The sequence below is a fragment of the Gossypium hirsutum genome, chromosome A11, assembly GCF_007990345.1.
Source record: "Gossypium hirsutum isolate 1008001.06 chromosome A11, Gossypium_hirsutum_v2.1, whole genome shotgun sequence".
NCBI lineage: Eukaryota > Viridiplantae > Streptophyta > Magnoliopsida > Malvales > Malvaceae > Gossypium > Gossypium hirsutum.
The window spans coordinates 9,318,376-9,388,669 of record NC_053434.1 but is presented as its reverse complement, the minus strand read 5'-3'; the positions used below and the strand labels follow the sequence as shown (position 1 = coordinate 9,388,669).

Genomic DNA, 70,294 nt, shown 5'->3' with positions numbered 1-70,294 from the left:
CGACATGAGATTGGAAGGCAATTGCTTAAAAAAGAATGGTTCTATGTTTCTAATTAAATCCCAGAAAAAGAGTTGATGGCTAACAAGTGGTAAGGTTGCCAAGGCCAACCCTCGAACATGGGAGCCCTGACTTTAGCTTAAAACATATTTAATTCACACTTTTCCGGGGAAGTGTTGTGTGTCCGGACCCAGACAGAGTTACTATGTCTTAATAGTAATCATCAACTTCCCACGTACAAGCCCCAAAATCAATATCTAATTTTACAGAAATATTCTCTTCTGCTAATCTCATTTCATCGAAAAATATTGGCTCAGGGTTATCAGAGTTGAAGTAATCACATAAAGCCACCATAGTATCTGTTAATAAATACTCATCTGATAAGCTGGTTGGTTGTCCTGGGAGATCCTCCTCAAGTTTCCACCCGTGCTCGAAAGAGTCATCTTTGGATTGGATTTGAAGTTCAGCTTCTTCATTGGTCTGGAATCTGAGAACAAATGTAGGTGAACAGAGGGACTGAGATTCTTGACCACAATCATACCCCGAAATGATGTCCAGATCAATGTCGGGTCTCAGGGGAGGTTGTGCAAAGTTTGTGACAGCGTCGGGGCCTTTGATTTGAATCGCGGCTCGGTCGTACACCAAGGCAGCTTCTTCAGCAGTGTCATACGTGCCAAGCCAGACTCTGGTTCGACTTGTGGGGTCTCTGATCTCAGCCGCCCATCTCCCCCATGGCCTTTGTCGAACCCCAAGATACTTGACACCCACAGACAAACATTGCTGCTGTTGTTGCTTCTTTGATCTAATATCCACATGGTTACTTTTATTATTTATTTGGTGGTTCGTTGGTTTGGTGAAGTTAACAGTGGAACAATCTTGGATCCTGATTTCGTTTACATGCCTTTTCACTGTGTGATATGTCTCCCCTTCGCATTCGTCGCTTGAAGAATCGGTGGCATCCTCATCGGTGACACAAATCCTCACAATTTTAGGGGCTTTAGCTTTGGACTCCATGCAAAACCGCTCGCTCGATGGCTTCACTAGCTTCTTAGTAACAGTTCTTTGCTCTCTGTATTTGACTCTCAACGGACTCCCTGGATTCATCTCCAAAATTTTATCCTCAAAAAACATAAGGAGAAGAATCTGTAATCAAACGATATTTTCAAAGCAAATTAAAAGCTCGTTGGAGAATGAAGAGCCAAAGACCGGAGATAATCAAGAGCTTTTCAGAGTCAAAACGGCAAGAATCGTAATTTTATAGGGGTATGAGTCCTCCACAAAACTAGCACTTTATTGGAACAAGTTTATTATTCCTTATGTGTGTGTGTTTTAATTTTTTAAAAACGTAAAAATATTTAATTCTAATACAATTAATAATTAATAATATTTTTTAATTAATTCTATATAAAAATTATTTAATAACTCATTTCGAATTTAAATATTATTGGATTAAATATAAATTTAAAGCACTTAACTTAAATTAAAGTAGTACAAATTTAAACTATTACAATACAATCCAAATTAAAATCAACAAATTGAATTAAATAAACACAAAGTAATCCCACATGGTGGGACTTCAAGACCTACACATATAGGTCTCAAACATAAATACTCAAGACCCAAGGGACTCCGACTTTATCAATTGATTGAGCCAATAAATGAAGTAAATTAAAATATTATTGAAGTTGAATATAATTTTTTATGAAGTTACTTCAATTGTAATAAATAATAGAAATAATATAACGAACAGCATTTTAGACTCTTGACAATAAAAAAATAAATATTTAAAAAAAACACATGCTAATTTTTTGAGGCAGCTTGTGAAATAAAAAAAATACATTCTCAATTTAATATATAATTATCTTTTTTATTTTAAATTTACTTAATAAATATATGTCACTTTTTATTTATGAGATTTTGGAAGATAAACGTCAACCAACATTCACTTGAGAGTTTGAAATAAAATATAAATTAAAAAAGTAAGGAATAGAGAATATTGATTTGTGTTGAATTGAAAATAGTATAATCTAGAATCTCATGCGATGATCCGATAATTAAAAGTGTTCATTGTCTTATGGCCTGAACTCGAGTTGCGTTAATTATGTTGATTGTTCAAATTTTATCTTATTATTATAATTTAAAAAAGAAAAGAAAAAAAGAAAGTAGCATAATCTAAAATATGAGAAAAATAAAGTTTATTAAATAACTTATTTATTGTATAACCGGGGAGAAGCAATAAGTAATAAAAGTTAATCCGTTTACCTTTTTCAAGTCAATCCCCTGTTATAATTTGCTTGCCAATCAAGCATCCAAATTTCTCTTCAATATCGAAACGAAAACAGAAGACCAGTCACTGTCGAATAATATATTTATATTTGTTTAAAATATATTAATGTAAATTTTAAAAACATTATAATTTTATTATAATCAATCTAATAAAAAAGACAATACTATTTTATAAATAAATAAACTTAAATTATTAAGTTTCATCCAATATAAATTTACTCATGAGTTAAGTTATCGTCTCAATCTGAAAACTCATTTGAAATTTAAGGGGGTTTACACAAAAAAAATTAAACATATTTAAGAATAGGGTTTAGAGTTTAAAGAAAATATTAATATGACAATTAAATAGTTATAATTGTGGCAATTAAATTTTATTTAAAGGAAATATTAATAAAAAAAATTAATTAATTCAAATTAGTTTTCAAGATTAAAAATACATTAATTTTGACTAAATTATATACTTGCAAAATAATAAATTTGACTAAATTTATCACATTTATTTCATAATAAAAATAATTTTACTAAAACAATATTTCATTTTAGAAAATAATACAAAATATAGTTAATATTCATAAAAGAATAATTAAGTTTTAAATTGGACAATGTTGGATGAAATCATTTAAAATTAGAGTCTTTGGTTTTTATAATATTTACATTAGAAGTTATCATAATTAAATATATAAATTTTTTCTAAATGTATAATAATGCTAAATATAATTGATCACATTAAATATTATGTTTTATTAGAAACTTTAACTTTTATATATTTATATTAATTATAGTGTAATATAAGTTTTAAAATAATGAAATTAACGAAAATGTTCATTAAATTAATTGTTTTAATGTCGGATTAATTAAAAATGTCAAAATAAAATCTTGCATGCATATAAATAATTAAATATAATTATTTATGAAGTGTTTTGGATAAAAAAAATTTAAAAGGTAAGATATTATGTTGTAGGTATAAGAGCTTGGGTTTGATCCCAAACAACTCCATTCCTCTCCCTAATTATTAAAAAAACTATTATTAGAATATATTTATACACGATCAATAAATATCGGGAATAAATTATATTAGTATGATCCTAAAAAGTATAGATAATATCACATCATTAAATTTTAAATATAATAAACTATTATTATACACTCATCTATATTTAATATCTTCTCTAACTTAATTTAACTTTAATTAAATTACTTAAAATAATTAATTTTTTTAATTATAAACAAATATTTTTTCTTCTTTTACAAATTTTAATCTTTTTCTTTTTCTTTTTCATAAGTTAATATTTTTTTTATTTTTGTGCAACTAATATTTTTTTTAAAAATAGTAATTTTTGTTCAATTTTTTCTATGTCGTTGACACATAATTTTGGTAATTATTTTACTCTGAACCTCGAACAAAGAACCCAAAATCTTAAACTTGAACCTTGAACCATAAACATTGAACCCCGAGGTTTATAGTTTGGGCTTAGGATTTAAGATTTGAGATTCGAAATTACGAGTTATGAGTTTGGGATTCATGGTTTAAAGATTTGGGGTTACAAGTTTGAGATTTTATATTTAAGGTACAGGGTAAAAAAATATTATCAAAATTATATGTTAATAACATGGAAAAAAATTATTGAAATGTGATTAATTAATTGAAAAGAAACTATAAATAACGTGGTAAAAAGATCCATAAAATAATTTCGTATATTTTTAAATTTGATGACGTTATAAAATTTTATTAATGTCTAAAAATCTTAATTTTTAAAATCATCCATAAATATTAATCTCAAGATAAGATAAAAAAGGAAAAAAAATTGTCTCGAACCAAGCAAATTTGGTTGCACCTTTAAATCGAAGAATGTGAGAAATCATTCAAGAAAAAGAAAAAAAAAATTGTATTGTGCGATTTCTGCACTGGAAATTGGAAAATTCAAATCATGATATTTTGGTGACTCAATGTACTGCATTAACACATCGGTCCATCCTAACATTTAAAACATTTGAAACAAAAATTCCATTAGATGACAACATCTTAGTGTTAATACTAAATTAGAATCACCACCGTTAAAAGCACTGTATTGAAATCAACACCTTTAATTTACATAAAACATGTGAAACAAAAATGTAATTGAAATCATTTAAAACATTTGAAACAAAAAATGTTATTACAAACCACATTTTAATATTGTATTCAAATTATTCATTTAAAACATTTGAAACAAAAATTTCATTACATGTCAACATCCAATAATTTACTACTTGACAAATGTGTCGGATAATATTAAACCCACCTTTTTTTTTTTAATTTCTCTATTTCATATGTAATTTATATAAATGATTAAATTTATTTATAATATAAATGTGACCTACGAGACTACTTTCTAGTTAAATTTCTACTTTCTATTTTTCTAAATAAATAAAATGATTTTTTAAATTATATTCACTATATAAATACAACTAATTGATAATAATTTTTTTTTTGAAAAATCCAATGTAATAAATAATAATAACTATAAAAATGGAGAGATCCATTCGTCATTTTTATGTACTTTTGTGCCAAGGAATGGAAGGACGAGAGCAAAGCAGACTAATTGAGAATTATTAGAATGGTTTTCGACTCACTTTTCGTGTTGGATAATTATTTTTTGGATTAAATAGTTAAATTTTAAAGGTTATAATATGCCCTAAATTCCTTATTTTTTTTATATATTTGAAATTTTTTTATTTTATTTTTTGAATTTAAATCCAATTATTAACACTATTAAAATATTTCTATTAAAATTGTTGGTGTGACATTCTAAATTTTTTTAATTAAAATACTCGTTCGATAATCATGTTACAAAAAATAACATTATAATGGACTTAAATTTAATAAAAAATTTAACGATATTTACAATCCTTTAAATTTACGTTGGGAATTTAATTAGAATAAAATATTTAGATTAATTTATGACATTATAAATATCGAAGTACCAAATTATGTCAAAAAATAAAGTGTAAAGATCAAATCTCAAATTTAAAAATATATAATGATTGAAATTAAAATTTGACCATTTTACATAGTTAAAAGTAGAGGGACCAAAATTGAAATTTAACCATTATATATTTAATACTTGCACTTTCACTAAAATTTTAAGTTATGTTATATTGATCATAATTTGTTTTATAAATACAATGTTAATTAACGAATAATTATTTTGATTTACTGACAAAAGTATTTGAATTTAATCCCTAATAATTCTATTAAATTATTTATTTATTTTGTTTTGGACCTTGTGAATAACAAGGGAGAGTTTGGAGGACAATTATTTCTTTCAGCACTAATGTACTAGATGATGTTGTAATTCTTTTTTCCGCCCCTTTTTCTGTAGAATGTTGTAATTCTTAAACTAACTAATTTGTAGCAACAAGGATTCATTTCCTTTGGAATATGCATTTAACAAAATATTTTTCAACTCCAAAATTAAATTTTTAAACTTAGATTATTGAGATTTTTACAAGTCAATTTTGACTTTTTATAATTTTTTTAATAAATTCAAATAAATAATTTGATTTTTCAAGATTTATAACTCAAATAACTCGAATAATAAATTGATGTAAATACCCTGTTAATTTCGAAAATGAACAAGTTCAGCTCTCTAAAAATATTACAAAAATTAAAAAATGATCTTAAAAATTATTAATTAAAAATATTGTATATTTCTAAAAACATCTTAGAAAAATAAATTTTAATTTTTTTAAAATTTTCTAAATTAATAAATTCAAATCCTTAAACCAGTAATAATTAAGTTTGTCGTGATTATATATGATCTCAGTTAATAAAAGTATGAAACTGATTTAACTCACTAAAAATTTCAAGCCGAATGAAGTTATTAAAATAGGAGTTCGAGCAACTTAATTAACATTTATCTATTTTTACAAGTCCCTACTTATATTTAAATATTGGAATAAGCATAAGGTCAACAATTCATTTTAACCAATATATTTTTGTTTATTGCTCATAATTCCAAAATAAAAATAAAATAAAATAAAAACGTTAAAAATACTAAACTCGAAGGGTCTATTTTTTGGTACTTTTTTGTTACAACCGAATAAATTCTTACATGAAATTTATACTAAAAAATCATAAAATTCAAAGATCTTTTAGACAAATTCCGCATAAAATCAATCACTAACTCGTGTCACTTTATTGGACTTTGATGTCATTACATAGTGGGCTTTCTATTATTAGTCATATTACAAGGCTTTCATATCATTGTCTGTTACTAATTTCGGTCAGTCTACCGCACTTGATTTTATTCAACAACATTATCTAATGATCATACAACATCAGCCAGCTTTCCATCTATTCTTCACTTTGTCTATTTAGTATACTACAGGAGCAATCGCCACAAATGCACACTTGCTTTATACACAGTGAGTAATGAGGAAACAATATCCTGAACTTTTTCTTACCAATTTATTAGACTAGCCCATTGCATATTTCTGGGTCCAGCTCCTAGCAGTTGACTCATACTTAGCTCTGTCCGTCTTGTACATGTGAGCGATTTCCGGAACCAGAGGGTCATCTGGGTTTGGGTCCGTTAAGAGGGAGCAGATAGAAAGCAACACCTGAAATAGGAAACAAGAACCTTTCTAACCTCTTAAAAATACAGTAATGGTTAACCAACTGAATGGAATGCACCCACCAATAAATAAATAAAGCCCAGGAAATAAAAGAAAGAGGTTGCAAAATTGTAACGCTGATCAATATTCCTTTGTTAACTAAATCCCATAAGATGACCACAATTTGGGAAACAGAATGATACTCCAAATTAGTTTGGACCGTCTAATTTCAACCTGCTACATTGGAACAGGTGTTTGATGAAAAAGTCAAAGGAATCGCATGCAATTACGGTTCAACCGTGACATGTACAATTTGGGAACATCCCACACCTAACTTTGTACAACACATGCTGAAAACAGTGCCAGGGTTTGGCAAACAGATTCTCAGCCTACAAACAGTGCTTCATCAAGTAGAGGTCACTTTTATATTGGCTAAATATCATGGCTTCAAGTTTTGGAGGGGATGAATATCTCCAAAAGCCTACCTGATGTTTACTATCCTATCTAGAGACAGCAAAACGAACTCAAACTTGAAAACCCGCTCAAAAAGCACAAATTCAATTTGAAAAAAAAAAAAAAGGAAAAAACCTGAATCCAAAAGATTCGAGCCTAAAGAAAACGCCAACCATGACCTCGAAAAGCATGTTCAAGTAGTCGCGTCTTTCATAAAACCTCAAAAGAAAAAGACTAACCCAAACCCGAAAGGCTTGAATCCAAAATGATCCAAACAAGAAATGCCTAGAACTGCTCCTTTGCCACCTCTAACTCTTCTATCTACCATTCTTATTAACATACGTTTATCATCAAATTATTAGCCATTAGATTATGGAACATTGTTTAAGTTGAAAACCTTTGATATAGTCAGGGCTGGGCTCCACTGCTCCTTTAGTATGTCGAGGCATATGCTACCATTGCTGTTGATATTTGGGTGAAAGACCTTGGTTCTAAAAGCAACCTGCAAGAAACGAAGAAGAGAGCACACAATGAAATGAAAACAGATAGGTAGAGTTTGTTTCATTACCTAAGTAACTTTTGTTGTCTACGACTACAGCCAAAGCCATCCGCCCCAAAAAAGTAAATGAAAAGAGGGAAAAGGCTATTTGGTTGCATAAGCTGCTTTATTATTTACATTCAAAGATAAAAACCCACATATATGTATGGTTCCCATAATATCTTAAGCATGGTTCATGATAGTCTAGCGTGAAAGGTTGGGGTAACTGCAAAACCATAACAAAAAACATATAGACCTTACCTTAGGGGGTTTAAAAGGATAATCAGGAGGAAAATGAATCGTCGCTAGAAAGACACCTCCAGCATAAGGACTATCAGGGGGCCCCATTATTGTGGCTTGCCAATGGAACATGTCTTCAGCTACCGGACCTGACAGCATATGGATTACAATAATATATCATATGCTATAATTTCATACCAGACAGAACCTTTTGCTACTGCATCCAATAATCCCATCAAGACTAAGAACTCCAAAATTCAGATATCCTAAATTAGTACTGCACGCAAGGAACTTAAAACACAGAAAATAACAACTTGAACATCTTCCATCAGGCTGTCACAGCATCACCCTTCGCTAGCTGAAATGTGTCAACATACAAACCTCTTGTGACTATACTTTATTCCAATACTTGCAGACACCAAAAGCAATCTCGTGGAGGTTACTGTCTACAATATAGATAAATTTCATGGTCATTCAGACCTAAAAATACCATAAATTAAACCTTCAAAGTCGCTGACCATGACCATAATTATAAAAAGTATAAATACGGATTATGGAATCATAGCAACGAAATAAAGAATTTGTAAGTACTCAAAAGAAACTTGATACTCAAGAAACTATCACACAAAGATTGATCATGCTAAAACAAGAAAAGGTTATGACAGTCAATCATTTAATTTGATCAATTTTAGTTTCTGTACTTTTTGAATTTGTCAATTTTAGTCCCTGTAATTTTCAAATTCTGAAATTTTAAAACTGATCCAAATAGTAGCAATTAAATTCATTTGGTTGGATTCAATTATAGTCTTGTACTATGCATACAATTGTAGATTTAATCCATATTCTCCAACTGGATCATTCTAAGTCCCTATATTTTTCAAATTTTGAACTTTTAGTCTTGATGCAAATGATAGTCATTAATCTATTAACTGACTTTTAAGTGAATAATATGTGGAAATAACAAGTTGACATGGTATTATACATATGACAAAATGTTTGACAAATTAGATTTTGGAAATAGCAACGTTCAAGCCCACCACAATCTAGGCCCCAGCAAACATACTAAAACCCTAAACCATATTCCCCCCACATTACCCTGTAATCGTACCCCACCACATTGTACCCCCTGCGCTTCGAGCCCGAAGGGCTTGAAGGGCCCAAAGCAAAACCCTGAATCCTAATAAATGAAACCCTGAATCATGAAATCCCCCAGCTCTTATCATTTGATGAGAACTGAAATTTTAAAATTTGAAAAGTACAAGATTAAAAATGACCAAATTAAATTATAGGGACTAAATCCATAATTTTTGCAAAGTACAGAGACTAATAGCAGGAATTAACCACAAAAAAAAAAAAAAACATATCCTACCAAATACCATACACTTGCTAATGTTGGCATGCTTGAACTACCAAGTTCATCATTACATATAAGCCAAAACAAAATAATGACTAGAAGTCAGCAGTGGAAAGGCATAATTTGTATGCCAAAACCGGCATAGAAGCAACGGAAAACAATTTAGCCTCCAAATTTACTTCATAAAGAAGAACAATCGAATGATAAAAGATCTCATGAATACTTCACTATAATAATGCAAAGGTTGTATTGCATAAACCGTTCAATTTCTTATCTAAGTAAATAATTTCTAACAAAGATAGTTTCAGGCTTTAATTTTTCTATTATTAGCTGCATTTGGTTTATCTACATAACTTTACCCGCAGTTCGCTAATAAAATTACTGGTTACCGAACACAAGGGGGAAAAAAATAGTATATACCATACACGCAAATAAACAAAAGGATATAGATCAAGCTTCAAAGAAACTAAGGAAACGTTTGTAAAAATAAAAAATAAAAAAATCGAAGATTAGAGAAGGGAAGTTACCGGTGCTGCATGAAGTAGGAGGATCTTTCTGAATATCCTTGAGCTCCTTCAGGATCCGCTTCGAAGCCATCGACAGAGTCCGACAATCTTGTCAGATCTAAGGGCAGAGCTCCGAGAGAGAAAAACAAGGTAGCGTTCTAGAGAGAGAGAGAGGGGAAGCCAATGTGTTGAAGAAATATGGTCAAAATAGATTAAGCAAATAAAATTAACGGACAGGGAACTTAAATTTTCTGTTTAGAACAAATAAAATTACAGTAAACAAAACACTTCCATTTTTTTATCGCCGGAAAATCTTAATCTGGCGGAGAAATGCGGGTCCCATTCTGAATACAACAAACGAACGGCTGTTGTTTGGACGTAGACATCGACGGTTCGTTGGTTCCATTTCTCGATTGGTTACTCCCTGTGGTTCGCTAAGGCCCTGTATGGAACCCACTTTGACGTTTCTGTAGACGGGTTTCGAATTGATTATTTCTCCAAAAATAGTTTACTCAACGAGAAGTTAATTTTATTTTTTTTTACAATTTTCGGATTTTTAGAGCAAAAATTAATTTTTTTAAGTTTTGGGAATCCATTATCTCAAATTATGATACTAATTCATTAAAAACATTTTGTAATTCATCTGAATTCAAAGAACGAGAATTTTAACATATTTCGAATTTTTTTTAAGAGTCATCGAACAGGCCATATTTGGATTTGAAGAGAGACTTCCACTTTATTATTCATCTTCGCCCTGCCACTTGTTCAACAATAACTCTCATGATACTCTTTTACATCCTTTTCTTCTTTTTTTGGCTCCATAGTATCCTTTACCCTCTCGTATTTTCTTGATACCTCCATGTAAGAAAACTTTATTAAAGATTTCTACATTCAAAGCACACATGTGTATTATGGCCTTGGCATTTGATTATGCCTTCCATATTTTTTTTCATTGGGCATTTCTAAAAGACTCTTTGTGATTATTCTCTAAGCATCAAAATTATATGCTTGGACAAAAGTATTTCATCATCACTTTTCAATGAGAGCCGTTTTTATCTTTGGAGAGTGGAGGAAAAAAATAGAATGACCATCTTCCATATTTATTACTTTGACTTGATAACCATTCTCTTCCAATTCGAGTGCCTTGAGTGAAAAAGATATTTACTTCAAATGGAGACCTTGCATTGGTACCAATTGATAAGCATTGGTGGGTGGATTTTATCAAGAGGAGATGTATTGGTGATTGAAATTATTTTGCTAAGGGGTGAGGAAAGATAGAAAAGATTGACACGGTTAATTTGTAGTTGTTTAACTTCGATTGCTTACCTTCACTACATTAGCCTTATTTGTCAAAATTTTCTCTCATTCACTAACTTGTAACCTTTTAAGGATAGGAATAACCTTTAATAATTCTATCTTTTGCAATCTTAAATGGAACCTTTTCCCTCTATATTTTTTATGGCTTAGATAAAAATAATCAAGTTTTCAAGGATTAACTAGAACCTCTCTAACTTTCAAGGCGAAAACTAAAACCTCTCCCCCTTTCATAAAGATTGATTTTGTGTGAATAAAGAAATACCTATATTTGCAATTTTTAAGCTCTCTATACGATAGAATAAAGATTTTACAAAGATATAAAAATAAAACTCTCACAAAAACTATGTAAAAAAGAAAGAATGAATGAAGAAATTAAAGTTTTCTTGTATTTTCACTTCATTTGATGCTTGGATATGGATTTTTTTTATTTATTTGAATGTTGATCTCTTACTTCTTGTAATAGTATTAAGATATATTTCTAGCAATGATGAGTAAGGATGAAAAATAACTATTAAAAGTGAAATAGTGTTAAATCTAGGCCATGGTTAGTTAGATATTAATACTACGAGACTAATTATCAATATCATGATACTCCTGAGTCAAATATTGATACATAAAAAATAGGTACTCATACTTTAAAAATAGGTATCTATATTTTACCATCTAGAAATGGTTGTGGCTATTGACTTCTAAGGTATTAATATTCTAGATAAAACGTTGATACTTAACCACTAAAATGCTTAAAAATAACTTTAAAATATTTTTATTTGACTCAAATTTTTTTGAAATATATCAGATCGATTTATTAAAGGGTTTTTGAGTTTTTTAAAACTTTGAAAATAATGAGATTTTTAATAAAATTTTCACAATATAACTTAAGAATAAATATGAAATGTTAAAGCTAATTGAGTCTTAGCTTGATTGGCATTGGTATTATTGTCAGTGCAAGAGAACACGAGTTCGAGTGCGTTGAAGCACATTATTCTCTTATTTAAAGGTTGAGAAAGGGCTATGGGTTTTAGAATTTAAGGTTATTAACCTATAATAAAATAAGAAATGTTGAACTGAAATCATTTTGGATTGGCTCAAAAATATTTTAAGTTTATCAAATCATTTAAGGTTACTAGGCCTTTTAATTCTTTAATTTATTTTTAATTTTTCGGGAAATATTTATTTTAATATTTTTAGCGTTTTTGATGTAATATATTTCTAAATTTTTTTATATAAAAATAAAATAATTTTTTAATATGGGCCACCCGAACCTAGGATTTTATTGGGGCCAGACCTAAACCCGATCCAACCCAGCCTATAAACAAGTCTAGTCCCCTCTAAACATTCATTAATTTGATTTTTTTTATAAAATTTAAAATTGTGTATAAAAAATTGGTAACATTTTTAGTTTAAATGTCATTAATTATATTAGTTTAAAATGTTTATTACTTTTTCAATGAGTTAAATGAATATATTTACATTAGTTATGATATTAATGTTTCCATTATACATTTATTATGGGAAAAAAGTTAAATCATTATAATATCTAATATAAGTTTATATTTTAATTTTTTTAATGCAGGTAACCTTATATAAAGTAGTTCTATGATTGTTTGATCGTTTTACTTATTACTATTTTTTTATCATTGAATTAAGCAATTTTTTTATCATTGAATTAAGCTTAAATGGTTAAAAAAAACTCATCCAAAGCACAGCTTAGCTTGCAAGGCTTTAGAAAATCTATAATTATGTTTATATTTTATAATTAAAATTAATAAGATTTATTTATTAAATGAATTGAATGTTTATTAATAAACTTATTTAAATTTGTTTAAAGCTCATTTAATTATTTGCGAACATGCTTGTTTATTAAATAAATTTTGTATTTTTTTCTATATTCATGATTAAATTTTTAATTGCTCACGGATATTTTTAATTATATGTCTATGAACGTATTTATAAAATATTTATTTAATATTTACGAATGAATATATTTAATTTAAACAAGTTAACACAATAATACATAGATAAATAAAAACACAATTTTAAAATACTTAATAACACGAAAATTCTTAAAAATTAAAAAGAGCCTGTTAATTCAAATTCAACTCATTTCTGGCTTCTAGCTCTACCCTGCAATAATCGTAGAAATACGAAAAAGTATTGGGGCGATCATTTGATAATTATCCATTTGATAATATCCATCTAAATGTGGCCGCAAATTTTCACAACGATTTGGATCAACGCAGGGTTTTTGGTCAAGCATCGGCGTCACATTCCATCCTTTCTGCCCACCCCACTTTTTTTTTTTTTTCTTGAATGTTGCTTAGCTATTATAATCGAAGAAATCCAACACCGATGGGAAGGTGTGGAGCTAAACATCAAGTTACGGTTTATAAGTGACAATGAAGCATCAACTTATATCAACAGTAAAATGTCAAGCTAAGGCTTATTATTCAAAGATTTTAGACAATGCACAGACACCCAACATCCCTGTTGTACCAGACATGCCTAAATTTGTGTTGTTTTTCAACAGATGGGCCTTAATCTTCTCTTAACGGAAAAGGGAATTGGGGGGGTGGGGGGATTCGGTGGCCTTGTTATAGAAAAAAAAAGAATGTAATATGGGGAAAGTGGGAGTGTCCGGCTTTGTGCGTCGGTGGAATTTTTGAAAACGACAAGTTAGTGGATAACGGCAAGCGACGCTATAGCGCTTATGTAATAATGTCCCACATGGAAGAACATGCGCTTTCATTCCATCCAACCCCATCCAATCCTCTCCCTCGGACACTGTCTCTACACCACCAATACCTCTACTTATAACTTTTTTTTTTTTCAAGGTCCCTCACAATTACTCATTCTCAGTTAACTGATCATCCCTTTTTCAGTTATTAGTTTACTTACCATGGTATAGGATAAGCAATTCATTTAACAACCCCTCAATTACTAGTTGGAACTCAATTACTTTCAAGCAAAATAATAGGCAGGTATACGACGTTTTTATGAGTTAATAGTACCAAACACCCCCAAATTACTAACCACATTCTAAATTAGTCCTTAAACTTTAAAATGTTCAATTTGATCATTTCATTATTAAAATTATTAATTGAACTATTAAATGACACGTCAAGTATTTCGTGATATAATTTGAAATATAAAATTTAAAGTAAAACATTTTCGCATAATTTTTAACCGTAAAAACTAGAAATAAAGCAAAATTAAAAAAAAGTGTAAACGATAAAGTTTCTGTAATAGCCTCGAAAACTTCAAAATTTAGATTTTCAATATATTTATTTTTTATAAAAATTTTCATTTTAAATTATGCCACATAAGATATGAGATATCATTTAATATTAAATTAATAATTATAGTAATAAAATGACCTAATTGATATAACTTGAATAATTTAATAATATAATTAGAATATTTTAAAGTTCAGAAACTAATTTAAAATGAAAGCCATAAGGATGTAGGTTGGAATTAACTATTTTTATATGACAAACATAAATTCATTTGGATTGCCTTTGACAACAATTAAAACAAGAACTAGTGATTATCTAAGTTCTTGTTCACTTCACTTACATACCTTGCTTGAAGCATACTTCGGGATGCAGTTGAATTCAATGTGTTGCAGATGCCAAAAAACTACAGTATAAGTAAAAGGAGAAAAAAAGAAAGAAAAGGAAACAAGTAGAAGACAAAAGTAGAAAGAGTTCCCGCGTGAATCCCTGCCACCCGTACCTGTACCAAACTCCTCGTTTCCTATAAGGGACAAATCTCCCTTCTTTCCCATTCTTCTATTCACCCATTTGTTTTAGATTACCTGCAAGTTTTTTTTTTCTCTTTCTTCCCTCGCAGTTTTAGGCTTTTTAGTTACTGGCCTGGCCTGGCCTGTAGACCTGATCCGATCCCAACAAATTTTCTTTTGTTCTATTCTTTCACCCTCGATCACAAATCTCTTCAGATCTCTGTACCAATCGATCATTCGGCATTGCAATCGATAAGGTTGGTATTTCTTTACAATTTCCATGTCTTGAATTTATATCCCACTCATGGATCTTTAGACTCTTCACCTTTTCCCTCTTTCTTGTTTATCGAATTCTGTCAATTTGCATGCAAGTGCTTGCTTTCTTTTAACTCAATTGGAGAAGTAAGCTAGCTTAAATTAGCTCCTTTCTTGCTTCTTTCTCTGATTCCATATACAAGCAATGTCGGAACCCCCAGTGAAACCGGTTCTCCAAAAGCCACCTGGATACAAAGACCCAAGCTCCCCGGCCGGTCAGCGTCGGTTCAGGCCACCGCCACGGAAACCGGTTCTCCCACCTTCTTTCCATCCCAAGAAAAGAAAGACTAGTTACGGTCGTGCTTGTTGTTGCTGTTTCTGCATCTTCTTTTTGATCTTCCTTCTCCTCATTCTCATTTGCGGCGCTGTTTTCTACCTTTGGTTCGACCCTAAATTACCCGGCTTTCACATCCAATCATTCCGGATCTCCCGCTTCAACGTCACCAAAAGACCCGACGGAACCTACCTCGACGCCAGAACGACGACGAGACTCGAAGTGAAGAACCCAAACGGAAAGATGACTTATTATTACGGAGACACGGAGGTTGAGGTCAGCTTCGGGGAAGGCGGGTATGAGACCGAATTGGGAACGACGATGGTGCCGGCGTTCACCATGCTGCAAAAGAACACCAGGAGTTTGAGAGTGGAGACAAAAGCGAGTAACAAGCTAGTGGTTGATGAGGTTGGTAATAAGCTCAGGGCTCGGTACCGAAGCAAGAGTTTACCCGTGAACGTGGAAGCTCGGACCAAAGTTGGAGTAGGTGTGGCAGGGTTGAAGATCGGCATGGTCGGGGTGACCGTTAAGTGCGATGGAATGTCCAAGAAACAACTTGACGGTGGTGACATGCCCAAATGCGTCATCAACATGTTAAAATGGTAACAATGCGTCAAACTTGTCGTTATAATATGTTACTGTGTTAGGCTTCGTTTGCAGGCTGGATGAGAATCTCTTCCCCTTGGGTTTATTCTGTCATTTTGTCTTTTAAGTTTCCTTTGATTCGCCAAGGAAAAAAAAAGATTTCTTTTATTCAATTATTTATTCTCAATGATGAGCTTCAATGTGTGATGGAAATCGTTGCTTTGGCTGCAGGCTCAACATTCATTGACACAAATCACATGCGTCAAAGTTTTCAATCGTAAGAAGGATTTGTTCATTTGATCAATCGGGGTGTAATTCATGAATATTTTGTATCCCACATTGGATTGTATTGTAGCAATTAGTTTTGTCTTTCCTTTTTTTTTTTTCACTTATTTTTTTTCAGTATATAACTATTTATTCATACATTACACTATACTTTTGGAAAATAAAAAAAAGGGGAGAGATCCCACGTCAAAGAGTTATCATCTATATCACATAGTAAAAGGCCTAACGTGCTTCCATGTCTGAACTTTGGCTTCTTGTGATGTAACGGAATACATGTAATAAGTTCAACTTTTTATTATTTATTCGGGGTTTTAACTATTTGTTTATTCTGGCTGGGTGTTTGATTGATTGATTATTTCTCTCTCTCTCTTTTTTATTTTTTTATTTGAGAGAAAATGAATTAAGGTGGTGTGTCATTAAGGAAAATAAGGTGTGAGAGTGAGATGAAAGTGGGAAGATGATATAAGATCAGACGGGGGTTACTTATTGACTGAACACCATGCTGTGTCTATGACTGTCTCGTAAAGTAAGGATAAGCACTGAAAGATATAGGGGATCTGTTGTATGTCCAAAATAAAATAATAACTTTTCTTCTTAAATTAGTGGTTCTACTCATCAATTAGCATCAGGATCCTTGTCCATTATCTATCCAAACCAATAAAATAAAAGCTACCCCAAGCGATATAATTGCTGAATTTGAAATTGAGAAGGCTTACTTCGCCCACATCTAATCCAAGGAAAAAGAATTGTAATTTGAGAGTATTATAAGAAATAAGGTTTTTACGCTCACCCATTTTACTTTTATAGGTATAGCCCAAACACTTCCAACACTTCTTTCATTTTGATTTTATCCCTTCTACAATACAACTTTGATTGTTTTTTCTTCTCTTTTATTTGATATGTTAAGAAGCTTTGCTTTAATTATCTTAAAAAGAGAAAAAAAAAAATTGGATCAGACTTTCCATTACCCCCCCCCCCAAAGAAAAAAAAAACTGCAATAAAAATTAAAAAATCTAAAAAATAATTGAATATTATTTTAATAAATGTTTAATTTTTTAATCTGATTTAATTAATTTTTTTGCTGTCAATTTTTTACATTTCAAAGAATCTTGGATTTAATAAGAATGATCAAACTACTAATCTTTCCTATTTTTTATTAAATTGGTTGAACTGATCAACTAATCAATTCAGCCTAAAATAAATTTAGTCCGATTTTAAAAACACTAAAAAATACAGACACTAAGGAAAGAAATACTCTATTAGGCCCAAACCCACAAAGTTCCCCTACGAATTAATGACAGCGTTTTTATAGGCAAAAACCCTGCAAAGTTCCCCTACTAATTAACGACAGCGTTTTGTAGGCAAAACCCAGGAGGTTTTTTTGTCCATCGGAAAAGCTGGGCGGCAGAAATACGTTAATCAGCAGCAACAATTGGGTTGTTGTAGGCGAAGATGGAATACGTGAGCCCTGAAGGTCTCCGCTTGGATGGCCGCCGTCCGATGGAAGTAATCTTCTCTTTCTCTCTTCATTTTTTTTCTTCTAATTTATTGCCTTCTTTTATTATTATTGATTTCATTCTTCTTAGACCCTGTTCTTTATTTTGAAATTCCTTTTTCTTCATTCCTCAGATGAGACAGCTTCGTGCAGAGATCGGTACCGTCGCCAAAGCTAATGGGTAGGCGCTGCCGTTATGACTTGTTTTACCTACCACTATATCTCTTTTATCTGAAATAGCTTTTTTTTTTCTCCTTTTCAAATTTCAATATTCAGTTCTGCTGTTTTTGAGATGGGCAACACCAAAGTCATTGCAGCTGTGTATGGCCCTAGAGAGGTGACCTTTTACTTTCATGGTGTCTTCACATTGTTACACATTTATAAGGCTCTTGTTACTTAATTTGTATGTTTATGTTTACTTAGTCACTGATCAAGCATAGATTGGCTTTTTTTTTTGCCAGAATTTGTTTAGCTATTTAATTAGATGTTGTTTTGTTATAGATGATAAATGTAGTCAATGTTTTCCAGGTGCAAAATAGGAGCCAACAAATTAATGACCAGGCACTGGTAATGTTCTTCAAGTTATATGTGTTGTAGTTGTGACTTCAAACGTTCTTTGGGTTTTTATATGTGATGGATATCAGGTGCGCTGTGAATATAGCATGGCTAATTTCAGTACCGGAGATCGCATGAGAAAACCAAAGGGTGACAGGTGATCTGGTTTTCTTTTCCATTTTTTATTTCTTAGAATGATGTTAAAGTTAAACCACGATAGGTGCTGTTTGACATAATCACCAAGTATTTTCAATCTAGCTGAAGAAATAAAACATCTGATTTTTTTTGTGGAAATCAGATCAAGACAAGTAAATTAAACTGATTTTAGTACTTTTAAATGCGTTCTTGTGGTATTAGTTTATTTTAATCCCTTTTTAGTATGAAATGATTTCATTGAAACTGAAATATTAGAATTACAGAGCATTGAGGCATGATATAATTGACAGATATTAGGTTTGTGATGAGTAAATTGAATTGCCCATTGACATGAATCTATTCTTTCTTCATTTAGACGGTCAACAGAGATATCTCTTGTCATCCGTCAAACCATGGAGGCATGCATTTTGACTCATCTAATGCCTCGTTCTCAGGTTTGAATTATTTCCCAGTAATATACCCAGCTGGCATTGATTTTTAGTTCTTCTGATTTTCATTAATATTCTTTTTACCAGATAGATATATTTGTTCAAGTTCTTCAGGCTGATGGAGGTAAATTGAAACTTATCCAAACTTCTTGTTGATCATTGGCTTTGTTTTAATGGCCTGATTGCACAAATCCAGATTGGTTTGTGCTTCAATTCTATTTCCACAAAAAAGAAACTCTATACTATCTTTAAAGAATTAATAGATTTGTGCGCTCTGTCTTGTTTACTTGCTAGTTCTTTTCCCATATCTGTATATTCTAGAAAAGAGAAACATAACCATACTAATGTGTCTGCAGGAACTAGATCTGCATGCATCAACGCTGCAACTTTAGCCCTTGCAGATGCTGGGATCCCAATGCGAGATATCGTCACTTCTTGCAGTGCTGGGTATCTAAATAGCACTCCTTTGCTAGGTCAATCTTCTCCTCCTATTCCATTTGAACAATTAAATTAATGTTGGTTTCTATATGTCTATTCCATCTGAACAATTAAATTAATGTTGGTTTGTATATGCAGATTTGAACTATATTGAAGATAGTGCTGGAGGTCCTGATGTCACTGTAGGGATCTTACCTAAGTTGGACAAAGTGACTCTTCTTCAGGTTTGCGATCACGCTATTTTCCTTTTTTTCCTGTGGCAATAGAAGTCGATGCTGCAATCTGGTTGTTTTTCGTTGCATTGCAGCAATGCAATTTAACAACCCACAGTTCGTTTTATGAGCTGTTGCTTGCCTATCTTGTGCATTTTCCTTTTATCGTAACTTATCTTCTGATTTACACGAGACTATGGACTAGCCAAAATGATCTGTGATGAACTTGTGAAAAAAATAGTTGAGAGGTTGGTTAAGGCAATGACTAACATTACATAAAATACAGATGGATGCTAAGTTACCTGTGGATATCTTTGAAAATGTGATGGGACTTGCAATCGAAGGCTGCAAGGCCATAGCAAACTACATTAGAGAAGTAAGGACAGTTGTTTGCTTTCTTTTATCTGCCAAGTCCTCCATTTCTTTTCCATGATTTGTACGATAAGCATGCCTAGCAGCATTAGTTTAAGCTTTGATTGCTTTGCTTGGCAGGTATTACTAGAGAATACCAAGCAACTGGAGTATCGCCGGGGTCTATAACTCTATGTAAGCGGAAGTATTTGATTGTTGACTTATCGTGTTAAAAGATTCAACAAACTATTCTATACAGCATTCTGCTTATGTTTAGATACCCATTCTTTTTTGTTAATTTGGTATTTTGCTTCTTTTTGTGTTTTTTCTTAAACGAAAAGATTTCTTATTATTGCTTATAATTTGTTTCTTAAAGTGGGTTTTACAGGGTAAGAAAATTCGTAACAAATTGAATACTCAATATTATGTTTTTTAAATTTGGATTATCTGATGATATAATTGCATTCGGTAGCAAATTAAGTGCTACTTTAACATTGCTTTTAAAAAGTGTTGTGAAAAAGTGATTTTAAGAAGTTTAGTGTTTAGTATAGCTATCAAAAAGTACTTTTAAGAAAACATGGTATTATAAGGTAACAAATATGCATGAAAATAATGTTCAAATTAGTTAATATTATGATATTTTAGTAAGGATATAAAAAATAATTTATTATAACTTGTTAATATTTTAATATATGAAATATAAGTTTTAAATAATTTTAAGCAATTAATATTAATTATCTATAAAATTTAATTAAATTAATTAAATTATATTTTAAATATTTAAATATAATAATTAAAAATTTGTAATTAGATATTAACATATTTGTATTATTTTAAAAAAAAATTTAATTAATGATTTTATTTTAAAATGTAATTTAAATATATAATTCAAATTAGATATTAACATGACATAGAAAACATAAACCTACTAAATTAAAATATTATATGTATTTGGATTAAAAGTTTAAAAAGGGGTAACATTTATATATTAAATATAAATTTTTAAAATTTTCAATTTAAAGTGAATGAAAAATGAGAGAAGAAAAATGGAAGGATGAAAAGGTAATAATGTTTTCATAAGTGTTTTTAGCTTAAGAAAAATTAAAAATTTTAGTTTTCTGAGTAAAAATGCTTTTGAAAATCTACTCGTTCAACTAAAAATTGTGTGTTTAACACAGTTTTTCTTTCAAACATTTTTTTAAGTATTGCTAAACACAATCTAACAAAATCTTAATATCAATCTCTATTTTTTAAATTATGCAAAGGATTTTTAGTCTGTGAAGAGGTTCAAACTTTTGCTACTAATCCTCTATTATTATTATTATGAATCATAAATCTCGAAATGATTTGTTACTTATAAGTAAATCATATTTTATGATTTTATTCAAAGGTTTAGTCATCGAGAGTAATAAAACAATATACTGATTCAATAAGTGGTTATTCAAATGACTTTTTAATTAGGTTTTAATATTATTTTGGGCTCCTGTTTAGTCTTTTAAGCATTCTGTCATTTTGCCCCTTAACCCCTTAAATTATTTTTTTCTAATCAAAAGCTAACACGTGGACATTCATGAGTTAGAATTATTGATTTCTTACTAATTTATTTTATCACATATACAATTACTGAACTGTTAAATTCTGCTAAATAAGTCCATATAAACTACTAGACTGATAATTTTTAGCTGAATGGTAAGATTTTACAATATTACTCAATCAGACTTATAAACTTTTCAAAACTCTAATATCATTAATTTCTCAACGGACAAAAACAGGGATTTTGGCACAATCGCAAAATTCCAAGCAATGAATTTGTAATTGGGAAAAGGGAGCAGAGACATAATAATAGAGTTAGAAACTAATTAATTGGGTGTGAATCGCATCTATATCTATAATAAACCCATGTGTATGAGTTGGCCAAACGTCATTCATCTTGCAGCGCAGGTGAACCGTTAAATGCGTGCTCAGCTGGGCCCATCGCGTCCCTCTTATATGACCGCTATCCCTTTCGGTTTCAACCTTCAATTTTGCACTACGCTCTCAGATTTTCCATTTTTAGAAAATTTTCTAACCACCCACTGTTTTAGATAAAAAGGCGGAGACGTAAACAACAAAAACTCTTCGAGGCAACCATTTGGCATTGTTTTTTTTTCTGAATAAGTGGATTTTGCTTACCTATTTGCCATGTATTGGAAAGTCAGGCTCAGCAACCACTCTTAAATTAAAAACAAAAAAACAAAACAAAGGGTGTTCTTGTATCTGTACTGTTACAACAACACTTGCTCATCTTGTTGGCTTGGCATGAGAATTTCAGAGTTTCTACATACTACTTACACTCAGTTCAATGCTAGCTTGGTTTAGTAACATTGAACTATTCCTACATGTCGTACCAGTGGCTGTGGGACGTGTACTAAAAATATCCTACATTCTTACATCAAAACACCATGCCTCTCTGCACATCAAATTGTTCGCTACACAATGTTGATGCTACAACTGAGAGTTCCACCCGTCCGGTCCACTCCTCACCTGGTTTCAATGTCACTGGCTTCTCAATCACAGCTCCATCCACGCATAGCATCTGTTTGTACTCGTCGTCTCCAAAATCTACCATTGATTTCGATTTCTTCTCCCATGGATTCCATACCACTGTTCACAACAGAATCACAATTTTTTATCATACCATGTCGAGCATTCTTACTCTAGAAACATCCTCATAGTACTTCAACTTACCAACATCAGGTAGTCCATCCTTTCTAATAACATATGTTCGCTTCCTTTCATGATCAAGTACAGCAACTACGTTTGGAGTACTGAGATAGACTCGATCCACCTGTCACACACCATTTGAAGAACATTTAAATCATTATTCTTTAAAAATCATGTAGCAGCAAAACTTGCCTACCTCGGATTCGAATGTTATGGCATCTCCTTGCTCAGTAAAGCGTTCTTTTTGGCAAAGGTTGTCTAGGTAATCAAGCGTCTCCAGCCCTTCTATCCTCACTTCACTGTCAACACAGTTCATATTCAGGTTAGAAGTACTTCTAACCTCTATTTGATCAAAAGGGAAGCTGTTTGTTAATACGATATCAAAATGGATTCCGGCAAACAGCACTCTATATACCTGATGTCCGAAACTGACAAGTATGTATGATAGGCAAAAGAGAAACTAAATGGCTTCCCGTTGACATTCCTAATTCGTGATATTAATGCAAGACTTCCATCAGCCGCAAGTGAGACTCTCAGACGAAACTCAAAACTGAAACGGGAAAAGAAAAAGTCTGTCAGCAACATATACGAAACAAGTTTACTTATAAAGGTCACAGCAACTGATGTAGCCACCAGACAACTTGCAATCTATCCTTTCCTGGATGCAAGACTTTGGCACTCTGTTAGTATAAAACCTCATTAACAGTTAATACCAGTACATGTTTTTCATTTAAGCAGACAAAGTGAGTACCTATGGGGCCAGCATTTGAGATCTTCTTCGGATGGTTTAAGCAATAGGTCAATGAAGGATTTGGCATGGGAATCATTAGGACTAAGAGGCGGAGGATTCTCATCAATTGTCCAAATCTTGTTCCTAGCAAATCCATGTTGCTCGAGTGACCTGCAGTTACCGAACTAAACCAAGCATCCAAATCAACAACTCCCATAAACAACCATGAGAATGATTCCATGTAATTTACCTTTACTAAAAGATGGAAAGAAGACTACCTGAGGAAAACAAATAGGGATTCCACCTCGCACAGCTTTGGGGGGCTTAAAAATCGCCTAAAAGACCATGAATCAGTTTCCAATTTCCACCATGATAAAAGGGGTTTAACTTACAGAATCTATAGTCATAAATCGAGGCCAACTCTTAGATAACTTGTATAGAAATTAAACATCCTTTAAAAGGAATCATATAAATCAATAAAAACAACCCTGAAAAGCTCCAACAAGCCTACCTTACTACTGGTAAAAAGAAGTTCTTCCCCTTGATCATTCCTCCATGAAGTGACCTGTCCTCCATGTAAGCTAACCTATAACATTAAAACACAAATTAATTCAAATTCCAAATCAATTAAAACACAAATCCTGTCATGGAGTAACTATAAAGAGAGAGAGAGAGAGAGAGAGAGAGAGAAAACACGAAAGAACAAATCTGAAATCTGACCCTTGCTGAAGCCCCTCGAGGGCTCCGAAGAACAATCTTATCAACCCCATTCCAATCCTTTGTAATCTCAGTTGCCGCCCTATAATCCCACACTGCTGCAGAATGCCCCATTTCTGAACCCAGATTTCCCCCCTTTTTTTAACTAAAGAATTCTAGAATTTAAAACAAAAAAAAAAGCGTGTAGAATTCTTAGAAGCACCGAAATGCCGACGACAATGAATTCAAAGACAGTGGTCAGAGTGAGAAGTTCATTAACAACTCTAAACTTGTGAGAAACCTCTGATCTCGTGAACTTAAAGCAAAAAACTCAACTACCAACTCAAAGATCCCTGGTCTTTGTTGACAATTACGTCTCAGATCTAAGGACCCTTAAATTTGATCTTTTTCCCCAAAAATCAAATTGCTGCTACTAAAAAGACTGCCATTGAAACCCTAAAGACTCGAAGATATGAACATCTGGCAACTTTAAACACCTACACCTAACACCCCCACAGGCCCAGATTCACAAACAAATCATGCTCAAATTTTGTCATTTAACACATCACAAGAAGACAATTTTAGTAAGTACCAATAAACATAATAAAAAAGAATGTACATCTATTACAGTATTACAAACACTTTTCCTCAATATTTAAAAAAAAAACCAATCCCCTGTTCAAAGATTTAAGTTTCCAAAACTCATCAAAAAGTGAATTTTTTTAAAAATAATAAAACATTAAAATTGTAACAGGACAGAATCCACTTGGGGGAGATAGATCAGAAACTATAGAATAAATAAGACTTAGAAAATTAGAAAAAAATCTAAGCTTCAGTACTTTCCTTTCGTTTTTAAAACTGCAAAAGCTGAAAGCTAGGACCTAAAGGCTAAAGCAATGTTCATTTGCATGGAAAGAATGAAGATGTTTATATAAGCCCTTTCCCAGAAGAAGTAAAGAAGCAACCACATTTCCAGGTTGATCTTTTTTTTAGAAAAATATATGAGTAAAGCTAAAATTTTAACGAACAAAAAGCAAAAAAAAAAATAATAATAATAATAATAAAGGTAATTAAACATAAATAAAAAGAAGAAAGAAGGGGTGTCGCCTGTTGCAATAATCTAGGACATGGAGATACGAGAAGTACATGTCCTTTGTACAGAACGGTCAATATTCAAGATTTGAAAATGATAAAATTTCAGATTATGACAATTTCTTTCTTTCTTTTTTACATTTTTCTAATCTTTAACTTGACAGCGAAGACAAAGAGAAGCATCCATTTTAAATTTTGGATCATCATCTACCTTAGGTAACAAACAAAGGCTATTGAACAAAAATGAAAAAAAAAGGTTTTTTTCCCTTTCTTTTTAGTCAAAATCTGGGGTGAATTACATAAAAATCCTCCTTCTTTAAAATAATTATTAGATTAGGCTGATTTTTTTATGAAATTATGAAATTAGACTGAAATAATGAAAACGCTTTCACTTATAAGCGTTTTCAGCTAATTTGGAGAAAAACGCTTCTAGTCACTCTCAATGGCTACGCCTCGGAGGACTATAATTCTTTTTCGATATAAACCCCCCATTTCATTTTTTTTTCAATTCAATCTCAACTATCTTTCTCTCACATTCTCACATCTTTCTCAAATTTCTTTTAATTCCCTCTTAATTCCTCACTTAAATTTTATTTCTCTCTCAACCCTCTTTTATTTTATTAAAATTGTATTAAGATTTTCTTAAATTATTTTTTTATTACAATTTATTTCATGTTTTTCGAATTAGTAATGACAAAATCTCTAATCCATTTGAATGTCAAGCACATTTTGATCAATCAATTATAAATGGTAAGAATTTTATTATTATATTTAATCTAATTTAATTTAAATATTTTCTTGATATATTGGAATTTAATATTTTCTATGTTTTTTTTTATACATAGCTGGAAGATTGGACATGGCCCTTATTAGTAGGGTGTAAATTAAACCTCAAACTTGTGTAAGTGCATTGGTGGAAATGTGAAGACCCGAGACGCACACATTTAATCTTCTAAGCGGCGAGTATACTATCACTCTCGAGAATGTGCAATTACAGCTCGGGTTATTGGTGTGTAACATCCGCATTTTAACTCGGGGTTAGGTACAGTGATGGATCGGGTCAAGAATTAGTATAATTTTTTAAATATAATAAATAAGAATTTTGAGTATTAAATTAGGAAGTATATAGATCAAATAAGAAATTAAAAAAATTAAATACTCTTTAGATGGAAAATTTTAAAATAGATACATTGATTTAATTGAAAGAATAAAAAAATTGTTGTGGCCAAAGTAGGAAAAATATTAAGTTAGGAGATATATAATACTATAATAGTAGAGGAAATGAATGAAAGATTAAAAAGAAAATTAACCAAAGTGTTATATGAGTCATATTAGTAAAAATGAAAAAAGAGAAAGGACAAAGTGGTAATTAGCCAAGTAGATATTTATTAGGTGTAATGATATGGGTAAAAGTAAAAAGATGGGTGACTTATAAAGATTTAGTAGCAATTTGACCATTTTAATTAAAAAAGTGAAATATTTTAGTGGAATAGTGTAGAAAAGATGAAATATATCTTTCTTTTCTCAAACACAAACCGTCGCTACTTCTTCTTCTCCCCCCAACATCCATCCAACTTTTCTTTTAATTCCCCACATGTCCTTCCATCATAGTTAAACCATCAAAGCTTCAAACCTTTATTTTTTTTTTTTGAAATTTTCTTAGTAAAAATCAAAGAGCTAAGGTAAGAAATGATGAAATTATCATACCATACATGTTTATTTTTATTAAATAGTATAGGAAAATTACTTGATTGTGATTTTTTTGAACATATAAATATGTTTTATATGAAATTGAAGAGAAAGAAAAAAAGAAGAAGAGAGGACCTAATTGAAGAAAAAAAAGGGAAAGAAAAGGCTATGAAGTGAAGGAATAAGAAAATCCATCATCTCAACATTTTTGTTGTAAGTATTGTAAGATTTTTAAATTATTTTTATTTAAATGCTTATATTGTAGTATGGAATTACTTAAAACAGAAATGTAAAATATATATTTAAATTTGTAAATAAAAAAAAGAGATTAAATTATGAAATCATGAAATTTGTAAAGAAAATTATAGGTGGAGAATATGAAATGGTATATTGTTTGAACACTAAGTAATGATGTTGTGATAAAAGTATATGTGTGAAAAAGGTGTGATATTTGTTATTTATGAAATGGTGACTAAATTATAGATGATGGAAAAAAGAGAAATCTTTTCCGAAATATTTATGTAAAGTATTTAAATGTATGAAATTCAGCCTTAATGCCCAAGTAGACGAAATTTAGAAGTACTAGGATATTAGTGGCATGCCATTAAGGGATCTTAGCGCGCTCTCCGATTGTTAGCACATTAGTGTTCTCCTTTTAGCACATTCGTGCTCTCTGTATAGCACTTTAGTGCTTTCTGTTCAATAGTGCATGATAATGCACCTCTATATTTGTTCTATATATCCGGTGTGTTCTATAAAATCTACTTTGGCTAAGAATATGAGTTGTGAACAAAAGTAAATCAACAATGTGTTTAGGTAAGTTTGACAACATACAAAAAATAAGTTAAGTTTCATTAAAGTAAGGTATAGTTGAAGAAACTTGTATGTGTGTAAATCTGTATTAGTTGAATAAGTTGTGTAAATATGTATTTGTTGAATAAGTTTAAAATATTATGTTATGTTTCATTTATCTATTTAATTCTTATAGTTAGACTCAAAAAGGTAGAGTCGGGTTAGGAGATCTCTCATCTCATCGCATCCTCAAAAGCTTCAAGAGTAGGTACCATATTTTGAATTAAAATGGCATGTACATAGGAAGACCAAATGTGTTCCCATGTGTTAGGGACTAAAATGAAAACTCTTGAAATTCTATCTATTTTGGTTTACTTGAAGTATTTTGGTCTATATGAAATGAATTAGTGAAACTATAAGTATGTTTGCAAATGTGGTTTGGTAAGTTAAACTACTATGTATAAATTTTTAAATTAAACAGTATCTAGCCAAAATCGTTTTGTCACCAAATGTAATAGTCTTATACCAAGTCCATAGGATCGGGTTTTTGGATGTTACACTGTGAATGGCCCAATAGTGACCGAGTCAATTGTCGCAGCCGATTGAGGAGACGTATGCGAGCAACTTTTGGAGAGGGTTTCGAAAAGGATTTATGGATCCCCGATAGATATGAATTGTTTAATAAGAAATTTTGGTGGGCTCGATGCAGATTCGGGAGAAGTCCAAAGGGAACACGCTCGGGCATACATCATTATCATTGGAAGTCTCTTAATGTCTGATAAGTCACGAAATCTTATCCATTTAAGGTGGCTGATAAAACTTGTTGACTTTACAGAAGCACATAAACTTAGTTGGAGGTCAGTCATGTTGGCGACATTGTACCGGTAGATGTGTCGGGCGACGAAACCCCAAAATATTAAAATAAGTTGTTGCATGCTATTATTGCAATCATGGGCATGGTACCAACTGTCATTTTTATGTCATCGAACAGACTATCCTTACACATTCTCACTCGTAACAAGGTAAAATTCATTAAATAATATATTTATCATAATAAAATTATTTAAAATTTAAATTATTATGTTGACATATTGTTTTCAATAGGTGGAACCATGGACCGAGTTACGTGGGACTACCAGATGAACTTCGAGATATACGAATTCTATTAGACTAACAATCAGAAGCGGATGTATGTATTTTTTAAATTTGAATTATATAATATTAACTTAGTTGATCTAAAAATTAATAGTATATATATAATTAAAAATTTTATTATTTAACCAAATCGAGTAGTTCGAGTTTCGATTATAAATCAAATTAAATTTTATAATTTGAATATACGGTTGGTGTAAATATGATGCTTCTAAATATTGAATTAAATAATTATTAACTTTACATCTAAAAAAAATTATTAAAAAAAACTAAAGAATATAAAAAAAAACTTAAAAAAATATAGAAAAAACTCGAACCCCTATACAACCCTAAACCTAAATCCTAAAAAAAGGACAAACTGAAAACGCCTTTAGTTGGAAGCATTTTCGTTATTTCGGTCAAATCTCGTAATTTTACAAAAAAAAAAACCAATCTAATTCAGTAATTACTTTAAAAAATCAGGATCTTTTAGAAATTCACTCCAAAATCTAAGACCTACTGGATAAAAAAAAAGTTAGCTTGTATTATAACATTGTCATCAATAAATATACTATTATAAAAATATATCCCGATAATAATGAGACACTTGCAAATTTCAACCTTTGAGAAATTTGTAGAATGAAGTCAATATAAGGTTGTTTTTTTTTTAACTTAAAAAAAATTAAATCTAATTAAATCGAGGTTTAATTATTTTTAATCATACTCATTTTACTTTCTATATTGTATTTGAATTATTTTTCATTACACAATCTTAGATAATTAATAACGTGGAATATATTAGTATTATTACTATAATCTAAAATAAATAATATTAATATTATTTTAAAATTATTTCTTACTACTAATTAATAATAATAAAAAAGTGTAGAATTTTGGTCAAAAGCAGGATCCAATTCAATACCTTAGCTTCTACAACTCCCAAGAGTAGAGTAGACAATTGGTATAATTACAATACACTCCAAGTTCCATAAAAAGCCTTACTCACATCACTTTACATATTTTTATTTTACTTAGCTTCTATTAGCTTTTTTTGGGGGGTTATTCACCTTTACTTTCAAACAAAAATAATTAATTAAAACATCAACTAAACTGGAAAATTTTGGTTGGTCTAGAAATAAAAAATAAACATTTAATTATGTATTTAGTTTTATTTTCGTCGCTCAATCATTAATTATTTTAATTTAATTATTTAAAATTTTTAAATTAAATATTTTAATCACATTCCTGTTAATTGCGATTAGAGAGTAATAAAAACAGTTGACGTATGTTTTTTTATTAGAGCAATAATAAATTTAATCATCCAAAGTTTGCATATTCTATCAAATTGTTCCTAAATAACAAATTTAACCCTCAATGCTTACAAAATTTATTATTTTAGTTCTAATTCTAAAAGTTTAAAAAAAGGGAAATACTAAAAAAATAAAATCAAAATAAGGTCAAATATTTTAAAAAAATTATTAACCTTGAGGGCTAAATTTGTTAAATTTTTTAAATTTATGATTAAATTAATAAAATATATAAATACCAGTGAATTAAATTTATTATTAGCCCAATAAAAAGAAACCGATATTATTTTTTTGTCACTCCTCTAAAAGAAACTAATGGGAGAATGTCTAAATCGAAAAAAAAAATCAGGTAATCAAATAAAACTAAATGTGTATTCAAATAACTATTTTTATAATTTACCCAAAATAAATTCACAAGCCTTTTCTGAAATTTCCTAATTTTAAATCTAATTATACAAATTACAGAAACAAATAGTTCTGGGCATAAAAGCAGCCAAAAAAAAAAGAGAGGTGATGATTAATTACCTCGTGCCATTTTCAAAATAAAACATTGTAAAATCAAGACGTTGTATCCCATTTTTCTGTATTATATGGCTATAATAGGAGATTACGTGCATGTAATGAAGCCTTTATTCAAAATGGTCCTCGCCACGTATAGTCTAACAATTTCTTGTAACATGAATACAATAGAATATATTTAATTATTATAGAAAATGAATTTGGATGTCTTAATATTCTATTGTGGAGGTAAGAGAGAGAGGAGGGGGGGGGGGACATGTGCAGGACAAAAAATGCTGGCAGTGTTGGAAGGAGATTTAGGGTTCGAAATTTTGATTTTTGAAAGCATGTGGGCAGGCAGCCTCCTATTTTGGACTTTTTTCTATGTTGGTCTTCATTCACCCATTTCATTGCCTCCTCCCATCTCCTATGTCTCATGTCATGTCATGTGCTCCCTTTTTCTTTATTTTGTTCTCTTGTTTTTGTGAAGCAAGTTTGGTTGGAATCTTATACTAAATTTATGTTATATAGGATTAGATATTTCGATTTTTGACAAGGAATTAGTTATTTCGTAACTAAATGACTAGACTACAGATTAGTTTTAGAATGTCAACCAAACAAAAAGGGCTTTTCTTTGTTGCTTATTCTTCAACTTATACCAGAGAAAATGTTCTATCCAAATCAAAGTTCGCTACTAACTACCACAAAATATTACAAATTCGTTGGAAAATGTAGGTAAAACTGTAAGAAAGGTCCTCTGCTATGTATTCAATCCATCTTATATTTAAGGTTATTAACAAGATACTTTTGAGTTTTCAAAAGTAGTTTTGAACAAAAAAATACTTCAAGGCAGAGATTTTTAACTTTTACTTTTGAGTTTGAATAGCCCTTAGTTATAAAATTTTTGTTCAAAAGACATAATTAGAAGAAAAAAAAAGTTGAAATGAAAATGCATAATAGATAAATTAAATCTACTAAAAACGCATGGCACAAAAATGATATATAGAATTTGACTGAAAATTCAAGTCCGTGGAAGATTAAAAGGAGGATATATTGATTGTACACAGGAGATTAAAATTTTTTCATCGGTACGTAACAGTTATGTACAAATACTTTAATCTGAAAGTGACAGCAAAATCCATTCAAGCATGAAATGAAAGAGAACCAACGGTGATTTGTAGCATTTTCAAATTTCAAATGTTTATGACAATAAAATTTTGAATAATCATTAGAGATTACGTATTACAGGTTTCTATTCTACTATCCTCTGCTACACTCCAATTCCCGTTAACCTACACGACTTCCTCTTTCACTCTAATTTTCAAATAAAATTACATCACTTCTGCTATTACAAAACCTAACTTACAAATGCAAAAAGTGCCGTCCATCACAATCCCTAACCAACTATTTCATCCCTATGCTAACTTTCAGTAGTAGCCTTGGGCTTCTAAATTATGCCAAAGCTACCTGATTTCCTCCAATTTAATACCAAAATCACTAGGCCACAACTCTTCTCCTCATTCAGCCAGCAGCCACTACATCGTCTCTAGGACTCGGATCCAAGAGTTGATGCAGCTTGGCACCGGAGTCTGACTTTTTCTCACACATTTCATCCTCCTTGTCTTCCTTTTTGTTCAAAACATTCTCCTGTCCGTGTCCGAGTTGAGCGTTTTTCAGTTCCTCCTGAATTGCAAGTTAATTACAAGTATGGAGTCAACAGGGGCAATCACACATGTAGCAAGTTAAACTACCAGAAAAGAGTAGGCTAAAGCCTAAAAGTGCCCGCTTACCACTAATATCGCATTTTCGAGCCTTACTTTTTCTGACATTTCAGTTAATTGGTTTATTTCAGATCTGAGTGCTGCATTCTCTGAAGTTAAGGATTCAACTTTACGGGCAAGCTCTTCAGTCTCAGCCTACATAAGAATCTATTACATTAGCTTCATTATGATTCATTGCTATATATACTTCATTATCTGGTAAAAAGGCTCAAAGAAAGTTTTTTAAGCACAGGAGAAAAAAAAAAGCTGTATTTCTTGTACCTGCTTCCTCAGCCTTGACCTTCTAGCGGATTCTCTATTAGATTGTTTTCGCCTCTCCCGTTTCAGCTCCCGCTCATTCTAGTTAAATTTCATTTAAAACTCAGAAACAGTTTAAGACAGCACAACCCCCTCCCCTCTCATACTAAAATGAAGACATGATAGAAAGAATAATAGATATACAATACTTCAATTCACAAATACCTGCAACCAGACTTCAGTGGGCATTACTCCACAATGTACACCCATAGCACTGGACATAGCATTCTTGTTGGGGGTGTTCCTAAGCTCCAATATTGTTCCTGTGGTCATGCCAGGAGAAACTACAGTTCCAATTGGTTTAGGAGAAATGGTTGCAGTCACCTCTCCCGCAGCAACTTGGTAAGACTTCGCCTCAATTTTCTCATCTTCGACTGCTAAGACATAGACCATATATCAATAACACTAGAACTCCACATACGAAAGTGGGTCAACTGTATCTGAAGATTCAATAATATGTTTATCTTTCTTTCAATTTTCTGACATGTCACAAAAAGCTTTTGCATATCAAGTTCAAGATGTACTAAATACCACATCAAGAATTTCCAAAGGTGCGCCTGCAGATCTCTAATAAGATCTCCTCATAGTAGGGAAATCTCAATAGTGTTTCTAAATAGTTAAAATAAATAGATGCCACCATTTCGACACAAAAGTAGTATACTATGAATTAGCCAATCAAGAATATACATACTGAAGAATGGAGTCATACCAAGAGTTGGTGTCCCCTCCCTGCTTCTTTTCCATCTACTTTGATCCGTCTGTCAAAAGATGCAAAGTCACAAAGATAAGCTTTAGCATGTTTTCCTTCATCGTTGTCTAAAATACCTCTAAGAAAATCAAAAAAGATGTTGGAAGCAGCTTAAAACAGATAGGAAGGAGATCTCACCCCAGTTGTATTTCCATCACTACCATCGGTTGAACCTGCAGTCTCCACACTGCACACATGATTGTAAAATTAGTCTAACAACAAGGGATAAACTAGGAAAATGTCACTTGGTTGTGCAATCTCCTACAAATAGGCTGCTAAAGCATAGCTTTGATGTCCTAAATAATACTAATTTGGCCTGAAAAGATCAACAAACCTATGGGATGGTCTAGGTTTAGCTCTTCCTTCAGCGTTCTTAGCAGTACCATTGCCTATTGATATTGCAAGACCATCAAATCCTTTCAGCTTCTTCATTAAACCTTGTTCAGTATTTCCGGGGGACTTCACAGGTGTCTCCACAGGACCTGCAGCCTGCATTAAAATGCTTGAAGTTATATCCAACACCTGTTTAAAGCATAAAGCATAGACTGACAACTTCGTAGTTATCTTATTGAAGCAGTGTATCTGCATGCGCATGAACAATAAATTTGGATTAAACAGAAACATTTTTGAAGCATTCATCCAACAAAAGCATCACTTACTGCCAGTGATGATGGAACATCAAGACTGTGTGATGCCTGGATTTCAGGAGCAAACAGATACAAAATGAATTAGTACATAATATGATACAATAAAAGCAGCATTCTAGAGTGTTATTTAGCGAACAGGGGAAAGGGCAGAGGGGTGGGGGCCCTAGCCCCCTCCCCCTTAAAAAAAAGAAAAAGAAAAAATTTCTGGCTTCACCCGTGTTAGTGAAAGAATGCAACTTTCTAGTTGTAGAGCTAAAGAATCAAATGAGCACTATCTAGTAGGTAACCATAAAAAAGAGCTACTGTCTACACTTGAAACATAGGCCAGGAATAAGAAGAGTATCATAAACTGCATGCATACTATACATACTCAGACGTCATAAATTATACATAACCGGAACTCATCCCAAAAATTATAAAACAAAGTAAAGTGGTGCTCTAATTAAGAGAAAGTAAACTTACCAGAGGAACTGCGGGATGTGCAAAAACTCCCCCATGAGAGTAGATTGTTGCATAAGGTGCTCCATAGGGTGGCATCATAGGCTGGAAGAGCCAATAAATTAGTATATCAATAATTATTTGCAGACTAGTTCAGTGAAAAGCTTGAATAAAGGTAACTTCACAGGAGCTAAGGGTAATACCTGTGTTAGACCCCACATATAGGCGGGAGGAGCATGGCCTGATGCCACAGCTGAACTGTAATATGGTGGCATATTGACATGAGGACCATAATATGCCTACATATGTAATTAGAACCATGAAGTCCCCATTAGCAATTTTATTAAGAAAAATAGATTGTGAATTGCAATGCCTTGACAATGGCAGCACAAAAGAGGGAAATAAGTGCATGCATAAAGCAGATAACCTGCATAGCAGCCCAATCAGAATAGACATGAATATTATTCTGATCCTATGAATAGAAAAAGATTGGTCAATACTTAGAAATCAGCTTCAAAAAGTAATCTCTATTGAAAGATTAGATGCAAAGCAAGTTCTACTACAGCTACTTTAAAGATCTATTCCTTAAAAAAATACAATATTGGGGATGATAGGGTCTGGACCTGTGTCATCTAGGTCACAGATGAAAACTCTAATCATTGCTCCAAACAAGATAAACATAAACTATTCTAGCTTGTTTCTAGTTTCAACAGTTAAACATGCATAATCTCTTAGCTTACCGTTGGCACTGGTGAAGATGATTTGTCAGACTTAGAAGACTTCCCTTCATCGTTGTTTCCCATGGTCAAAGCACCAAAGGTGAAACCTTTTATAGAAGTTGGTTCACCTCTCTCTGTCAACTGCAATCAAGGAGAAACATGAAGCAAATTTTCTAGACAGCAATAAGAATGGCTCAGTAAAAAATCATACAAGCAAATCAATACTGATATTTAATTAGATCCAACCACTTGATTTAATATTAAAATTTCTGAACAAATGCTTTAAAGTATGCAGATATCATCGCAAATCAATCTACTTCCATATTACTCTCACAAAGCAGACAAATGGTTGTACAGGTGCAACGAATACTGCCTTCTTCAATGCTCAAAAGAACACCAAGAAATCAATGAAAGTCACATTCGTGTTCCTTGAATTGGCTTGATGCTCTCTACAAAGAGTTAAGATTTACAGATTTCTACTTCCTGATGCTTAGCATGTTTGATCTAATTCTAACCAGCTTATCATAAACAACTTTATAGAAATCAAAACAAGTGCAGTCTGACGTAAATATTTGGTGCTTCATTGATATTAACTTATTCAACTTTCACCAAACTATGTTGGAAAGTTTAGAATATGGATTTTAATTGCACAATTGAAACTTAAAATTGTTTGTTACCTTAGGTGCTCATCTTATGAGTTAAAGCCTATACTAGCAAGCTCGGGGAATATGACATAAACGTATAATTACAAATAGGCTGCTTTCAAAAGTATTTACAACTGAACAGAGGATTTTAATTTTTCTCCAAGAAAAAAAAGGTTTAATCCAGTTTCAAATAATACAAAATTTTCATGAACATAAAATTCCGCAACGAAAGGAGGAAGAGAAAAACAGTGAATGTGAAAGATGGATAGCCCGGAAAATACATGGAAAGCCGAGGGTATAACCATCTTTCAAGCACCCACACCATATCGAGATGGTAAAGGATGATAGCAAAAGAAACGATGCAATTTAAAAAGAAAAAGGAATCCGAAAATATTTTCCAGCACGTTCATCAGTTGAACCAAACAAAACCTTCACGTATTAATCAACTAAGCCAATAATAATAAGAAAACAGAAAATTTAACATGTATCTCTAATTTCAACGTACCTTAAAATCTGAAACCCGAGATTCTTCCTTCTCTTGGCTGGAAAATAATAATACAAATCAATATTAGATTATCTTCAATAAGGGAAAAAAAGAAGTACAGAAGAGAATTTGAAAAGAAATATTAGTCAAAAAGACTGCATTATCTTCTTCGCTGAAAAAGATCGGGAATTCTTTTCTTTTAAAATTCGCGGAGAATAAGAGAGAGATACAGGAGGAGGAGGAGGAGGGTGTGGGAGAAGAAAAAAGAGAGGGAGTGCCAAAGTGAAGGCAACATCCACATCACCAAAAACGTGTCGTTGAAACAAACAAGTGTACAAATCCACCGTATATAAGGGAGGGCACAGTTGGTGGTTGAGTTGGCCCATCGATTCTGGCGCTGCCCATTCATTTATTCCAACGTCACCTGTGCCTTACACGTGTTCGTCGATTAGTGGATGAAGCATCTTGGGTAAGGGGTCCAAGTCCAACCTGTCCTTTCCGTCATGTGGGCTTACATGTTCATGTTTCATTAATTAAAATAATTTGGGAGAAGTTATTTTATGAACATTTTTTTATGGTCTTTATTAACTAAAAGTAAAGTCATTTTTTTCATGTCATAGGTACAGTCGATAAAAAAAAATCATAAATTAAGTGGAAAAAAAGATGTTATATTTATTTTTAATTAGTAAGAACTATAAATAATATGATAAAAGAAAGTTAATAAAATGATTTTTTCGGAATTTGGATATAAGATTTGTTCTTAAAAATATTTTATCCCCTAATTATCGGTGAAAATTACGAATTTAAATTCTTTCACTTGAAGAGATAAAAAAGATACGCATAGAAATACAATGTTTTTAAATAATATAAAAGCTGTGGTCAAATTTTAATTAAAAACAAACATCTTGACAACTATAAAAAGATTTCTTTTTTTAGCTTAATTATAGATTAAAAAATTTAGTTTGTATGAATCGATATTAATTTAATACTAATAACAATAATGTTTTAATATGATAAGAATTTGTATGTATCCACGTTTGAAAATTTGTTAATAGTACACTTCTCCCTATATTATGTGTGTACGGTGCCGTGTATATGAAAATAAATAGATTGTCATAACAATTGTTTTACATTTAATTTTGATACACAATATTAATTCAATGACATGCCTATCGTTTAGATCCATGTATGAATGTCTGAGATTTAACTAAAATGAATTGATCCTTTTAAATCCACCACTGACCCCACCTGTTTGTCCGTGCTTTTGCCATGTAGGAATGATTTGTTTGATCCGCTTTTTCTTTTTCATTTCTTTTCTCGTTTTTTATGTGGTTAGCTCGTGAGCTTCCCACAAGCTAAAAGTAGAATACGGGATAATGCAGTAAAAGAAAAATAAAGGAAGATTTGGGTTTTTTATTCAAAATAATACAAATAAAATTTCAATTACAAAAATAAAATAAGTTTTAGATTAATTATGAAAATGAAATATTTTTATAATAAAATTAAGTATCACCAATCTGTCAGATAGTACCAGTTATAAAAATAATCTTTTAATAAAAATAAATAAAATAATATTTTAATAAAAAAAGGCTGAAGCCAATTTTTCAGGCAACATTCTATTTCCCTTCTCATTTTTTTTTTTAAATTTGGGATGGTTGTGGTATAATTTTGAATTTCATACATTTATTTTTACAAAAATTAAAAGTTAATTATTTTATTTTAATTTATCGTAATTTGACTTTTGTATGTTTCCGAGTTAAAGAGTTAATCAATTTATTTAATACTATTAAACTTGCTCATCAAATTACTTACTTCAGGATGAATTATCTATCAAAATCATATGCAAATAATTAATAAAATCATCAATTCAACAATTTATATATGGTAAATTAGAAATTTTTGATAATTTTATGTTTTTTTCTCATGTTTTAATTATTTGTTCTGTATGATATATGTTTTCTATAATCATATAATGCCTAGTATTACTAAGTTTTTTTTAAAAGTCTAATTATGAATTTTTATCTCTTTACTTTATAAAAAAATTGAGAAATTAATCATTTTACTTTAATATGTTAAAATTTAACCATTGCACGTTATTAAAACTAATTTAATTGTTGATAAAAAACATATAAACTTGAATTGTTGATTCTTTTCTAATTTCCCGCATATGAATCGTTGAATTGATGATTTTATTAATTATGTTGATAAAAGGACTAACTTCTAATTTCCATAAATTAAAGGTACGTGCCCAATGCTGTTTTAAAGAAAAGCTAAATGTGAGGAGGGAAAAAAGGGGTGACGCCTCATTAGCTTCACCTCTTTTTACATTAAAATATTATTTTTTAAAATTAATTATTTTATTTATTTTTATTAAAATATTATTGTTTAAGTTGGTATCACTTAACACATTCACAACACTTAATTTTATGGTAGAAAACATTCTATTTTCACAATTAATATACAAACTATCCCATGTTCCTAATTAAATTTTTCTGTATTATTTTGATTAAAAAAAACTCGAAAGTTATGGTTCTTTTATTATGTTTGGTATGGCTCAAAAATTTAAGTATGCTTTTAAAATTAAATTTTGACATGAGAAATCAATTTTTAGTATAAAAAATATTGTTTTTTTCATATTAATAAAATTTGTTATATACTAATAAATTTTAAAATATTAAAAATTAAATAAATAAAGAAAAATTTTAAAGTCAAGCCAATATTTTGTACGCTTTCATGATTTTGGGTATACTTTCATAATTTTGGTATCTAAAAAAAATTGTATGTTTCCGAAATTAAATTTTATCTTGAGAAATCAATATTTGGTATAAAAAATATTGTTTTTGCATACTAAAAAAATTATTATATATACTAATAAAATTAAAAATATTGAAAATTAAATAAACTAAACAAAAATTTTGAAGATAAAACAATATTTTGTACATTGATGAGAATCGTGGAGATAGTTTTGGATCAATGATCCGTGCTAAGGTCGAATAAATGCAAGTTAAAATTATATTATACTTGTAAGAAGATTCGAGTAAAATAGAAAAGTCCAAAGGAGATGAATTCACGCGCAAGTTCATTTCATTTCCGGTTTGCAAGAGCATAGAAGATTCCTTTAAATTTATTTAATTGTAATGCTTTCATTGAGGTAGAATCCATGAATTAAGATGTTAGTACTTGAATGAATAAGCATTTAATGCAAGCATGAATTTCCTAATTATGCATGTATTTAGGGTTAGGTGAATGTCTTTAATCAATACATGTAGTTAACCTTTAATTAATCTATGCTTTTAAGGGAATGTCCCAAGTTCTTATAACTATCATTTCAAAGTAATGAAACAACATATTTTAATGTTGTAATCTTTAGAATTTACATATTGCAATTCTTATCCGCTTTTACCTAAACAAGTTTGTTTATTTGGCGGGGAGTTACCCCGTTATTATCACTCTACCTGGGCGTGACGAATTAACTTAATTGTTTTTATTTATGGTAATTTTTTTCTTATAAATATTAAGCAGTTTTCTTTTTTTGTTTTGAGTGGCAATTGTCTTCGAGCAATTCTTCCGATTTTCATACGTGGGCTTATATACTTCTTCATAATTTTTGTACATATTTCCCGTATTTTCTTAAAATTTTTGGTATTCTCTTGTACTTTTTTAAAAACATATAAAAAATTATGATGCCAAAACCTAATTTTGAAAACATACTAAAAATTATGACAGATTATTATAAATTATATGAGTTCAAAAAATTATGAAAAAATATAAAAAAAAAATGTTGTTAACTTGTAACATGTTGAATTACTTAAAACTTTTTATAACATTTTTTAAGCTTATTATATTTATTTTTATAATAAAATCATTTTATTAGGAAATAAGTAATATCCGGTGTTTTTACTTAAATATTATACAAATAATTTATTTGCTTAAATAATATGTATTTAAATTATTTATCAAAATAATATGAAATTCATAGTATTTTACTAAATTTAACACCAAATTATCTGTAACACCCCTAACCAGTATTCGTCGTCGAAACAGGGTTTTGGAGCATTACTAGAATTTGCAGATCACTAAAAAAAATTCAATTAAATACTTACCGATTCAACGCATCATATAAATAAATATATTACCATTCAATCAACAACTCGGCACTTGTATAAGCATCAAACATCAACATTGTTAGTATACTAGTACATATTTCATAAAAATTCAACATTGGTATACTTATTTTCTCGACGTGTCACACTTGAGTTTAATAATTGTCTTTACTTACATAATTTCCTTGTATCAACATATCAAAAATAATCATATATGTATATGTCACGAGACATATTATTCTCTCACTGTTTCTTCATAAGCATATATCATTCATTTCGTTATATCATTATTTCATGCACCATAATTTCCATATATCTTATGTATATTTATTTCGGTAATAGTTCATATTAAAATTAACATAAATTAAATTCCATGTACCTATACTTATTTCATTTATCTATCTTCTTAATTATTTCATTCAACTATTTTGTACATATATTTCCATATGACCAATTCTTGTAAACATTTCACAGAACAATTTCATATAATCATTCATCATCTGATACATATTACCTGAATACCAATTGTTCACCTGATGTCATAGCATCTCCCATCCACGGTCTTATTTATCTTCGACATGATGCCATAGTGTCTTTCAACTATGGTCTTACTCATTTTCTATCAGGTTGCCATGGTATCTTTCAACCATGGTCTTGTTCATTTCATGTTACATTGCCATGGTATCTTTCAACCATGGTCTTATTCATTCCCGTCATGTTGCCATGGTATCTTTCAATCATGGTCTTATTCATTCCCGTCATGTTGCCATGGTATCTTTCAACCATGGTCTTATTCTTTTCATGTTACGTTGCCATGGTATCTTTCAACCATGGTCTTACACATTTTATATCATGTTGCCATAGTGTCTTTCAACTATGGTCTTACACATTTCATTTCAGAAAGCACACTCCCGCGAACCTCATCCTTACAGCGAGATTACTAGTCCAGGCTAAATCCCCTGTAATATAAACTCATAGAGTATTGTCGGGATTACTAGTCCAGGCTAAATCCCTTGCAACGACAATTACTCTAATGAGCTTGGATCTGAATTACCAGTCCAGGCTAAATTCAGACTCTAATTCGGATTACTCGTCCGGGCTAAATCCATTTTCCACATATTCTTCGGGAGGGCTATATCAAAATAGGATCACCCGTCCGGGCTCGATCCTTTTTACCGTCAATTCCTTTTCTAATGAGCCATCGAATTCCATTCCATTCAACTGGGATTTATTTTCAATTTATATCAAGTATTATCAATATTTCATCAATTATCATGAATTGAACATTCAAATCATATTTTCATCACATAACCACATATTTCAAGTATTTAAAAATACAATTCAAGTTACACAAATTTACCTCATTGCTTGTTTGTTTTTATAATTTCATTAATCCGATATCTTTTCTTTTCTACGATCAAGTCTCTTATTTGAGTCGTCCGGATCTTTATAAATAAATTTAATCATTATTTTCATTCATTTCAGATTCTAATGCATTTAATTAATGCTCTAGGAAAAATTACCATTTTGCCCCTAAACTTTTATTTAATGACGATTTCATCCTTAGGATCAGCAAAATAAAATTCTTGCAATTTAATCCTTATTTCCAGCTATTATTCTCATAAATATTGATAATATCCCATGAATTCTATAAAATATCAGAATTTTCCATAATTTCAACACTTTTCAATTTAATCCCTAAAACATGTTTTTCCCCGATCTTGAACTAAATTAATAATTCATTCATTTTTTGTAATTTAAATAATAAAATAGCCCATTTCATGCAATTTGGTCATTTCTGACATTTTTACAAAATTACCCATAAAGTTTTACTTTTATTCAATTTAGTCCCTAAGCCTAAAACATGCAAATTAGCCATTCTAGATGAATATTCATACATATTTTCCTCCTCCTCCTCTCCATTCCACATCCTTAAATTTATATAATATGCTTATAAGTAACATTATCAATAATTTCACTATTTACTTATGTGTATATTCAAAGCTGTCCATTTGAGTCATAGTCACTAAATTATTTATATCTTAAGCTAAAGAACTCCAAATTAAGATACAAAAAATTTATCTGAAACTAGACTCACTTATATTCTTACCATAAAATTTTCAAAATTTTTGGTTTAGCCAATTAGTATAGTTTATTCATTAAAGTCACCCTTTTTTGCTATTTGACAATTCCGACCCTTCTTCACTAAAAATTAATTATCTCCTTGTACATAATTTAAATAATGTTCTCGTTTATTTCTATTGAAAATGTACTCATTCAAAATTCTGATCATATAAATTTAATTCTCTAATTATTTTTCTCCAATTTTTGATGATTTTCCAAAGTCAGAACAGGGGAACCCGAATTCATTCTGACTTTGTCTCACAAAATTCATTATATCTCATGATTTCCAAATTCATTACTTACACCGTTTCTTCTATGAGAAACTAGACTCAATAAGCTTCATATTTTTTTCATCTTCTAATTCAATTTATAAAATTTATGGTGATTTTTTAAACTTAGTTTACTGCTGCTGTCTAATATTGTTTTAGTGCAATCTGTTTATTACCATTTTTCCCCTAAACTTTTAATATATAACAATTCGTCCCTACTCAATTAGCCACTCAATTGAGCTGATTTTTCTCAATTAACACTTTATTCTATCACTTTAAACTACTTTACAACTTTTGGAAATCATAATTTCAGCACTAGGCTTTAATTCCAAACATTTTCACAATTAGGTCCTAAAATCAATTTCCATGTTTATTCATCATATTGTTCTGGCACTCATCCATAATAACTTTAAAAATTAGCCATGAAATAAAAAACTAATGAAATAGTAAGTTGGACCCAATTGTAAAAGTCCAAAAACATAGAAATTTCAAGGAGAAAGCAATAATTAAACTTACATGTAGCTAGAGAATGAAACCCAGCTTGAACCCTCTTCCATGACTGTTTTTCAGCTGATGAAAATAAAGAAAAATGAAGAGAATTCTAGATATTCCAATTTGGTCCCATTTTTATTTAGCTTATTTTGGCAATTTTTCAATTTTGCCCTCATTTCACCCTTTTCCTGATTTTTCTCAGCTATTTCCCTCCTTTGGGCTTATTTTCACTTTAGGTCCTTCCTCATTTGACAATTGAGCTATTTAATCCTTTTAGCAACTTTTACATCTTTTTCAATTTAGTCCTTTTTATTTAATTAACCACCCAAACATTAAAATTTTCTGACTAAATTTTAATACTACCTTATTGATACTCCATAAATATTTATAAAAATATTTACGGCTCGATTTATAAAATTGAGATCTCGATAATTGTTTTCTTCAATTTCTTGACTTAATTAATCTTTATAAAACACAAATTACTAATTTAAAAATCTCTCAAAAATCACATTTGGCTCGTAATTATTAAATAAATAAATTTACGAGTTTATTTTTTGAATTTAGTGGTCTCGAACCACTATTCTCGACATCATTGAAAGTTAGCTATTACATTGTCACCATTTATAGCGATTTGAGAATCCAAAAGGTAATTTTTTACCCAATTTTATTCCAATTGGTGGAAATTTAATATCTCAAAGTGGCGAAATAAGATAGTGGAAAATTCTTAAAAATTTTCTCATTTTCTCCAAGTCGTTTGTTTTATATCTTTTATTTTGCCCAACAACGGTGCCAACTTCTGAGTTGGCTATCGCTTGCCTTTTGTCCCTCCCATCAACCCTTTCTTTCTTTATTCTTCTCATTTATTATACATGCCTTCTCTTTTTTCAGTTTACAGATTTATTTTTTGGGTATCTTTATTATCTTCACAAGTTGTGATAGTCAGATGACGATGTTTGTTATTTGCTAAAACTCCACCGACCACTAGTAATTTTTCTTTGAAAGTGGGTGACTTTTGTAAACTTCTTAATCTGTTTGAGAGTATTTCAAAATAATAAATGATTTCACAAGTTGATTTGAACTCATATTATCTTAAGTTTTATATGTTTTTTTGTTTATTTTTTCATTATTTAATAAGTCTTCAGTTTTAGAAGGCTTTGTATGCTATTGTAGCACATTTTTTAGTCTTGCTTATACATGTAATCTTAGTTTTACAAGTGATTTTAGGGATATTTTGTTGGCGTCCTCTCTAGTTTGGTGAATGCTTGATTCTTTTGTCAATTTTCGCCCACCACTTTGGACCATCCGGGGCTGATTTCCTTATTGTATTAGGTGATTGCAATCACTCCAGATATGTCATGCTTTAGTTGTGACAAAACCAATTGTAAACATGTGATAATGTTCTATTGATACTTAAGCTAAAGCCTTTATTGTGTTGATCGAGTTTGTCATTCACCATTTACGACGAGTGTTTGTTATTTTTTTTCACTTGAATTATATGATTCCATTAATTAAATGAATTAATGAATTTATATTTCAAAAAAAAAATCTCAAAGTGACATATCAGACATTAGTTTGACAAGACATAAAATCTTTATCAGCTAAAGATCTCAAACCGTGATGATTTGAATATAAAAATCTTATTATTATTCAAAAGATTTTAGTAAATAATTCAGGACCCATGTTATTTTAATAAGTAAATGTTATTTTAATAAATAAATGTTATTTTAAATTATTTTAGTAAAAAACAACCGATCATATCCATATATTTTTAAATATTTCATTTCATTATTAAAAAAAATGCAAGCAAATTGGACTAGACCTCATAGAAAATCGATTTAAAACAAGACAATTTTAATACCTAAAGGCTATTGATTCAAACATCAAGATGCAAAGATGTACAGCTGATAAGCTTTCAAGTTTCAACGCAATCAAAAACAAAATTATGGATACCATATTTAATTTTATTTTTTTCTATTTAAAAAATAACAAATTAATCCATATATATTAGATTAAACAGTAAAAATAATTCTTTGTGTTAAAAGTTTCATCCTTTTATTATTAACAGTTAGAAAAGTGGATGTGAAGCGATATAGGGTAATTTTTTTCTTTTAGATAGTGAGTATTGCCTCGCTCCAACTTGCTTTACTATATCAAATTCTCATTTAATCTTTGTATATATAAACTATTAAAAAAATAAAAATATTATAATGTAATATAGAAAAAAAAATCTTATATTTTATGTTTAAATATTTTTTGTGAAGAATTATGTTTAAATTTTCACTTGACTTTAAAATGATTAAAAACTTTAAAGATAAATAGCAAAAATTAAATTGAAGTAGAGCGGGGTGGAGTAGATTGGAATGGATGGATCCAACATCCATGTAAATAATAGTGATTTTCAAGATTATACATTAATAATGGAGTGAAGTGAGTGGTAGAACAAAGCATGTCAATTATGGAATGATGGTAGATTTAATAATATATGTCCTCGCTTCGTTCCATTGTCATTCTTACTTACTATGACTGGCTCTTCAAGCATTCAACTATAAAATCGACCGATGCTTGAACTTTAATTCCAATCCAAATTCCCTAAGTTTGATACTCCATTTTACCAACCTTCTTAAAAATTTTTATTTCTTTGAGAGGTTAGTAGAAAAGAACACAAAAGATATGTGCCAGGAAATGCTAACCAACCTTCCTAAAATTTCAATACATCTAATTCTACTTATCCAAATAAGTTTTAATACCATAAACAATCAATCAATTCAACAACTTTGAACTAACATCAAGGCAATAATCAAGGAAGGAGACAACCTAACAGTAAAAAATTGAAACGATATCGACAAGGCAAAAACTAATCGAAGGCAAACGGTGCATCAAGAAGCTTTCAAAGCAGCAACAAAGTTGTCGTTGATCATAATAGTACTAATACTTCCTTGCACATACCGATTATTTTCGTATCCACTATCCATATTAATCATAATATATTAATTTTAATATTGTTGATCATCAACTTATAGTTGGCTTTGCTTTTTTATATTTCTAAGATATTTTAAGTTGGTTGAGTCATAATTTTCCATTCAAGTACTCTTATGTGATGCCAATTGTTATAACAATTAAGTTATATAAGGTATTTGGATAGACTATGATAATAATTCACATCGTGTAGTACAAAAAGTCATTGAAGGTAAAGGTCTCAAATGATGTTTTAGCAAGTGATAGTTTATGGTTAATCTTGCATTGTCTCCCTTTATATTCTTTTATTTTTGAAAGAAGGATATTTATTAGAAAAAGAAAGATTTAGAATCATTCTTATAAAAATTCAAATTTAGGCCTAAATCATGATTTGCATGTATCTTAATACAAGATTTATGTACTTGAAAATTGAATCTCATGTAAAGATTGTCTTTGATAGTGTTATAGTGATGCTCTTCGTACCATGGAATATGAGGCATGAGGTGTTTATTATGTGTAACAAGAATAAAACGTTTTATTTTACATATGAGCCGAGTCTAAACAAAAACATGGTCTAAAACATGTTTTTGGTGATGGATTGTAATGCCGACTGGAGTTATACGGTTCGCAACCGGTCAGGGTTATGGTCCATGGCTCAGTGGACCACCATGACATACAAGGGGAGCACGCCTGTAACTAAAAGGAAAAGCCTTTCGGCTATGCAACCGCTACGCCCACACTGATGAGCCGCCCAAAATTGAGCCTTTTTTCAATGATGCTTTGTTATCTTTATTTTTGTGTTGGGCGTGCGTGTCAGAGAGGTTCACTTCCACATTTGGATTTCAATTTTCACTTTCACTTTTTATATATTTTCATATATATAATGTCAGGCTCAGTCAGCCAGTGAGCTCTCTTGTCTACACACCTCGACTATCCAAACAGCAAATCCAATTCCGCTTTCAATCAAAGATGCCGCTGTCTTTACCCAAAATCATTGTTCATTTCAGGCATGTGTTGGTGGTACTGTCGGTGGGGATGGCAATGTTGTCAACTTGTTTAACCCAAGATTCCAAATGTGAATTCAAAGCAATCTTCAACTTTGGCGACTCAAATTCTGATACGGGCGGCTTTTGGGCTGCTTTCCCGGCTCAGTCGGGACCTTTTGGCATGACCTTCTTCCACAAACCATCTGGTCGTGCTACTGATGGCAGACTTATACTTGATTTCTTGGGTATAAACTCTGATAAGCTTCTATTTATTTATCATCTTATTCTTTTAGATTCTGATTTTGCCATCATTACTAAATTTCAACCTCTGCCCTGAGAGAGTGAAGATCTGGGAAATCAGATATGTTAGCTCCTTTTAACAGAACTAGTTATTTTTAATGATTGTTTCTAATATTTGCAGCACAAGCACTGGGAATGCCATTTATCAGCCCATACTTGCAATCAATAGTATCTGATTATAGGCATGGAGTTAACTTTGCAACGCTGGCTTCCACAGTGCTTTTGCCTAACACTTCATTATTTGTTACTGGGATCAGTCCTTTTTCTTTGGCCATTCAGCTTAATCAGATGAAGGAATTCAAGGCCAAAGTTGTTGAATATCATTCTGGGAATACAAAAGGTACCACACCACCACATGTCTCGTTACGCAAATGATAATAAAATGTTGACAACATTTCCTTTTACTAAAGATCGTTAAGTGTTAAACACTGTTAGGATCAACGCAGCTGCCTTCACCGGATATCTTTGGGAAATCAATCTACACCTTTTATATTGGTCAGAATGATTTTACTTCAAATTTGAAAGCCATTGGTATCGAGGGAGTGAAGCAATATCTTCCTCAAGTGGTTTCGCAAATTGCTGCCACTGTCAAGGTAGGGAACTGAGAAAGATAGTGATAGTTTTACAAGCTCAAAATTTTTAATTTGGGATTGAATTTCGTGGCTGGATTTTCCAGGAGCTATTTGGTCTAGGGGGGCGTACATTTTTTGTTCTAAATCTTGCACCAGTTGGTTGTTATCCAGCGTTATTAGTGCAGCTGCCTCACGAAACCTCGGACTTGGACAAATTTGGTTGCCTTATCTCTTACAACAAGGCTGTGGTCGATTATAATAACATGTTAAAGGAGGCACTAAGCCAAACCAGACGAGAACTTTCCAATGTTTCTTTAATATATGTGGACACTCATGCTGTACTTTTGCAGCTTTTCCAGGATCCCACATCCCATGGTAATTTACATTCTTCGAATAAAGTGAATTTCCACATTGCAAAGTTCGGTTTTATAGTATTTTAGTTCAATATATACATTGGATGAACCCCTTTGTCTTTTTTTTCTGAAACAGGTCTTAGATATGGTACTAAAGCTTGTTGTGGATATGGTGGTGGCAACTATAATTTTCACCCAGAGGTTTATTGTGGGAATACGAAGGTGATGAATGGAACCAAGGTGACAGCATCGGCATGTAAAGACCCCAACAACTATGTTAGCTGGGACGGGATACATGCTACTGAAGCTGCCAACAAACTTACTACATTAGCCATTCTTAATGGCTCTTACTTTGATCCTCCATTTCCACTTCACAAGCTCTGTTATCTACACCCTGTAGGTTGACAGTAGTCCTCTCTGTCCATGAATAATCATCATGATCAACTTCAACTGCTTACTTGGATTATCAAAAAACCAATGAACTTCAACGGCCAGTTTCGGATTCTCATTCCTGTTGAGAGCATAATTTGTGAATGTAAAAATATAGCAGCTTTCGTGCTTGTTTGAAGCCTTTTTCTTCATTGAACATAATGATCCATTAATGAGTATTGCAGCATTAGCCTAAGTTGATGATGATAGTATAAGCAAGAGGAGTTGCTCTTTCAATCTTCATTAAGAGAGACTCTTTGTAAAAGAAATATGTTAGTCAAAAAGGTCGTACCAATTAGATGTATAGAAGCAGAGGAATCAAACGAATGCAGTTCATTAAATAAAACAGACTTTTCACTAATTCCATCTTGACCCAAAACAACTCCTTAACTAATTTGATTAAAAGTTAGTGTTTAGTTGGATTATCAAAAAAATGCTTAGCTAAATCCTGAAACTAAGACAAATCTTTTTAACGTGATACTAAATAAAAAAATCTAAGCTATGGTCCAATATTAATCAAATTGAATTGCAAGATCTAAACATTTACCTTATCTAGTGATCAATGGTAGTACAGTCAACTTCCTGGACCAACAAATTCGCCTTACAGAGATCAAGTAGGTTAATTATTAGACAATTAATCCCATGCATCCACGCTAGACTCACTCAGCTACTACAGTTTCTGCTTCTTTAAACCCATCAATCCATTCCACATCAACAATTTAATACTATTTTTTTTATATTATTAAAATTTGATTTGGTGTCAATTTGATAAACTATAATATTAAGAATTGAATTTAAGTTAAAAAATATGTTTGATATTTTTTTAAAAATTATAAAATACTTCAAGGATAATATTAAAAGAAATAAAAAATTTTAAGGTTAATATTTCAAGGATAATGTTAAAATTTAGGTTAAAATATGCTAAATTTATTCAATTTACTTTTCAAACTTTATAATTTATTTATAATTTAAGGTGAATTATTAACATTATTATATTTTTTTGTTGAATTTGCTAGCATAATATTGTGAAATTAAAATAAAAAAACAACTCACTTAATAGTCATGTAACAAAAAATAAACCTAAAGTTAACAAAAAAAAATTACAATTGCTTTTTTAAATTTAAAAAGTAAATGGACAAAACTTTTTGAAATAAAAAGGGACTAAATTCTAAAAATATAAAAGAATATAGGGGCTTGCCATGTGAAATGGTGTTACGGGGTCTCGTGTGGGATGGTGTTAACATGTTGAAATTGCCATCTAGACATCATTGTGGAATGTGTGGAATGGATATCTTCAATGGGATGAAAATGTCTCTAATGGGACAAATCATCTCATTCATTCTGACTTGATGGTATATAGAAGTTGAACCCATATCGTGTTTGGTGACAAATGACATCACGTTCCTAACGAAAGCCTAAAAGTCTGGGTATCAAATGGCTTACGCTTGTCCAAATGGTTGTGCCAGAAAGTAAGACTTGTGAATGATTTCTCATTTTGTTGTCGATTGGCTTGTCACTCAGGTGTCCTTCCAGCTTTCCACGTGTCCTTATACAGACAGGGTTATAACATGTTGCATGTTTTACTCTTCTTCTTTTTTTTTTGTGAATTACAAGAGTAGGGTAAAATCCTAATAGCAACACGACTAGCATGACTCGAACCCAGACCACACTTGGCATGTTGAACTCCTTTGACTATCATGCCAACACATAGGGTTCTACTTTTTTTAGTAAAATATTAGGGTTCTACTTTTTTAAATATATAGTATACATAAAAATCACTAAAATTATTGAGCTTTTAGTCAAATTATATTGTTTATGTATATACGTAGAATGATATCAGGTTAATATATATGGAATTATTTAAACTTGACAAATTATACCTACTTGATACTTAAATTTTTTTTCTTGAGCCTAATTAGAATCTAAACATGAAAACCTTAAGCCAATTTGGTACTTCTTTTAAGTACTTGATTAATATCGTTAAAAAATGTTGATGTGGCACTATTGACTAATGTAACACCCCATACCCGAGACCGTCGCCGGAGTCGAACACGACGTGTTAACCGACTTAATTCATTACTTAAACAGCTCAAACAATTTATTTTTAAATTTTCCAGTCAAGCTAGCAATCTGCGTCACAGTCGCTTAAAAATTCATATCTCGAGTTCCGAAACTCGAAATCCAATTCCGTAAATTTTCCCTGAAACTAGACTCATATATCTATTTAAAATTTGTTTCTAGAATTTTTGGTCAAGCCAATTAGTATAGTTTATTAGTTAAAGTCTCCCCTGTTTCAGGGTTCGACTGCTCTGACCTCTGTATATTACAAATCAGATATCTCTCTGTATAGAATTTCAATGACTATGAAGTTTGTTTCTCTTAAAACTAGACTCAATAAGGAATCTGTACATATAAAGAATGACTTCTAATTATTTTTTTACAATTTATGATGAATTTTTAAATTCAGAACAGGGGAATCCAGAAATCGCTCTGGCCCTGTTTCACAAAAATTTAAATATCTCATAAAATATATCTCATTTACCTATTTTGTTTCTTCCATTTGAAAATAGACATAATAATCTTTGATTTCATAACTTATTCATCATTTAATTCCATTTCTACTATTTTTAGTGATTTTTCAAATTCACGTCAATGCTACTGTCTGATTGTGCTAATTTCACATTTTTTTCATAATTTCCATGGAATAACTAGCATTTAGGCATACATAACACCAAACATGTCTTTGATTAGCCATTCCAACAGCTAATCATTATCAAGCATTTACATACCAATCATTAGCCATATCATAAGATCATACACACAAAATGGCTACAATGCTATACATGCCATACTCAAAATGAAACGTCTAGCTATACCAAAATAATCCTCGTGATAGTGTGCCCGGACCTCCAATGTACTTTACGATCCCCGAGTTAGCTTGAAAAAACTATAAAAAGAAGGAAAATAAAGGGGGTAAGCATTAAGCTTAGTCAGTTTGCATGCAAATAAATAACAACATTCATAAGAACTTTCTTACTACTTGGCATGATACTACATAATGCAACTTCATTAATTGTCATAGACATATTTTAAACTTCTTCACTTACTCACTTACTTAAATACTTACTTACTTAATCAAATTTATTAATACATTTTACTTACCTTTTTCCTTATCAAGCATACATGAACATTATGTACTTACCTTTACTCTTCTAGCATGAACTTGTCTTACCTTTTTAGTATAACTCGTCTTACCTTACCTTACCTTGATATTCTCTTTAAATTTTCCCGTTGAACCACTTGGAATACTAAGGATACACGGGTACCTTACCATTGCCATGACTTGTCATGGTCTTACGTGGTATCCTTTTGAAACTTACCATTGCCATGTCTTGACATGGTCTTACATGGGACCTTTGCCTTATAGTAACTTATCAATGCCATGTCTTGACATGGTCTTACATGATTTCCTTGCCTTAGAAACCTTACCAATTTCCATGCCTTAGCATGGTCTTACACGGTATCCTTAAACCCTAATGTCATGACATTTGTATCCTACACATTCCTAAGGTTCAACCGGGACTTTCTAAAATACTTCTCTATCAATTCATGCTTGAGTCTTCTTTGAATAATTTCATAAAATAAATATACACATGCTGGAAATTAACAAAATTAACATAAAATAATAGAATAATGCATTTATTTACCATAAACTTACCTCAAAACAAAATACGATCAACTATATCGATTTAGTCCACTATCTTTTTCTTTCCCCGGTCTAACTCCGGATTTTGTCCTTCTTGATCTATAATAAAAAATTTAGCTTATTTAATTCTCACATTTATTAAAACAGTCCTTGACCCAAACTTTGGCAAAATTACATTTTTGCCCCTAAACTTTCACATATTTGCACTTTTGCCCCAAGGCTCGTAAATTAAACTTCATCCTATTTTCTTATGTATTATGACATGCTGATCATTTTTCCCTTCTATGACAACATCAAATTCACGCTCTAACATGTACTTATGACTATTAGGTATTTTTACCGATTAAGCCCTTTTACTCGTTTTCACTTAAAACTGAGTAACACAAGCTGTCTAACATAATTTAAAACCTCATATTCTATCATAAAACACCAAAATACACAAATTTCACCTATGGGTATTTTTCCAAATATGAACCCTAGTTTGACTTATTGCTAGAATAAGCTTAATCAAGTTATCGGGACTCAAAAAACGTAAAGATCATTAAAAACGAGGCTTGGAATCACTTACTATGGAGCTTGAAAGCTTGAAACAAACCCTAGCTATGGAGAACCCTTGAAATTTCGGCCTAATGAAGAAGATGGACAAAAATTGGCTTTTAATTTTGTTTTTAATTCATTTTAATAACTAAATGACCAAAATGCCCTTACTACTAAACTTTCCAAAAATTTCATCCATGTCCAATTTTTGTCCATAGACTTAGAAATTGGTCAAATTGCTATTTAAGGCCTCCTCATTAATATTCCAAAGAAATTTCATACTAAAAACTTCTAGAATGCAAGTTTTGTAAATTATTCGATTTAGTCCCTAATCTCAACTTAAGCACTTTATGCATAGAATTTCATCACGAAATTTTCACACAATCATGCAATCATATCATGAACCTCAAAATAATAATAAAATAAAATTTTCTACCTCGAATTTGTGGTTTCGCAACCACTGTTCCGTTTAGCCCCTATTTTGGGATGTTACAACTAATATAAAAATGACATGTGATAATATTACATTTTAACACGTGACAAATAAATAAATAAGTCAAAATGTGCAGTTGACACATTTCGTTGTTAATGCCATATAAGTGTCATATCAATGTATTTTAAATATGTTAATCAATTATTCAAAGGAAGTACCAGATTAACTTATGATTTTTAAATTTAGGCATCGATTAGGTTAAAAAAAATTTAATACTAAATAGGTATAAACAGTCAAGTAGGTATATATATACCAATAATATATGAAAATTTAAAAATATACATACGAAAAGGAAACAAGTAACAAAAGTAAAATACAATTTTGGGGCAACAGAGAAAAGCGAAATGACGAAACAAGACAGCATCAGCATGTGGGAGTTCGTCTGATTTTTGGCTTCTTTTTTTTTTATTTAAAAAAGAAAGAAAGAAAGCAGAAATGAGTGAAGAGAGAGACCTCCAGCGTAGATTTGCAGATAGAGAACCAACCACTCATAATCCTAATCTTATCCACGTGTCCTTCTCCTTAATCACTGTTTCTAAGTTGGCAAACTCCAGTCCTTTTCTTTTTCCCAATTTCAAAATTAATTTGTAAAACAAAAAAAAGAAAAAGAAAAAAGAATCTTTGAAGAGAGCCTCAATAAATTGTAAAACAGGGCCGCTAAAGTATAGGATTTGTTGCGTTTGGAGCGGCCACATATCAGAAACTGCGAAAATTCATTTAAAAATGGCGACAGCTGCATCCTCTTCATCCTCCATGGTGGCCACCGCCGTTTTGATTCCTCGTTTTCCGGCAGCCTCCGTTGGAACTACCCGCTGCAGTGCCTTGCCGCCTCTCCCTCCTCGCGTTTCGACCGCTTCCTTGTCCTTTTCCTCTTCCGTTAAGCTAATCCCAGGTAATCTGCTATTAGATTCCCTTTTACCACTCACTTCACTTGCATAATGTGCATTCATTTCAATACTTATGAGTTGACTTTCTCTTGTGCTCTTCTACCCATATTTGAAATGGATATGCTATCCCAATTTAACACGGTGATGCAGTGGGTGAGGCCAACTACTTTATTTGTTTTTACGTCTCCTGGCATTGAAATTGGAGTTGAAATTTCAATATATGAAATAGAGCAAAGATTGGGATAGAATTTGAGTACAAGTTTCAAAAAAATCTCGTTTCTTTTCTTTCCTTTTTCACTTTTAAACTTGGAGGGAGCCATGTAAAATGCATATTCAGTAATTGCTTATGGAGAGAACTTTAGATAAAATGTTTTAATTGTTCTTTCTTCCTAATGCATTCAGCATAAATAAGCCCAACAAATTGTTTTCGTTTGGGTTGTCGCAGTCTTTCTTTCTTTTTTTCTTTTATATGCTGAGATTCTGTGCATTTCATAAAAGTCTCTGGGTTATGTATGCCTTGGCTTATTATTTTAATCCCTGTCCACTTTTTTATTTCAAAAACAGAATCCAAGAGGTTTTCTCTACTGCAGACAAAAGCCTCAGAAGAGACCTCTGTTGATGCTGGTGACCTTTTCGCTGACTTGAAGGAAAAGGTGAGAGAACATGGCCTTATTACTGTACTACTAACAATTCCAGTCTTTATATCTTCTAAATAATCAATTTTTGGAATCAAGTGTTTAATCCAACTGGTTCATGCAACACCCTTAAATGATTGCATCTTATACATCTAAGATTCGGATTCCAATATCTGTAACCCCTTCAATAGCCTCAACCCCAGTCTATGGCCACGTTTGTTAAAGAAATAAAATGGTTTCTTGCTTTAAAAGTTTCTTAGGCTGAACTGACTTGGCTTCTTTCCAATGTTTACTAGTGGGATAAAGTTGAGGACAAGACCACAGTTGTTCTTTACGGTGGTGGGGCATTAGTTGCTGTTTGGCTATCATCCATTCTTATTGGTGCCATTAACTCGGTCCCTTTGGTAAATGAACTCTTAACACTACACTTCACTACTCAGCCATGAATTTGCTGCAACCTGTCTTCTCTTTCGATTAGGCTACTCATCCAATCTGAAACAATTTTCTGTGATAACCAGCTTCCGAAGATAATGGAGTTGGTAGGAGTTGGATACACAGGATGGTTTATCTACAGATACCTTCTCTTCAAGGTAAGATTCACTAATGAATCTTAGTACCTGATAATCTTGTTCTTTTTGGGTCAGCCATCCTGCGTTAATCATCATTCAAATACTAGCAAAGTGCTAAATTGGCATTCTAAGCAAGAACTCTGGGGAGATTTACATGTGCATGAAGAGATAATGATGTATTTGAACCAAATATTTAAGAGTTACACACGAGACCTTTAAATATTAAAAATTGGCTTATGTTTGAGACATGCATATAATTACTAAAAACCATGTGCTAACAACATCCTAATTTCCTCAGTCAAGCAGGAAAGAACTAGCCACGGATATCGAGGCACTGAAGAATAAGATTACTGGAACTGAATAGATGCCCAAGAATGTCATGTTCACTTATTTGCTATCATTATCTTTTTGCTCCTTTTTTGTAACCTGTAAAAGACACATCAATATCCTGTAATTGTAGGATTGCTGTGCATGAAATATTGTTTTATTTGGCCTGTTAATGAGATGATACTTGTCAATTTGCTATGTACGACTGTAGCTTCCATCTTATACATATGTATATATATCATGTTAATGTGGAGAAAGTAACCCGTTTCTTCCATTCAAATGTATATTGAATCTGATATATTTACTTATTCCCTTAGCACAATGCCTATGAATCAAATTCAAGCCGCACAGATAATAAGTAACAAATTCGAGCGTGCATAAGCTTTCTTGATATCTCTCTGTAAATCTGCGGGTCTGCCTGAACTTAAGTTGAACAGTTTTCTCCAAGGAAGGTGGAATCATGACTCTTTTTCCCATACATATATGGAGTCCAACAGCATGAAGATCTCTACTTTCCCTACGGCTAAAGGTACAACTCTTGGAGAAAACAATAACACGCATTGTTAAAGCTAAAACTTGTTAAATATTAGAATGTGCCTAACCATATGAAAGGGAAAAAGAAAACTTTTTAGAGCTTATCTACATCCTCAAAATCAATATAATTATTGGCAGTGCCATCGTCTTCCCCTTCATTCTCATTCAACTTTGCTTTCTTACGGATTTCGCTCCCGAGCCCCATCAGCCTTGTCATATTGATAACCCCCGAGTCAAGGCTTACAAAGGTGTCACATCGCGATTCAGACCATCTAACAAAACCTTTTGATAACAGAGACCACCGCAATACTGAGGTAACGGCTTCCAACACAAATAAAAATTATCTTAGTAGTTGCTTAAATACAGATAAAATAAGTTAATATAGACGTTAATCCACCTCCATAGCCAAACAAACCCATCAACACGATCCTTGAAGAAACAAAAACAAAAGTTTATCCATTTACTTTTACATTCCCTTTGGCTCATTATCTGAGCAGAGCAACAACAAAAGGGGAGTTAGAAAGCAGAAATTCGATGGATCAAACAGGAGTTGGTTAGTGCCTGATGGTTAACTCAGCCCGAAGATGGAGTATACCATTTATGAAGTAAAGACTGTCTTCAGCCATGAAAGAAGTCCACGGTATAGCGAATAAATTCCGGTAGCCAACAGCCTTGCCGCCGGTGAATGTGTAGTTGCCTTTGTATTTGCTGACGAACTCCTCTGTTGGCTTTGACCTTGCTGCAAATTCATAGTCCACTGCAAAACTAACAGAACCCTTTTCCTGCATTCCTAAAAACAACCCGAAGCAATGGAAAGAGCTCTGCTGGTCCATGTTGCAATGGGCTGAAAGGAAGAAACCTTGTCCACCCAGGTGGAATGCCTGAGAATAAACTCGTCCAGAAGGGAATAAATTTGCACACTCCTCCCTCTTCAAGTCCAGATATACAACACATTGCTGACGGGGAAGTTCAAATTCCACCACCTTAACAGGCCGATACTTGTAAGCTCGCTCAATAAAGCGACGGTTCAAGCTGGCAGACTCCTCTGCAGCCAAACTTCGTTGTCTATGTGGAGCTTCAGCCTTGAAAAAAAGGGCCTCAAGCACAAGTTTCGATGAAACCTCATGATCAAAATCGTTACTTGTTAACACCTTCTTAAGCTTCCGGCAGGTCATATAAGGGAAGCGAATAAAGCGAGCAAGGCGCGAACCAAGCACTTCCCTACGCTCTTCCAGTTTTGGGTACTGAGCCCTTGCCCACTTTAACACGAAGTCATACACAGCATCCTCAGATGCGATTTGCAGATCATCACTGGACAATATTGCCTCAATCCCAGCTAGTGGCAAAGCCAATACCTCTTCTTGGTACCTGGTAAAATGTGCTCCAAAAGCATAAATAAGCATCTACATATGCATGATTTTTACTTTGACTATGCCCAAAACAAGAAGAGGGAGAGAAAGAAAAAGGACAACTAAATTCGCAGCTTGGTTCTTCTACTGTCATTAACATTAGCTTTCAACTCATCCTTAAGTTTTCCCAAAACTATCACAATTAAATCTTTGTAATTTTTCTTTTTGAAAAAGAACATTAAAGCTAGTTGTCCAAGCTAAGAATGCAATTTTTCAGAACATATGGATCCAAGGAGCTCAAAAGAATACTTCTAGGACATGTAAAGATGGAGACTTGAAACTTATTAAACATCTCAGATTTCTGTCTCACTGGCAGTTCAAACTAGATAAGGTACGTAATCACATCACAAGACTAACAAAACTATCAATGTCATGTCAAAAGGAAAAGGGAGGTGGGGGGAGATGAAGCTTGAAGAAGAGCTTACTTGGTAATGTCTTTGTAACGGGCAGCGAGATACTGCTTTGCAGCATCAGTCAATGGTTGGACAGCTTCAGCCATTAACACACTTGAGGGAAGATCCAAATAAAGCAAAGCTGACTCTGGTGTCATAGGCAAATTGCGCAATAGCCGGCTGCAGTATCTCATACAAGAGGCAACCTCAAATTTGTCAGCAGCCATCAGCACATCAAGCAATTCAGGAGCTGTGGTGACAGATAAGTTGTTGCTATACATAAAATTCAAAAGCTCCATGAGAGCAGCTTCCTCTGTATATCAATACCGTAGAAGTTGTCATTTAACTTAGCCCGCTGACACTTGTTTGAATAAGTAACATAGCCAAGAACCATATATTGAAGTTTATGCATACCAGAGGCATTGATTCTTAAGGTTACATGCCGTTGCTCCGACTCCCTCATCCCATTTGAGAAAAGCTACAATTTGTCAATAAACAATTAAAAGAAACTAATTATCAATAAGAAGAGAGGCGACAAACATTCTTGCAAACTATATTTCAATTCCAGAAACATGATGTCTCTTTTAGTATTTTCTCATGAAAAACTTTTAAAGAAAAACAATCTCTTACCTTGTAGAAGAAGGGACTTTTTGCTGCTAAAATGGGAGAACTGATATGCAATGTTTTAACTCTCAGAACTGCAGAACAATCCATGCTCCAGCTTGATTCATTGCTATTCGCATCCTCATCACCTACAAAAGATACAGGAAAGATCAGAATGTGTACCATGGAAAATGGTAGTAAATGAACCAAATCGTATGATGTCTAAACAAAATTAAAACCTGATTGTGTTTCTTCAACCATTGCCACTGGCTCCTCGTCTTGATTCTCACAGCCTACACCATCGTCCATATCAGGCTGGTTGTCATTTAAAATCTGCTCCTCAGGACATAAACTAAGATCCAAAACTGGAAAAGAAAATCAAAAGCGTTAGAAACCAGGCCACATTACGGAATAGACTAGGTTCCTGTACAAGACATATGTAGTCGCAAAGATTCACAGACAGCACAGGGTTAAAAAAAAGAACGTCAGTCAAACACAAAAGCTTATTAACATGTTCATATGTCAAAGTGAGAGAAAATATCAACTCTTTAAAATCTACGCCCTAACAACATCGTATCAGGCTCCCATTGACCCCTTTTAAGTTCTATGCTCTTAATGTCTTCGTGCATGGATAGAGGCCGCGGAAGGGGGGGGGGGACTTAATTTAGGACAAAAACAATTCAGCGCAATCTTTTATTTATAAAATATTAAACAAGTAAATTTAATAACTTGATTATGAATTTGTTCACTTTAACAGAAGTCCACAGAGAACCGATTTTAGAAATTGAAAATTAGTAGGTTTGAAATTTAAAATTTTCTTTGATTTTCTCAGCTAACCAAACAGAAGATATGAGAGAGTTATAAGAAAAAAAAGGAGAAATGAGAAAAAAGTGTTTCACAAACAAACCGGTTTCCTTCTTGATATCCTCTCGACGCCTTTTGCGGTGGCGAGCCCAATCGGCGATGCTGGTGCAACCCTCTCCATCGGGGCGGCACTGAGGGGGCCCGCCCATAATCTCAATCCGAAGAAGTCTGTCAGAGAAATTACTATCGTTGAAAGCGAAACCGAAATCACCATCGGAGCTAGACGCCCCACGCGAAAAATCTGGGACCATCTCAGTTCTCGGGTCAAACAGATCCGAATTCAATTGATCTCTCATTGATTCCAATCCCCGCCTAAAACCAAAAAAAGCCGAGGAAATGAGATAGCAAAGAAACGAAACCCTAGAAATTATGAAGTAGAGTTCTTTTCCTAAACTAAACGGAGGAGGGAGGAGGGAGGAGGTGGGTTTAGTTTAGGCTTAGGGCTTAGGCACGGCAATTGCAAATACGCATAATTAAACTGAAGAAAACTTTGCATTTGCTGCCTTTTTGTAATAAGAATCTGTTTGAGCTTTCTCGTTTTTCTGTTTCATTTCTTTGGTTTTTTGGTATTTTCGCACTTTTCTGATATGCGTAAGCGGTTGTTTTACCAACACATTCAGTAAAATTAGAAGGCTGAATCCATTTGGGTGAAAATATATAGATTTTATATTTAAACAACATTTTTATGTAAATCATATTTTGAGAAATAATAACTTTTTTTTCTTAATTTTTTAAATAAATAAATATATATTTATAGCTAGGTTTTTTTACAAAATAGAAAATTTTAGTTACATGGCATAATTGGTTATACAACATTTGGCAGCATACTACAATGCCACGTGCCATTACAATCTACACAATCAAAATTCCACCCATTTTCAGGCTATTAATTTATATTCGATAAAAAATACATTAAATGCTGAATATAATAGAAAATTTTATTTGAATATTCCAAATAAAGTAAGAAATAAGCAAACATAAAAAATACAGTACAGTGTGAACAGCCAATTTCCACTGATTTTTCATACTAAAAAATTGCAATTTTATATTACATTAAGAAAATACATCTTAATGCTGAATATAATGGCAATTTTTATCTCAGTATTCAAAATAAGGTAAAAAATAAGCTAACATTAAAAATGTACAGTTTGAACAGATACTTTCCACTGATATACAATATATAGATTTATACTAAGAATAAATCAAAATAAATTATTTTAAATATTATAGATATTGGTAATTAATAATAGCATCTAAATATTATTTTGATTATATTAATAATGATGATATGTCAAAAATTAGCTTGTCACATTTTTAAACCTCCACATAGGATTATTTCCTTAAATATTGTGTACCTTGTAATATAATATAAAAATATGATATGGTATATACTAAAAATAAAATAAAATAAATTGTTGTTAAATATTATAAATACTAGTAATTAATAATAATATCTACACATTATTTTAATATTAATAGCGGTGATGTGGCAAACAATTAGGGCATCCACTAACATAGTTTTAGATCCCTCGATAAAATTACTTCCTTAAATATTGTGTACATCGTAATATATAATATTAATTTTTTATCTCGTGTGAGTCATGAGTTGTTTTTGTGTTTTATAAATTTACTATTTAAATAATAATATATTGACTAAAATTATTGATGAAACAATATTTGAAAGAAATAAACAATTTAAATATATATTAAGTTTTCCTTTTTAGTTGTTGTATGGGTTGGGGATGAGCTATGAGTAATTTTAAACATTGTGTTAAAAAGAATAGACATGACTAGAACCTATAATAAGATTCTTCAATATCATTATAAGGAAGGAATTTAAAGATAAATTTGTTATAATATGTATATATAATTAATGATTTGAAATATTAAAAATATATATTATAGGTAAGTTAAGAAATAAATTTTAAAATAAATGTTATTTTTAATTTTAGGAACAAAGTTTTAAATAATATTAAATTTTAGAAATAAAGTTTAAATTTTTTGTTTTTAAATTTTAGAAATAAAGTTTTAAATAATTTATTTTTGAATAAAATAAAGTTTGAAATAATGTAAAAGTATAAATTTGATTTATGAAAAAATTAAATAAATAGCTCACTAATTTTTGTTTGTGGTATGGATAATGTTGTAGATAGAAGTGAAATATTTAAAAATTATTATTGTTAAATTACATAAATATTTTTAAAAAGATTTTAAAATCAAATTTAAAGGAAAAATAATTTGACTATTATTAAATCTATTTTCTATTAAACATAATTTAATGCAATATGGTAAATAAGATATATGAACTTACATTTTTTTTAGTATAAAAGACTGATATTTATTGAAGCACACGGTTTAAGGTGGAGCAAAACAGAAGTCACAACAAAAGCAAATTAAAAAGACAGAAACAACAGCAAACCAAACGGCCAAACAATGAAACCGCACAGAAGAAAAAACAAAACCTAAAATGCAAAGGAGAAAACCACCATAAGCCAATACCAAAAAACGATTCACAATCAAAATACCAACCGAATATATTTCTTCACCTTGTGTAGCAAAAACGTTTCTAAGATGAGCACAAATGAAGAAAGGCCAAAAGCATTGAGTCCAACTATGGAGGTTCAAAGAACCTGCTCCATCTTTAAAGCAAATCTAGAAAGACTCTTGGTGATTTTGGTTCCAAGCCATCCAATCATTTTCCACCACCGTCCTTATTGATTCTGGAACCCTATCAACCAAAATACCAGAGATTTGTCTTCTTCCTTCCAAAGTCAAAGTATGAGCCGCTCCATTGACCAGTCGGGGGAACAAAAAGGTAAGATACATCTTCAAAAACAAAAAATTCAGTGTACAAATATGATGTATAATTGGTCTAAGAATTGATCTGTTTCCCCTTTTGTCTTGAGCTTTTTGATAATCGACGGGGAATCCCCTTCCACGAGCAAACACCGGAAACCCATTTCTACTGCAAAGAGAATAGCCCTTTCACAAGCCCTTGCTTCAGCCACAAAAACATCGACAACATCTTCAAAAAGATAAGTTTTTGCTCCTACAACTTCTTTTTCAAAATCCCTAGCTAGTACTATTATTGTAGAAGTCCTAAAATCGCTTTGGAAAGTTATCATTTAATAATTATGATTATAAAATAAATTTAATAATAGTGAAATTAGTTATCTTTATGATAATTAAATAATATTTATTTGGTGATAAATAATATTTATTAACCGAGCTATGGTTGTATTTATTATAAACATAAATTGTAATTTTTTTTTCACATCTATTAATAATATATAAATAATCCATGTGATATAAATTATTATACCAAAATTTTTAAAATTCTTTTAATAATTTCTCATTATATCTTGATATTAAATAAAATTATTAAAATTTCAATCTTCGTGTGAATTTGTTTTGCTGATTCAAACTAATAAAGGCATAAAATTATTGAATGTTGATATCACATTTTTATCAAACTACACTTTTGCTTATAACCGCTGGTTGTAAAATCTTGACCCTAATCTTCTATTTATTGCATATATCATATTATTTGTAACTACAAATTATATGTTTTATTACATGAATATGTAATTTTCACAGTCTGAGTTACTAATATGAATAAAAATCAAAGTTGAAAGGTGAATAAAAATCGATTATATGGGTAACAAAAAAAATTCCTATGTCTCTCCTGTTTTTTTTTTAAATATGCATATAAAAAATTTAAATTATTGCACCATCAAGTGTTGGGTGTAGTGGTAAGGCACACTTTAACACTTATATCCCGTTTCTGTTGCCGAAATAGGATGTAAGATGTTATCAGTCAAGTTGGAACGGTTAATAACGATTTACATTTTTTTAATCAATTCAATTCCATAATCACAAGTAATATTCAATTTGAAAGAGGTCATTTAGTTTCAGGCCTTAAAACGAGCTTTCGAAGCTCCAAAAATAAGTTACGAACATTCAGGGACCAATTCAGAACAAATAAGAACATTTAAAAAGAAATTAAAAATTTTCAAGTCAGGGGTCACATAGCCGTGTGGCAGAGCCCGCCCGTGTGGCTCCAAACATGACTGTGTGACTATCTTACACGCCCGTGTACGACCTCACACGCCCGTGTGCATGGATCGTGTAACTCTTTGATTTGGAACACACGATCGTGTCATAGGCCGTGTGTCTGCTTGTATGAAAACGACACCTATACTGTCTTTAAACACACTCTGGGCACACGCCCGTGTGCATCACACAGTCGTGTGACAGCCTGTGTCCCAGGCCATGTGAGCCCAAAAATGTCCTACTTCAAGCTCAAGTTTCACCCAATTGCATAAGTACCTAAATCAATACATAACATGTGATCACAAGGCTTCAAACACATACAAGAACATCAAAACATGGTAATTCAATCCATTTAAAACCTAACCAATGGGTTAATAATGACACATCATCTCAATTACCCAACAGTTCATTACTTTAGTTTCATCATACAAGTTTCAACATACTCATATTTAACTTACCTTCTATTCACTACATCGTACCTAATTCAAGTCACACTTACACCTTCATGATTGTTCACTTATACTATAACAAGGAATTAAACATACATACCATATTTGAACTACTGCAACATCAAAATGCACTATCAAACACAATGTATGTACTTATGTACTTATGAACATTACAGAACATAACCAAATTTCCTATTACATGCCATATAAGCCAAGATAGATTCAAGGGTTACCAATAATTAGCTGGATAGTATGATTTCATCGTGCTAATCCGATCTCCCAATCCACAAAATGTATCTACAATTAAACAAGACAAACACAAGAGTAAGCTTTTCTAAAGCTTAGTAAGTTTGCCGATTGAACGGTAAAACTTACTATATTATGCATATTAATTCAATTAATAAAATTTATAAACAATATTTCCAACAATAAAGTCCTTAACAGGGTTCCTGGCAATAAGGTTCTTAACAGAGTCCTTGTCAATCACAGTTTAAAACCAGTGAGTAATGCTCAAATCAATAGTACCAATCAATTTCCATATTTCAATAACATTAATTAATCATTAGAGATAATGCCCGGTGAACGATAAATAGATACGAGTACACGGTTAACCATCCAACACACTAGATGCTCATAAGAGCCAGTACCATCCAGCACAACAAATGCTCATACGAGCCAGACCAACCGGTAACACACCTCGGCACTAAGTGCCTAGCCCGCATGCTACCATCCTCCCCCATAACACACCAAAAAATACTATAATATAACACGATAGTTTGCAACAAATGCAGGACCTTGGTATATTCAGTGAACAGAGGATATATAGAAATGATCGTCACATCTCATATCAATCCTGTACCGCACGCAAAATAACCTATTGGCATATCAATCGTACTCTATCCTACGTTCATCGGCTTAGGAGATATCAACAGTAACGAATGTTATATCAATCCAATACTTCAATTCTCAATTTCATGGAGTCAATACATCATCTAACAATCAACAATATAGTTCATACAATAAACATTTAAGAAAATTGTAATAACCCGAAATTCACGGGCACCGGAAAAGTGAGTTATAAGGCCTCCGTCTTAGTGAAATAAGTTCGAAAATAATTATTAAAAATATTTATGAGCCTAGTGGTGTGTCTAATTAGGATCTAATTAGGTGAATTTAGCTTAATTTAGAGTAAGTAATAAAAGGATTAAATTGAATAAACGGTAAAAGTTTAATTATAAAGCAATAGAAAATAAAAAGGATTAAAATGACAATTAAGCCATTGACTACAAATGAGGCGGCATATTGGTGAAATAAAATCAAAGATTTTTTTTAGGTTTTATATATTATAATGATTATTATTATGGTTTTATATTAAATTATTATAATTATTAATTAACATTATGGTTTTATATTAGATTATTATTATTAGCATTATTATTAAATAAATTAAATAGAAGACAATTGTATGGTAATAAAATATACATGTGGAAGAATTGTATTGGTACAATTGTAATTTAAATATTTAATTACTTATAATTTAAGTATAAAGATATTTTATAATTATTAATTGTATTAATTAAATCATGAGATTTTTATTTGATAAGAAAATTAGATAATGACATTTGTAATAATATAAATATGTACACTTGTTATATAATTATTAATTTACTTAATATTAAAGTAAAAGATATTTTAATATATGATATTAATATTATATTATGTTAATAAAATAATAAAGCATAAAAAGAATTAAGGAAACAAAGAAACAAAACAAAAGAAACAGAAACAAAGCAGGGAACAAAACGAAAACAGGGGAAGAAAAAGGGAAAGAAAATAAAAAAGGAAATTGAGATTTTAAAGCTTCAAGTTTAATTGGTAAGCTTAATTAAGTCCTTTTCTCTTAATTTTGATATTTTAGAAGCTTTAAAACAAGTTTTGATGAAATTAAGTTGATAATTCAAGAAACATTTAGGTGAATGTTGGAGGATAACTCGACGATGTTTTCGATGTGGGGCCACAGATCATTTCATTCGAGATTGTCCGAAAGGTGAAAGTGCCACACCTGCAACATCTCAAAGATCAATACCTACTGTTCGTGGCAGAGGATCTAGTAGGGGTGGTTCGGGTTCTGTGTCTAGAGGTGGAGGTGTCAGAAGAAACAGCGATATAGTTACACAACAGTCAGAGGCCAGAGCGCCGGCTAGAGTGTACATAGTCCGGACCCGTGAGGAAGGCGATGCACATGATGTTGTTACAGGTATATTTCTATTGTATTCTGAGCCTATTTATGCTTCAATTGATCCGGGTTCGTCACATTCATATATAAATTCAAAACTAGTCGAATCGGGGAAATTAGAATCTGAAATGTCTAAAGTTTCTATAGAAGTGTCTAGCCCTTTAGGACAAACGGTGTTAGTAGATAGAGTATGTCGGAGGTCCCCGCTAATAATACATGATAAAATGTTTCTTGTGGACTTGTTGATCATGCCTTTTGGTGATTTTGATATCATTTTGGGTATGGACTGGCTATATGAACATGGGGTAGTTTTAGATTGCTATAAAAAGAGGTTTAGTATTCAGACAGAAAATGGGAATAGAATTGAAGTGAATGCCATCCGTACCAGTGGTTCGACACGCATTATTTCAGCGATGAAGGCTAATAAATTACTGCAGCAGGGTTGTTCAGCATACTTGGCATATGTTATTAATTCTGATTCAGTTGGGAGTCAGTGCAGTCAGATTAGGACTGTATGCGAGTTTTCAGATGTATTCCCAGAAGAATTACCGGGCTTACCACCTGACAGAGAGGTTGAATTTGCTATTGAGGTGTATCCAGGTACAACACGAATTTCTATACCTCTGTATCGAATGTCGCCCACTGAATTGAAAGAGTTGAAGGTGCAGTTACAATATTTACTAGATCGTGGATTTATTAGACCAAGCATTTCACCCTGGGGAGCTCCAGTGTTGTTTGTTAAAAAGAAAGATGGTTCTATGCGGTTATTCATTAATTATCGATAGTTGAATAAAGTGACGATCAAGAACCGGTATCCGTTGCCTCGTATAGATGATTTATTTGATCAGCTTAATGGAGCTTCAGTATTTTCAAAAATTGATTTGAGATCCGGGTATTATCAGCTGAAGGTAGAGGAAAGTGATGTGTCTAAAACTGCCTTCCGTACTCGTTATAGCCATTATGAATTTTTGGTAATGCCATTTAGATTGACCAATGCCCCAGCTGCTTTTGATGGATTTAATGAACCGCATTTTCCAGTCTTACTTAGATCAATTTGTGGTGGTTTTCATTGATGATATATTGGTATATTCGAAGACAGAGGCAGAACATGATCAGCATCTTCGAATAGTTCTACAAATTTTACGAGAGAAACAACTATATAGAAAGCTCAGTAAATACGAGTTCTGGTTATCAGAAGTGGTATTTCTGGGACATGTAGTATCTGCAGATGGAATTCGAGTTGATCCGAAAAAGATCAAAGCAATTGTTCAGTGGAAGGCGCCAAAGAATTTATCGGAGGTACGCAGTTTTCTCGGTTTAGCTGGGTACTACAGGAGGTTTGTAAATGGATTCTCGAAGATAGCACTACCAATGACTAAACTACTGCAGAAGAAGGTTCATTTTATTTGGGATGATCAGTGTCAGAAAATTTTTGAAACATTGAAACGAATGTTAACCGAGGCACCAGTTTTGATATTGCCAGAATCGGGTAAATATTTTGTAGTGTATAGTGATGCTTCTTTGAGTGGTTTAGGTTGTGTATTGATGCAGGATGGGAAGATAATATCCTATGCATCTCGTCAATTGAAACCACTAGAAAGGAATTATCCTACTCATGATCTTGAGTTAGCAGTCGTGATTTTTGCATTGAAGATTTGGAGACATTATCTTTATGGTGAAAGATGCTACATCTATACTGATCATAAGAGTTTGAAGTATCTTCTTTCTCAGAAGGAATTGAATTTGAGACAAAGGCGTTGGATCGAGCTTCTGAAAAATTATGATTGTGTTATAGACTATCATCCGGGAAGAGCTAATGTTGTAGCTGATGCATTAAGCAGTAAAGCTGTAATTGAATTAAGAGCAATGTTTGCACGGCTGTAAATTATTCGTAAGTTGTCTGATATGTCTGGTAATGCCTCATAACCTCATTCCGGCGACGGTTTGGGGTTAGGGGATGTTACAAAAATAAATTAAGATTAAATTGAACGAACTTACAAGACTGGTTTGCAGTAAGGGCCCAAAATAACTCAATCAATAATCGACGTTGTGTCAATTCATTATTTTTATTTTCAATTACACACATCAATATAATACATTATAGAAGGCAAGACTAAATCCGCCAGATGAATTTCTAATTGATCTACTTTGATTGGAGCGGATTATAAATAAAAAAAATTGAATGCAAGGTGAAGTTAATGGATTTTTTTATAGTGAATACACAGCAATTATGGTAAATGCTTACCCCATTTCGACCATCAACTATATAAAATTATCATTTTACCAGAGGTAGATACCGGGGAGGATGGCAGTGGCCCTGGCCCCCCCTAAAATGGAAAATTTATATTTAGACCCTTAAATTTTTTTTAAAATTTTAAATTAGTAAAAGTAAAATTGTACTTCCCCCTAAAATTATAAATATTCGATTTAATCCTTTAAAAAATATAAAGATATAGGCTATAAAAAATTAAATTTTCATTCGGCCCCCCCTAAAAATTTGTTCTGGCTTCGCCCCTGCATTTTACCTTTGTCTATATAACTATTACAATAGTAAAATTAAAATAATGTATTATAGAAAAATACATATGTTTTATATTTATTTTTTAAAGAATTATGTTAAATTTTTTATTTGATTTAAAAAAATATTGAAAATATTAGACTAGGTTGGAGTAGAGTGGAGTGAGGTGGGAGATGGATACATCCACTATATCCACAAAAGGTGGTAATAATTTTTAAAATTATACATCCATAGTGGAGCGGGATGGGTGGTAGAGCAAAGTATGCCAATTAGAGGTGATCATGGGTCGAGTCGGGCCTTAACAAAATCTTAGGCCCATTTTCTATAAATTTTAAAAAATATAATACATCAAATACAGTAAAAACATTAAAATAAATGTTTCCCAACAAGTTAAAAATAAATTTTAAAAAATATTTATACTTAAATAACATTAAAATAAGTATAACTTAACAAGCAAAAGAACAACAAAACACAGAAGGAAAACAGTAAAAACAACAACAAAACACAACAAAATTTTTTTTTTTGCAAATTCAAACCGAGTTGGGCTGGGGTCAGGCAAAAAAAAAAACTTACCCAAGGCCTACCTGTTTAGAAAATGAGCTTCATTTTTTCCCAAACTCATTTTTCAGGCTTATATTTTTGTCAAAACCCTCCCTCTTTTTGGATGAGCCTTTAGTTGGGCCATCAGATATAATCTCACTCATGGAGTAGTGATAGATTTGACAACATCTGTTCCACTATCATCCCTAAAATGGAGTGGACAATTATTTTTAAAAATATAGTAAATTTTTTAGAAGCTAGATTTTTTCTTAAAAATTATTTAAGCTTTTCAATGATATTATGTAAAAGAAAAAAATATTATAATGATAATATTTGTTAATTTAAAAATGTGTATTATCTTTTTTTATTTGAATTGATGTTTAATTAATTCAATGGTACAAACTAAATAAAAGGTTTTAGATATAAAAATTTTAAAATATTA

At 31.5% G+C, this 70,294-nt stretch overlaps 9 protein-coding genes across 17 annotated transcripts in view; 4 read left to right on the top strand and 5 right to left on the bottom strand.

Annotated features, from left to right (window-relative positions):
• LOC107908273 (ethylene-responsive transcription factor CRF6) overlaps positions 1–1,259 on the bottom strand; it is a 1,668-nt gene extending 409 nt beyond the window's left edge. Inside the window, exon 1 of the mRNA XM_016835500.2 lies at positions 1–1,259. This exon is cut by the window's left edge and continues 409 nt beyond it. Within this exon, the coding sequence (XP_016690989.1) occupies positions 209–1,129 (921 nt within the window). The 5' untranslated portion in view covers positions 1,130–1,259 and the 3' untranslated portion in view covers positions 1–208.
• Positions 1,260–6,434: 5,175 nt separating this feature from the next.
• LOC107909776 (ubiquitin-conjugating enzyme E2 28) lies at positions 6,435–10,469 on the bottom strand. Its single transcript, XM_016837424.2, has 4 exons — positions 9,993–10,469; positions 8,133–8,260; positions 7,731–7,835; positions 6,435–6,886 (listed from the first exon to the last, which is right to left on the bottom strand). The coding sequence occupies exons 1-4, from the start codon at positions 10,060–10,062 to the stop codon at positions 6,743–6,745; spliced, it is 447 nt and encodes a 148-aa protein (XP_016692913.1). The 5' UTR covers positions 10,063–10,469; the 3' UTR covers positions 6,435–6,742.
• Positions 10,470–15,073: 4,604 nt separating this feature from the next.
• LOC107909775 (NDR1/HIN1-like protein 13) lies at positions 15,074–16,788 on the top strand. Its single transcript, XM_016837423.2, has 3 exons — positions 15,074–15,284; positions 15,486–16,218; positions 16,433–16,788. Exons 2-3 carry the CDS (start codon positions 15,488–15,490, stop codon positions 16,446–16,448), a joined length of 747 nt encoding a protein of 248 aa, XP_016692912.1. The 5' UTR covers positions 15,074–15,284; positions 15,486–15,487; the 3' UTR covers positions 16,449–16,788.
• A 938-nt stretch (positions 16,789–17,726) lies between these two features.
• LOC107909774 (exosome complex component RRP41 homolog) lies at positions 17,727–20,435 on the top strand. Its single transcript, XM_016837422.2, has 11 exons — positions 17,727–17,992; positions 18,116–18,162; positions 18,258–18,318; positions 18,510–18,548; positions 18,626–18,693; positions 19,048–19,126; positions 19,208–19,244; positions 19,477–19,593; positions 19,697–19,782; positions 20,057–20,146; positions 20,263–20,435. The coding sequence occupies exons 1-11, from the start codon at positions 17,939–17,941 to the stop codon at positions 20,308–20,310; spliced, it is 726 nt and encodes a 241-aa protein (XP_016692911.2). The 5' UTR covers positions 17,727–17,938; the 3' UTR covers positions 20,311–20,435.
• A 1,886-nt stretch (positions 20,436–22,321) lies between these two features.
• LOC107909773 (putative glucose-6-phosphate 1-epimerase) lies at positions 22,322–25,729 on the bottom strand. 2 transcript variants are annotated; one of them, XM_016837421.2, is made up of 8 exons: positions 24,275–25,729; positions 24,066–24,140; positions 23,833–23,889; positions 23,576–23,739; positions 23,240–23,374; positions 23,021–23,123; positions 22,849–22,948; positions 22,322–22,764 (listed from the first exon to the last, which is right to left on the bottom strand). In XM_016837421.2, the coding sequence occupies exons 1-8, from the start codon at positions 24,383–24,385 to the stop codon at positions 22,553–22,555; spliced, it is 957 nt and encodes a 318-aa protein (XP_016692910.2). In that variant the 5' UTR covers positions 24,386–25,729; the 3' UTR covers positions 22,322–22,552. The 2 variants fall into 2 exon arrangements, with proteins under 2 accessions (XP_016692910.2, XP_040936912.1); XM_041080978.1 differs by having other exon boundaries at positions 23,576–23,725; positions 24,275–25,551.
• Positions 25,730–31,913: 6,184 nt separating this feature from the next.
• On the bottom strand, positions 31,914–36,840 carry LOC107909772 (common plant regulatory factor 1). 8 transcript variants are annotated; one of them, XM_016837415.2, is made up of 12 exons: positions 36,539–36,836; positions 35,411–35,530; positions 34,874–34,969; positions 34,695–34,775; positions 34,245–34,280; positions 33,920–34,074; positions 33,724–33,772; positions 33,529–33,595; positions 33,003–33,214; positions 32,802–32,879; positions 32,550–32,675; positions 31,914–32,442 (listed from the first exon to the last, which is right to left on the bottom strand). In XM_016837415.2, exons 2-12 carry the CDS (start codon positions 35,471–35,473, stop codon positions 32,281–32,283), a joined length of 1,125 nt encoding a protein of 374 aa, XP_016692904.1. In that variant the 5' UTR covers positions 35,474–35,530; positions 36,539–36,836; the 3' UTR covers positions 31,914–32,280. The 8 variants fall into 8 exon arrangements, with proteins under 8 accessions (XP_016692904.1, XP_016692905.1, XP_016692906.1 ...); XM_016837416.2 differs by having other exon boundaries at positions 33,003–33,211; XM_016837417.2 differs by having other exon boundaries at positions 33,547–33,595.
• A 10,330-nt stretch (positions 36,841–47,170) lies between these two features.
• On the top strand, positions 47,171–49,343 carry LOC107909771 (GDSL esterase/lipase At4g01130). The gene is made up of 5 exons (XM_016837414.2): positions 47,171–47,691; positions 47,868–48,086; positions 48,182–48,339; positions 48,423–48,693; positions 48,808–49,343. Exons 1-5 carry the CDS (start codon positions 47,430–47,432, stop codon positions 49,074–49,076), a joined length of 1,179 nt encoding a protein of 392 aa, XP_016692903.2. The 5' UTR covers positions 47,171–47,429; the 3' UTR covers positions 49,077–49,343.
• A 4,921-nt stretch (positions 49,344–54,264) lies between these two features.
• On the top strand, positions 54,265–56,445 carry LOC107909770 (protein CURVATURE THYLAKOID 1A, chloroplastic). Its single transcript, XM_016837413.2, has 5 exons — positions 54,265–54,728; positions 55,288–55,376; positions 55,655–55,762; positions 55,877–55,948; positions 56,226–56,445. The coding sequence occupies exons 1-5, from the start codon at positions 54,560–54,562 to the stop codon at positions 56,289–56,291; spliced, it is 504 nt and encodes a 167-aa protein (XP_016692902.2). The 5' UTR covers positions 54,265–54,559; the 3' UTR covers positions 56,292–56,445.
• A 745-nt stretch (positions 56,446–57,190) lies between these two features.
• On the bottom strand, positions 57,191–60,686 carry LOC107909769 (BTB/POZ domain-containing protein POB1). Its single transcript, XM_016837412.2, has 6 exons — positions 60,100–60,686; positions 59,432–59,557; positions 59,220–59,341; positions 59,004–59,067; positions 58,623–58,902; positions 57,191–58,156 (listed from the first exon to the last, which is right to left on the bottom strand). The coding sequence occupies exons 1-6, from the start codon at positions 60,350–60,352 to the stop codon at positions 57,343–57,345; spliced, it is 1,659 nt and encodes a 552-aa protein (XP_016692901.2). The 5' UTR covers positions 60,353–60,686; the 3' UTR covers positions 57,191–57,342.
• Between the last annotated feature and the right edge of the window lie 9,608 nt (positions 60,687–70,294).

What these genes read in the sequence shown, in the direction of transcription:
- LOC107909774 (XM_016837422.2), top strand. Translation starts at nt 17,939, where the DNA reads ATGGAATACGTGAGCCCTGAAGGTCTCCGCTTGGATGGCCGCCGTCCG. An exon ending in ATCTAATGCCTCGTTCTCAG is followed by an intron (nt 19,127 to 19,207) that starts GTTTGAATTATT and finishes TCTTTTTACCAG; the next exon opens with ATAGATATATTTGTTCAAGT. An exon ending in AAATAGCACTCCTTTGCTAG is followed by an intron (nt 19,594 to 19,696) that starts GTCAATCTTCTC and finishes TTGTATATGCAG; the next exon opens with ATTTGAACTATATTGAAGAT.
- LOC107909776 (XM_016837424.2), bottom strand. Translation starts at nt 10,062, where the DNA reads ATGGCTTCGAAGCGGATCCTGAAGGAGCTCAAGGATATTCAGAAAGAT. An exon ending in TCCTACTTCATGCAGCACCG is followed by an intron (nt 8,261 to 9,992) that starts GTAACTTCCCTT and finishes ATATGCTGTCAG; the next exon opens with GTCCGGTAGCTGAAGACATG. An exon ending in CAGCCCTGACTATATCAAAG is followed by an intron (nt 6,887 to 7,730) that starts GTTTTCAACTTA and finishes TTCCTATTTCAG; the next exon opens with GTGTTGCTTTCTATCTGCTC.
- LOC107909771 (XM_016837414.2), top strand. Translation starts at nt 47,430, where the DNA reads ATGCCGCTGTCTTTACCCAAAATCATTGTTCATTTCAGGCATGTGTTG. An exon ending in ACTTATACTTGATTTCTTGG is followed by an intron (nt 47,692 to 47,867) that starts GTATAAACTCTG and finishes TAATATTTGCAG; the next exon opens with CACAAGCACTGGGAATGCCA. An exon ending in CCAGGATCCCACATCCCATG is followed by an intron (nt 48,694 to 48,807) that starts GTAATTTACATT and finishes TTTCTGAAACAG; the next exon opens with GTCTTAGATATGGTACTAAA.
- LOC107909769 (XM_016837412.2), bottom strand. Translation starts at nt 60,352, where the DNA reads ATGAGAGATCAATTGAATTCGGATCTGTTTGACCCGAGAACTGAGATG. An exon ending in GGTTGAAGAAACACAATCAG is followed by an intron (nt 59,342 to 59,431) that starts GTTTTAATTTTG and finishes TATCTTTTGTAG; the next exon opens with GTGATGAGGATGCGAATAGC. An exon ending in CTTAAGAATCAATGCCTCTG is followed by an intron (nt 58,903 to 59,003) that starts GTATGCATAAAC and finishes ATTGATATACAG; the next exon opens with AGGAAGCTGCTCTCATGGAG.
- LOC107909775 (XM_016837423.2), top strand. Translation starts at nt 15,488, where the DNA reads ATGTCGGAACCCCCAGTGAAACCGGTTCTCCAAAAGCCACCTGGATAC.
- LOC107909772 (XM_016837415.2), bottom strand. Translation starts at nt 35,473, where the DNA reads ATGGGAAACAACGATGAAGGGAAGTCTTCTAAGTCTGACAAATCATCT. An exon ending in CATCTTCACCAGTGCCAACG is followed by an intron (nt 34,970 to 35,410) that starts GTAAGCTAAGAG and finishes TTACATATGTAG; the next exon opens with GCATATTATGGTCCTCATGT. An exon ending in ATATGTGGGGTCTAACACAG is followed by an intron (nt 34,776 to 34,873) that starts GTATTACCCTTA and finishes TGGCTCTTCCAG; the next exon opens with CCTATGATGCCACCCTATGG.
- LOC107909773 (XM_016837421.2), bottom strand. Translation starts at nt 24,385, where the DNA reads ATGGGGCATTCTGCAGCAGTGTGGGATTATAGGGCGGCAACTGAGATT. An exon ending in TCCCTATTTGTTTTCCTCAG is followed by an intron (nt 23,740 to 23,832) that starts GTAGTCTTCTTT and finishes TGCTTGGTTTAG; the next exon opens with TTCGGTAACTGCAGGTCACT. An exon ending in GGATGGACTACCTGATGTTG is followed by an intron (nt 22,765 to 22,848) that starts GTAAGTTGAAGT and finishes TGTTGTGAACAG; the next exon opens with TGGTATGGAATCCATGGGAG.
- LOC107909770 (XM_016837413.2), top strand. Translation starts at nt 54,560, where the DNA reads ATGGCGACAGCTGCATCCTCTTCATCCTCCATGGTGGCCACCGCCGTT. An exon ending in TTCCGTTAAGCTAATCCCAG is followed by an intron (nt 54,729 to 55,287) that starts GTAATCTGCTAT and finishes TTTCAAAAACAG; the next exon opens with AATCCAAGAGGTTTTCTCTA. An exon ending in TCGCTGACTTGAAGGAAAAG is followed by an intron (nt 55,377 to 55,654) that starts GTGAGAGAACAT and finishes AATGTTTACTAG; the next exon opens with TGGGATAAAGTTGAGGACAA.